The 57,646-nt window shown below is 35.0% G+C and overlaps 1 protein-coding gene across 1 annotated transcript; it reads right to left on the bottom strand.

The window, feature by feature from the left end:
* Positions 1–11,264: 11,264 nt before the first annotated feature.
* On the bottom strand, positions 11,265–14,922 carry LOC142639559 (polyadenylate-binding protein RBP47B'-like). Its single transcript, XM_075813719.1, has 8 exons — positions 14,887–14,922; positions 14,328–14,808; positions 14,053–14,126; positions 13,851–13,981; positions 13,212–13,308; positions 12,557–12,715; positions 11,897–11,961; positions 11,265–11,433 (listed from the first exon to the last, which is right to left on the bottom strand). Exons 1-8 carry the CDS (start codon positions 14,920–14,922, stop codon positions 11,265–11,267), a joined length of 1,212 nt encoding a protein of 403 aa, XP_075669834.1.
* Positions 14,923–57,646: the final 42,724 nt, after the last annotated feature.

A 57,646-nucleotide genomic window follows, 5' to 3' on the forward strand; every position in this document is an offset into this window, starting at 1 on the left:
GTGATTAAATTATTTGCTAAGTTTTTAAAAAAAAATTAATATTGTGATTTAATTATTGGGAATAATTAGTATTGGGGGAATATTTAGTACCAAATATTGTGATTATATATGTTATTACAACATATTGGGAATAGTTTTTTTGTTAGTGTAAATATTGTGATTAATAATATGCTAGGTTTTAAAAAAATTAATATTGGGAATATTTAGCACTAAATATTGTGATCAATTGTTAGGAATAGTTAGTACTTTTAGGTTTTTGTCATTGGTATGAAATGGATTATGAGTTTGATACCTAAGACACCCATTTGTAGTCTTTTTAGCATAAATTATTTCAAGATATAGTTGTTTAAGATTTGTAACAAAGATTTCAATGGGTAACTGGTTGGTATAATATTTTTGTTCATCATATCTTATTTGAATGGGTTTTGAAAGTCAAGCCTCTAGAATGATTTGGATGTGAGTATATGCAAATTTGGTTGAGGTTAGTATTGTTGGCATGTCATACGCAAAGTTTTGTGATTGATGTTGATTGAGAGTTATAAATTTGTCACTAACACAATTGCACTTGATGATCTATAGGTTGATAATGGTCTATATAAATATATACTACGGTGGACCCCTTAGCAATGCCAACTCTTTTGATGGATTTCCATTTCAAGGTCCGGTTATCCAGTGCTGTTATATGATGATACGCTTTAAGTTAAAGACCCTGAGTGATTTGAAGATAAAAATTATGGAAGAGTTGCAACTGAACCCTGCTTTGCATGACATACATTTTACTTTCCGTTCTCCACATGAAGTCCTCAATCAATGCATTAATTACAGATATATGGCGATAACAAAAGACAATCATGTGAAGATCATGTTTAACAAGATGAGTCAATGGGAACAAGTAGCAAATTTTGAGTTGTACGTCACTTTGGATCCGCGTGCGGAAGTCGGCGTAGAGGATATTGTACAAACAACTACATCTTTATAGTTTGTAGTCCTAGACAATCAATGCACCACGTTGGGAGGCTATACACCCTCTTTTCAAGAGACACCAACAACAGTTGAGAGCAAACTTGGCAATAGATATGAAGATCAATTTTGTACACATTGAGGTGAATCCTCTACACTTCCAGTAGTTGAAGATGAAGACGAACATTGTGTTGGGGAAGATCTTGACGATAGAGATGAGTACAAAGAAAGGATTGAGCGAGGCGACTTTGACAGGGATGTTGATGACCATGAAATTACTCTCAATCCTCATGTTGATGATATGGATGAATGTGATGAAGATGATGCAGAAGCTACTGTTAGAGTTCAGCATGTTACAAATACGACCCCCGTTTATGAACCTCCCTTCTCGTCATTTTATGCAAATACTTGAGAAAATATGGTCGATCTTGAAGTTGATGAGCAAGCATTTGCTTCTTCCTGGAATGCGGACATGAATTGTTGTATAGAGTTGATTTTTGTGAATAAAGAAGCGGTGAAACATGCATTAACAATTTATGCCACAAAGCATAACAAAAACTTGATGACTAGTAGGTCGACCAAAAGTAGACTGTACGTGAAATGCATGGATGGGTCATGCAAGTGGTACGTTGGGGCAGTCATGAAGCCTAAACAGGGAATATGGATGGTCACATCTTATGGGGGTCCTCACAATTGTATGACTCTTGGCATGGCTCTTGATGGTAGAATGATGGATTGTAATTTTCTTGCAGCAGAATTTGTTCCAACGTAGCAAGAGAATCACATGGCAACAATTGGTCACCATAGAGATTTCATCAAAGCGAAGTATTATGAACAAAAGCTTTCTTACTATAAGATATGGGATATGAAACAAAAGGCTATTGCAAAGATATTCGGCGATTGGGAAGAGTCTTACGAAAGGTTGAAAAAGTTGTTGTTGGCATACTTGGATCAAGAAACTGGCACCCGGTACTGGTATCTCACTAAACCGAGGGAGGAGTTCAGTGATACAATATTGCGCTATATATTTTGGGCTTTCGCTCCATGCATTGAAGGATTCAGACATTGTAAGCCAGTGATTAGTCTTGATGGGACCCATTTGTATGGTAAATATCGAGGGGTGTTGATAATTGCAATGGTCACCGATGCCAGCAACAAGGTTTTGCCTCTCGCCTTTGCTGTTGTGGACAAAGAGTTAGGGCCTAGTTGGAGGTGGTTTTTAGATTGCTTCAGGATTTCACTGGGGGATGTGATAGCAAATAAGGACATCTACATAATTTCTGACCGACATAAGGGTATTGAAAATGCAATTGCAAACTAGCCTAAAGGTGATGATGGACGAGTATGAGTATTTCATAGATATTGCCTTCGACATGTTGCTAGGAACTTCAACACGCATTTTCAGGACGCCACTTTAAAGTCATTGGCCTTGAAAGCGAGGTATGCCACTTAGGAAGCTAAATTTGAGTTGTACATGCAACCTATCAAGGAAGCTGAGATCGAGGCCCTTAGGAAGAAATCAGCCATCGAACAACAAGTAAGTGAACCCGACTCATCCATCATGCCATACATATATCTAATGAAAGAGGATCTAGACATGTGGACCCAACTACATGATGGTGGATACCGTTATGGGGCTATGACAACCAATGTCTTAGAGTGCTTCAATGGAGTACTCAATGGTGCCTATGGCTTGCCCATTGCTGTAATGGTTGAATTCACTTGGAGCAAACTTGTCGCATATTTCCATGATTGACACAAAAAAATTACTCATGATCTCTTGGAGGGCAAGGTGTGGAGTAAATATGCCTTAGAAATCTATGATGCAAATCTAAAAAAATCTAAAACACATTAAGTAAGGCCGTTTAATAATGTCCGTGGTATATATCAAGTAACGACTACGTACAATATCCATAGCTCTGGAGGGGGACACCATAGTCATGAAATAAACATATTGGCTAGAACATGTGGTTATGGAAAGTGGCAAAATCGAAAGATCCCTTGTTCACATGCAATTACAGTTCTTCAGTACTTAAGGCAAGATGTAAGTACATATATTGACCCATGTTATAGTTTGGAGAACGTCATTCGCACCTACTCACACCAATTTGTGGTGCTAAAGTCAGAGTCATTGTGGAGGGATGTGGAAGGTCCAAAGTGGGTGTCTGACTCAGACCTGTTGCGGGCCAAAGGTCGACCTTTGAAGTCTAGGATATGGAATGAGATGGATGGGGTTTGGCAAAAAACCGGGAAGCCGAAGGCCAGATTCTGAGTTGAGGGAGATTCAACAAAAGCAGAGCTGTGGAATGTGTCATCAACATGGGTATAACCGTAGAAGATGTCCGCTTTCCCATAGGGCTTCGACAAGCAGTAATGACCCAAACTAAGTAAGTGATGCTTTTATATAAAATGCCATGATTATATCATTAGCCAAGTTGCGTAGATTAGTACCTTCGTTTTGGCTTTTGGTATCTAACGACAATATTTCAACTTTTGTCAGGTATGCAAATACTCAATTTTGGAATGACATTGTAGACGTCAATTGTGGTTAGCTTTATTGTGTATTCGAACTTACTATTGGGTTGTATCGGCACAGTTATTTTTTTTTTTATCACTGAATGCACTTGTAATCTAAGTATTCTATATCCAATGTACCTGTTTCTAGATTGTGATATTATGAATGTTTAATTTTGTCTTTCAATTAGTTGTTACTTATTTCCATTAGCTGCTGTACTCATCTGTGTTGGTGCTTTTTGTTGAGACTGTAAGTCTTCTTTTGTTTTTTTGATAAGTAACTATAAATCTTTTTTCATTAGCTGCTCTACTCATCTGCATTGTTGCTTCTTGTTAAGCCCTTCTCCATCTTAACTTTTTAAATTTCTAGTTATTTTCTGATCTGATAGTTCTGGAAGAAGAACTATAATGCTAATGGGTTCCTGCTACCGCACAATTTACATAAAGTTGCACTGGCCTTGGTGTGGTCTGGAATTGCAACTTTAAGGTAACGTAATAGCTAGATTTGGAAAGTTAGAAAAAGAAATGCTGAGATAGATTTTGTTTTGTGATGATGGGTGTGACCTTTATAAAAGCCTAAATCAGAGTTTTGCTCTCTACCTTTAACTGATATATTACTTTCTAAATCTCTATTATAATTGCAAAGGTAGGGATTGGAATTCCACTTATGAATTGCTAGTGGAAAGAAATTGTGCAATGACCTTGTTTCCATTTTTATTTTATATATAATCATGCAATTGAAATGGTGCAAGTATTATTTGTTCTATCGATGATGTCGTGACCTGATGCTTTCAATTTTCTAATGAGGGAATGGCACATTAATCGTGTAATAGGTGCCAGGAAAAAGAATATATGAAGCATCTGTATAATTTTAAAAAAACTAGGAATCTTAGCTTGTATTTTCATGTTAGCTACATGTTAGCTACTTGGAAAGATACAATGGACAACTTTAGGCAGAAAAGGTGTCAATTAATCTGCAATTGATAACATACAACAAGCAACAGTCTAAAATGTGGCTGAAAGTATATCTGTACTTGAAAACTTTGCCAATGGGCAGTCTCCTGTATTGACATCCACAGCCTACATAATATGAAAGTGTAAAAAAAATTACAATAAAACTATGTTAATGAAAAGAAAATTCTCAAATTCCACTAGAGCATGGTATGCTGAAGAGCATCCTGAATGTTTTTACTCCAGATTGTAATATCATAGTCCAATTGTGGCCATGGTGTACCAATGTGAAACATATACTTGATGCTTTTTCTCTAGAATGCGTGCTCATCACATAACTTCATGAACACTTTAATCTGGTAGAGCTCCAGAAAGCATGGATCAATAACAGAATATCAACCAAGTTATGCTGGAGATGCCTAAGTTTGCTGCGAGAGTGATGAGGTTTTCTACCATAAGGGTCGTCCTAAAATGGCACTTCCATGAATGGAGAGATAAGCAGCATTAAACCTAGAAATCAACATTTAAAACAAATAAAAAAGAAATCAATATATGGCTTGGGTAGTTTGGGTCCTAAATTACATTGCAAGAAGTGAGAAGAAGAAGAGAGTTTACTTATCAACATCAGGTGTAGCCAAGGGCCCTTTTTCCAACATCTCTCCAACATCAGGTGTAGCTATTCCTTTAAGCTTGCAACTATTCCATGATGTCCTATTCCATGATGCCGATCGATTATGTAAAGCCCGCGGTCGTCCTTTTCCCCAATTTCATTATATCTATTGTCAGCAATATATCCGGAAGTGAATATCTTCTGCACTAGCATCCTTACATCCAGAAGACAACTGTCACTCCGGTTCCAGGACCCTCACACATTTTGGACAAATGTCAAGAACAAGGCGGCACTTACATCTCAAAGTTTATCTTTTGAATGTAAAATATTTTTGTCTTTTTGTAAATTATGGCCTATTTATAAGAACTGTCCAAACCACCTTCAATGCAGGAACAGTCTTCATCACCCTTTTCCCCAATTTTAACATGTCTCTTAAAGACCCTCACCTTTGTGATGCTTTTAAAGTCCAAGTCTAGATCACAGGAGCTTCACAAGTGCATGATACTTTTGCAGCCACACTCCATTATCAGCTTGCATACAGACTCCAAAACCATGCTTTTGACATAGCTATACTAGAAATAGCCCAATCTAATAATGCTCTTTTAATCCAAGTTGACCTAGGCATGATGCCTATGTGCACATTTGTTCCAAGACAATTGAATAAAGAGCAGATGACAAAACTCTTTCCAGAATCATGGATCACAAAATATGAGAATCTTCATCAGGCGGCCCAGCCAATCCAGTCCAAAACTCCTTTCTTCATCAGAAACAAAAATGGTGAAGTTGAAGTTAGATTTATGGCAGCCACACTAGAAAAAGAAGAAGTGACAGTCTTTCTTACTTAAACGGCTATGACCCAACCAGTCTCATATGAAAGTCTTGAAGGTCTTCAAATTAAAGCATTTCAAGAAGATGGAAAACCTTGCTATGAAGGATAATCATCCTCCGGCTATATATGGTGGGGATGTTTGTGACTGTACTGATTGCCAAGAAGAAGAAGTATTTGAAGAAAAGCAGAAAAGACGAAAGAAAAAGTCTTCCCAGCAACTTCTTAAAGAAAGATATGAAGCAGGAGATCCAGAAGTTGACCTCCTTGGAGAACCCACTGGAAAGTTTGATTACTATGTCCTCTATCCCAGATCTAGAAAGCAAAAAACTCCATCCCTTTCCCCATGTAGAGAAAGTCATGATCAAAACCAACAAAACCAAAAACCACCATTAATCCCGTATTACCAGAAAGTCATTCCCCAAATACAAAAATGTCAACCTAAGCCTCCCAGTCAAACCCCTACACAAAAGATCTTACCTTGTTATATGTTTGACCATGCATCACCTTCCTATTCACAAAATTTTCCTCCTCTTGTAAGTTTTGACCATCCACAAGTCAATGTTAAACATGTTTGGAAAATCAAAAACCTTGTTGGAACCAATCCAGATGGAACCCAAAAACAAGTCTCCTCAGCTGATGCAGCTCTCAATTGGCAAGCAGAAAATTTTGTTGCACAAAACCAGGTCCTTTCAAAGATTCTTGATAATCAGCAAAAGATGACTGAAGCAGTAACTCATACCTTCTCATCTTCAAATTCTCTCATTGAAGATTTAAAGAAAAAAATACAGCCAGTTGAACAAGAATTAGAAACGATTGCCTCCACAGTAAAAAAATTTTCTGTCTCCTTTCCCCTTATTGGGCAAAAAGAAAAGGAAAAAAAACAATTGTTGATGCAGCTCCAGTCTATGGAAAATTCACAAAAGATGGTTACCCAAGCTCTTCCAATGCAGGTCTACATGCCTTATCAGCTTCGTCAATCATTGTATAAAAATCTATCCATACCTGTACCCTCACCATTCTCCCCAGTTTCCCCCTACCAGGACCTCCAACCACTAAACATGACACATCTTGCTCAAAATCCTTTTAAACCAAGTGGAATTTTTCCCAGCATAACAAACCCAACACCACCACTCCAACTAGAATCTCAACCCAGACCAGATCCTCAACCCAAACCATGAAATGAACCTCCTCTCATCAAAAAAGACAAAGAGCCATTATACCAACCACCAGATCCAACTATTGGTGCTTCTTCTAGACCCCCAGATATGAACATGTTGGCCATAAATTATGATCCCCCAAACCCGATTTCATCATTTCTGAAAACTCTAACTCTTCAAGAATCAATAGAACCTTTTGTTCTCCCAGTCATTGATGACACAAATCTCGACTTGTCTGGCCTTGAATTAGATGAAGTATTTATGACAGAACCAAAAGTAGAAGAGGAAGAAGATGTCCTTCATCCTAAACAACCTCCACCACCACCACCACCACCAATATTCCCTACACCACCTTTCATCCCTGATCACCGCACAAGATTAACCTACTCATCAACCACAGATTCAAAGCACTTGTTTACCATTGATAACAGTCCTCCTTCAAAATGGCATGATGAGATTTTTAACATGTATTCATGGTGTACAGCTGAACTCCAAGTTCGAAATAATACTGTTGCACAAATCATCGCCAAGTTTGTCGCAAGACTTACAGGAAGATTGAGACAATGGTGGATTAATCTTGGAGAATACAGGCAAAGACAAGCAGCCCAGTGTAACACTCTAGAAGATTTTTTCACAATCCTTCATAATGAATTCCTTGGTTCATTAGCCCATTACACTGAAGTAGCAAGAGATGAATTCTTACTGATGAAATGTTGTTCTTTTGAAAGAAAAGATTTGGAAAAACATTTTGACAGAATGTCAAGTAGGTACTACTCCTTTAATGGAATGGATGATGTCAATTCCAGGCACACTTTCCTTAACTCTTTCCCAAAACCATTAGGTGATGAAACCCTCCGCATGATGAATCTTCAAAAAATCACCCTACAGCAAGCCTTCTTAGGAGAAATTTATCAGCATGTGCTCATTGCTCTTGAAAAACTTTGCAATCAAAGAAAATTTCTTTCAGAAATTGACAAGATCCACAGCAAGCTTAAAGACAATTGTAAAAGGAAAGATTTGCAGATCAAGTGGTATGACAAAAATTGTGCTTGTCCAACCAAGAGAAGAGATCATTACAAAAAGTATTCTTGGAAGAAGAAATATCCTCCACAGAAGAAGAAGCTTTTCAGAAAAAAGAAATAGAAGTTCCTCAGAAGAAAGCAGTTCAAAGGCAAAACTTCAAAAGTTTGTTTTGTATGTAGAAAGCCCGGTCATTTTGCAAAAAGTTGTCTATAAAGAAAAAAAGCAGCAAAGCTTTTGGAGCAAGTCCAAATCCATGCAGATGACACCCCATTTTCAGATGTTGAATCACATTTCTCACTGGATGATGATTACTCTCTCCAAATCTTGGCAGTCATGGCTTATTCTACCTCAGAAGATGAGTCTGACTCAGATATTATTGATAATTCAGACCCAGAAATCCAAACCATATATACATCTCAGCCTCTTATAGCTTCAATAACTGACCCCACACCAATAGCTCAAGTTCACATCCTCCTTGATACTTATTCCAGACCCATTCCAGTAATCACCTTGTTTGATATAGGAGCAGCAGCAACAATCCTTCATCCTAAGATATTACCCGAAGACTTTTGGCTACCCCATCATCAGATGTTCAGAGCAGCCAATAGAGAAACATTTCTGATTACCCAGAAAAGTAAGCCCATTCACATTCGAATTTTTCCAACCCTTACCATTAGACACCAAGTCCTTGGATCTCCCCTCACAGGCAGAGGCCTTCTCATAGGATTTGACATCCTTCACCAAATACCCAGTCTTAGATGGTCCCCAAAAGGACTTTTCCATAAACAACACCTTCTCACCTGGATCCAAGTACCTCATTTGTTCTAATAAATCCCTTTGACTCCTTGAAATTCCAGATTATCAATGAATGTTGTGCAACCACTCACTCTGAATTCCTCCTTAAAAATCCAAATCCTTTGTGGAAAAATCCAACTTTTTTCATAACCCTTCCCTTCAAAAAGAATGAAGATGTTAACCCCACTAAAGCTAGTAATAGAGGAATGAACCCAAAACACTTGTCCTTAGCTAAAAAGGAGTTATCCACTCTTCTTTTAGAAAACCTCATTGAACCCACAACTTCTCCATGGGTGTGTGAAGCTTTCTATGTTAACAAGCATGCAAAACAAGTTCGAGGAAAGTTTAGATTGGTAATCAATTACCAAGATCTTAATCATTTCCTTGCTGATGACAAGTTCCCTTTGGCAAACAAAAGTGCCCTTTTCCAACATCTCTCCAATGCCAAAGTGTTTTCAAAATTTGATCTCAAAGCAAGCTTTTGGCAATTAGGAATTCATCTAGAAAAAAGATACAAGACAGCTTTTGCATCCTAGATCATCATTATCAATGGACTGTAATGCCTTTTCGCCTAAAAAATGCTCTATCTCAATTCCAAAAAGTAATGGTAACGCTGTTCCAACCGCTTTTGTCAAATGCATTGATCTATGTAGATGATATCCTCCTATTTTCAAAAGATGCAGCATCCCATGAACAATTGCTTACTGAATTCTACAATTTAGTAAAAGCTCAAGGGATAATGCTTTCTAGAAAAGAAAATGGTCATAGGAGTATCTTCTATTGACTTCTTGGGCGTAAACATTTCAGATGGAAAGTACACTTTTTAGCCTCACATAGCAGTCTCTCTTAGTGAATTGCCAGATTTGCTCACCAACACCAAACAGATCCAGCAGTTTCTTGGAATTATTAACAACATGTCAGATTTCATCCCAAAAATCTCCAAAAATAGGGATTGTTTGTCTAAATTGTTGAAAAAATCTCCCCCAGAATGGAATCCAGTTCATACAGAAGCAGTCCAACAATTAAAAAAATTACCAGAAAAACTTCACCCTTTGCAGATTCCAGGAACAGGCAAAAGAATTATACAGACAGATGCAAGTGATGAGTATTGAGCGACAGCTCTCTTTGAAGAAATTGATGGCAAAAGAAATATTTGTGGATATAAAAGTGGTGCATTCAAGCCTTCAGAGCTCCATTATCATTCTACTTTCAAAGAAATCTTGGCAGTCAAACATGGAATTGAAAAGTTCTAGTTTCACCTCCTTGGTCACAATTTTCTTGTAGAAATGGACATGTCCTCTTTTCCAAAAATACCCCAATTCAAAAGAAAAATGCTCTCACATCCTCAGTTACTCAGATAGTCAAATTGGTTTTCACAATGGTCTTTCCAAGTCAAACACATCAAAGGTATAAATAACCTTATCATTGATTACCTTTCTAGAAAGCCTCCAGTCCTTCATACCACAATAATTCCTCCACCCTTATGTGTATATCTAATAACAGACCCATCTTGATTCTCAAGCCCTTCTACTTCAGCCCCTAATGATATCATGAACATGAAAGAAACACTTACCCCAGAAATAAAAGACCAAATAAAGACCTTGACCCTTCAAGCCAGATCCAAAAGAATCATTCGAGTCCTCCATGATTACCTCAAACAACACCAACGCCATTTCCTTGCCCTTTTTCCAGAAATTGAGCAACCATGAAAAATTTCATTTGCATTTTGGCTAACAAATTGGACTGTTGTACACTACCTTTACATGTGGTACTTACTCAATCAGTACTACTTGTGCCTCTATTTCGAACTAGAATTCTACTCATACATTTTTCCTCGAGAGTATAAATATTTTCACAAATTCTGGCGTGAAATTTTGAAAAATGATGCTCATGATGGCCAATGATTCAAGTATCCCAGAATAGATCACCCCCATTTTGGTTGCAAAATTACTTCGGCATGTATAGTAGCTAAGCTAAACTCCAAAAATAATGTTCACGCAGAAGGAATTTTCCACCCTCCAGATATACATTGGGTGACTAATGCTGATGGTACTCTTCACACACACGTGGACGTATCTTGGATATCTTGTCACTATTCCCTCATAATGGTAAAATTTCTCAATCAAGGATCTTACCAACCATAGTACCACCCGACCCAGATGTTTGCAAACAACAATGGCCATAGGATGACCATTGGGAAGTGCCTAATCCTTTATTTGGCTTTGATGACCCTTACTACCATAACCATGACCCAGATGCAGATGTTGATGAAAAATGGTTTCAAGGTAGAGACGGATGGGATGACTAAAAGATAAATATATATAAAAGATATATTTAAAAAAAAAAAAAAAGTTGCCAGGAGCCACTTTTGTTGACTTTTCAACAAAGCCCCTATTTTGGTTTTTTCCTTTCTCTATTGCCGTAGCTATTCCTTTAAGCTTGCAACTATTGCATGATGTCCTATTCCATGATGATCTTCGTCACCCTTTTCCCCAATTTCATTATATCTATTGTCAACATTATATTCAGAAGCGAATATCTTCTGCACTAGCATCCTTACATCTAGAAGACAACTGTCACTCCGGTTCCAGGACCTTCACACATTTTGGACAAATGTCAAGAACAAGTCGGCACTTACATTTCAAAGTTTATCTTCTGAATGTAAAATATTTTTATCTTTTTTTAAATTATTGCCTATAAATAAGCCTCTCGTTTTCTTAGTTTAGCAGACTTGAAAAATTACAGAGTTGGAGAATTAGAGAGAAAAAGAGGGTTAGAAAGAGTTAGTAGCTTGAGTAATATTTCCCAGTTTATGTCTTCCAGTCCTGTAAAAAGTTTGTTCAATATAATAATATCCCTCAGTTTGTTGTATCTTGTTTTATGTTCTATTCCATACTATCATGTTATTTTCTATAGCATCTTAGTAATATATGTCATTAATAAGCTTTCATAATCTTCTTACACTCCCATTTTCTATAGTCCTTTTAGTCTGTGTTTGTCGTCGTCTTTTACTAGTAGCTTCCTTGTTTGTCCTTTACTCCCTTTCCTTTAGTTTACTCGTCCTCTTCCTTTAGTTTACACACAATTGGTATCAGAGCTGCCATGTCCTGAACACCTTCAACCTGTAAATGAACCATTTAGGTATAGAATTATTTTCAAGCACCTTTTTGTTTTTTTTTTTGAAAAGAAACAAATATCTTTATTAAAAGAAAACCAAACCAAGTACACCGGGGGTGCACTCAGTGAGAATTACAATCAAACTTTCAAATTACAATGCTCAAACATATCTAGAAGAGTTCAAGCACCTTCTGTATATTTGCTCTCTCTGTTGGGTGCAAACATAGAATGAGTAAAAATGATGCATGTCTTTTCATATCTACAAATAAGCCCGATTGTTGTGCGTTGGAAGGGTAATAATAATATATGAGTTCACACATTTGAAAACCCCCATTTTGGAGTAAAAAAATTTTTTTTTTTCCAATATCAAAAGTCTCGTTAAATCTTCTAAAAATTATTGAGAACTTCAGTGCTCAACATTTGTTATTCCCACACGATAATCACTTAGTTGATACTAGAAACAATTGCTCACAAGGCCGAAGAAAAAAAGAAACAGTGGCTCTATTTCTGTTGACTAATACAACATCCATCTCACGAAATAAAAATTGCTTAGGAATAGCATCAGTGCCAACAAGTGTTACTAACGTCAAAACAATTTACCTGCAGTGGATAATTTGCGTAACCACCATATGAGTTGTATGCATATAATGATGGATCCTGAGTAGCCCCATAATTATAGGCATCATAGCCTTGTCCATAACCATAATAAGCACTCCATTGACTTGGATCTACTTGCTGACCCCAGCTACCAGGTACGTCCTACAATAAGCCGGTATCAAAAAATTTGTAAGGCTAGATTGTTGTATCTAGAAAATTAACCATATAATGAAAAATTCCAGTATCAATACAAATGGGTAACCATATCTAGATTAATGTATCTAGAAAATTAGCTATATAAGGAAATTCAAGTACAAAACAGGTAGGTGAGCAGAGATGTTGTGTTCATCTCAACCTATCAACCATGCCTTAACAGGTAGGTGGGCAGATGAAAATACAATGTGTTTAAAATTCAGTATGACTGTGGGTGAGTTCTTTGATAAAAACCCTTCAAGTTCACTCTTTGTTCATACATACTACTAAGACAAAATATAGCTAATTTACCACCATTCCACCAGAGGTTCATCAGACTTCAATTATCCAATCGGGTGTTCCTGGCTTTAAAATAGAGCATCACTTTGGATGCACAAATGGAAAACAATATCTTTATCACTATATCAAAGTGAGCATATGATAGAGATGAGTTAAAAGAAATCACCTGTTTAGCTGTTGGACTCCTACCCCAAGAAATGCGGACAATTTGTTGGCCAATCATCTTTCCCTGCATCTTTTGGATGGCTTCTTCAGCAGATGCTCTATATAGACAATTATAATAAAAGAAATCAGGAACCCATGGACACCAAAAAAGGTAAAGTGATATAAAGACTTGACAAAAACATTGTATAATAAGGAGTTGCCCTTTTTGGACTACAGGTTTTTCTTGCATTCTTCCATGCTTTCATTTTTTTATGATTCATTTTGTCAATGCAAAAATTAGTATGGGCCATAAAATGTCAACATTCTAGTACAACAATCAATGCTTTTCTAAAAGAAGGTAAAAGGAAGAAGGAAAAAAAGAGAAAAAATGATCACTATCTTTATGAGACATTTTTACCAAAACAAAAAGGGTTCGGTAGGGCACATATTAAGCTTTCTATTTTTGGAAACATTTTCTCGAGAATTGAAAAAGCTGTAAATACTTTTTCAATTCCTGAGAAAATATTTCTAAAAGTGATTTATTATTGTGTGCCCTTAGGGCACACGTTAACAAAATCCAAAATTATGGGAGAAGTTTTAGATTCACTGTTAAATATCAGGAAAATCGAATAGATATTTCACATGCAAGCAAATGACAAACCTTGTCCCAAACTGTACAAAACCGCATCCTTTGCCCACAGGAATCTTGACGTAGGCAATTTCACCAAACTGTAAAAAGGTTTGCTTTAGCTCCTCTTCTGTGACATTAGGATCCAAGTTCCGAACAAAAATCTGCAGCAGATAAAAAGAAGAAGAATAAGAGATGAGATAAATGAACACAATAAGACTTTAGTCTGACTTACCGTAGTATAATTTACATCATACTCTGCTGGAAGCACAGCAGGCGCTGTTGTGGGATATGCTGCAACTGAATATACTGTTGTCAGAAAAGTCCATGCATAAGATCTCTTATTAAGGCTAAAACAGTATCAGAAACTAATTTCAGCATGAAGACTATAGAATGTTAATCAGAAATTTGAAGTCTCTTATCTCAATGGCTTTTCCAGACAATAAGAAAGACTTATCTGAGTCTGTAACATGACATTAGTTCTATAACAGTTAATAAGATATAAATAACCTTTGGGTGTAGCATATGGTAGAAACGCAGTGGTCTTCTTTGGTGTAGCTGCACTAATACGCATTGGCCTTGTTGAAAAATATAAACCATTCATTTCAGTCATAGCACGATTTCTTTCGGCCTCATCAGAAAATTTGACAAATCCATATCCCTTTGAGTGTCCAGTATTTGCATCAGTCACAACCTTGGCACCTCTAACAGACGGATAATTAACACGAAAGGTCTCTTGTAACAGATAATTAGTAACATCAGGAGCTAAATCACCCACAAAAATAGAATGTTCAGGCCCAGCATCAGGACGTCTTTCCCCTATGCCAAAAGAAGCCCAATTCAACCTGGAAGTTTGTTCAGTTCCAGGCATTTGAGCGCCATTGTGAGACTGCAGAATCCTTTCAGCTGCTGCATGGGAAACAAACTCAACAAACCCGTAACCCTCAGGCTGGCCAGTGATCTTGTTACGTATAATCTTAATTGAAATAACCTGTAGAGAGAAGTGTCCATTTAAAAAGTTAATAACGTCTGTTTCAGCACAGAACTACAAGCTTGAATGAGAAACTACCACATTGTCAGAGTTCAACACCCCATAATCTAGCATTAACAGACTTAAAGACCTGAGGAGGCGGGAAGTTTAGCAAGTGTTTAACAATGAGTCATTGTTTTTTGTTTGCAACTCACAATTCACCATGCTATACCGACCCACTGTTAACCAAAATGCAGCTTAATTCACATTAAAACCAGCAAATACTTAGAATATAAGAAATTCATGAGTCGCCATGCTCACACCAATTTGTGGTGCCAAATTGTGGTGTGCAGATTCAGGTATTATCCTGTGCTCGGTAAGAAAATCACACACAAAAATAACTTCCAAATCAAGAGTAAACTAGCAAATAACCAAAGAATTGGAATGTTATCAATACATTTCAGGTTTTGTAATTCCCTTCTTAGTTTTCATGTAGTCCCGTGATGATTTCACAGCTAATAGTATGCTTTCTGTTCCACCTGATGTCATGTTTCCACATATTTGTCCTCCTGAACCCTTCTCTTGACTGCCAATTAGTGCAGCTGTCATTGCAACCACTTCTGCTTCAAATCGTACCACACTCTGGAATACATCCAAATGCAATGGATTGGTATGTGCAAACCTGAAAGGCAAATCAAACCAAGTAATGATGAGAGATAAAGGGTGTGTGCAAAAAATGGTGTAGAAAGGAACTGATCTTATTGAATTCACCATTGCAAAGCATATGGAATCCTAACTGTGAGGAAAAGAAAAGCACTGTTGAACAGATATTGGGCACACATAACCAGGAAAGTGTCAACTTAAATGATAGTCCTGATTAAATTATAAGGTTTAAAAGAAGTCAATTTTTAGTTTTATCATCCAAACTATTTAATTTAAATTATCACAGAATGAGTATTTTGAAGCAGAAACTACGAAGTGATTTTTGGTTAACATTCACAACATTTTCTAATGTTTCAGAAGAGGGTGTAGAAGGGATTATACTTTTTTTCTTTTCTTTTCCTTTTGATAACGCAGGGAACCTGTCTAAAGAAGAGCCCTTTGGACTCGCCTCTAGACCTTAAAGCAACTAATCCCACTTACCAAAATCTGTTGCCAGGTGATTCAGGAGGATTCACCCCCGAGCATTCACTTTTGGTGGGCTAAGCCGTTTATGCTTACTGAAAGGATTATATGATGCCAAAATATAAGATCTAGTTTATGTTTGTTAAGAAATTTGCATGTCCAAGCATTTAAGAAACTGCAATTCCCCTGTGCAAACAAGGAAGCCACTTTCACAGAGACAAGCATTCAGTGAAGAGCTGTTTGGATCTTTCTTCAATCTTAAAATATATAAATATATATATATATATATATATATATATATATAACCTGGAACTTTATTCTATCCAGCACACATATTGAAGGTACAAACACAGAGTACATATAAACTATAGAGTCTGACAGTTGTATTGTGCTTGACATTTGAGTAGAAACCAATTCTTGGTATGGGTTAGTCTGAAGAAGACACTGGCAATGAAACTAATCCAAACAATATTGTCCAATTTTATTTGCTCCGTAAGGCCAGCTGAAATTGTTTTGCTTTAGAATATACAAGTAATATATAGAATTGAACAAGTTATAAATAAATTAATTGGTATTAGTAGGACTAGCTCTTATAGCTATACCATATCACATAAGCAAACACCAAGAAGCTCAGAGTGTTGCAAGAAATCAGACCATGCAAAGGAACCAAAAGAACATATTTCTTTTAACATTTTATTGATATGTATAAGAGTATGGGCTATTAGATCTCAACTTACCAAAAGCCACGAAAAATGATTTAAATTGACACTCATACAAGGAGTTCAAAAACGCTGAAAGATATGGGATTTTTTCAATAATTGTCAATATTTCTGGAGCATCAATAACCTAAACAAATTTCAACAAGAATTAGTTAGTAAAATAATATCAGAGCACTTGCTCAAAAAAAAAAAAAAGGAGAGAAAAATAATATTACATAAGTTGGATAAATTTAAACCATCCAGTGGGGAAAACCTGAATACCTTCTGCTTCAAGGAAACTCTATCCAAGGTTATAATGCTTGTAAGGACAGTGTAAAATATGAAGGTGTCATAAGGGAAAAGTTCATAAGTTGTGAAGGTTGATATAGAATCCAAAAATAGACTGGCTGCCTTCTTGAAGTTTCGAGTGGACATGCAGTACAGGCCTTCATACACCTTCAAACGAATCTTCCTTTCCCAATCTCCTCCCTCTTCAAACAAGATGGAATCATTGCAGAAACAATTATAATTGGATCAAACAAGCTGGAATCATTGTACAAACAGTTCCAATGACTCATGTGGGCCCACTTTCAAAAAGACAGAAGCACAAAATGTTGTTGGGTTCATGGCATTGCTTACCTTTTTGCTTTATCAATGCTTTTGGAAATTAGATCAAAATCCATGTAGAAAAATCCAAGCTGTAGTGTATGGAACACCAAGTCCATCTTTTGCCCAACTGCAACCGTTTTGCTTTCTGTCACCTTGAGTTGTTCCAATGCTTTCTCCTGGGTTCATGGTAGGTCAGGAGGGGGAGTTAGATGTCAAATTCCACTGTAAGCAGACAATGGTCGCAAGACTTTCAATAGCAATAAGATATGAAACTTGTGTACCTTGTCACCAATTTGAATAAAATACAAGGCTTTTGCCAAATGGGCTTCTCGAACTTCAGTTTCACCCAAGTTTAGCTCAGCATCAGCAATCCTGAATAAAGTACAACCAGATAGAATTGCTTAAGTGAAAAAAAATAAGGATCAATTGGTGATCACAATTCTTTGAATACTAATAGATACTCATGGTTCCATCAAACAATATACCAAGTGACTTCTATTATTTGACATAATTTTAAGCAAACACCCTCTTTCATCTACAAGATTTATAGCAAGCTGTTTTTACAGAGCAATCTATTATCTAGGACACGTGGTAGATAAGGATTAAGGAATTCAACCTTAGTAACATAGATTTTTTTACAAAAAAAAAAAATTGACACGCAGCAATCAGAATTTAGATCAGTTGACACAAGTAAAAACATCCAGCAAGATGATTTAAGGTTCAGACCAAACCTGATTCAAGTCAACCTAATTTAAACACAAACTTTAGACCATAATATAGTCTTGTCGCACAAGATTAATGCACTAAAATCAGGAGACAGTTGTGTGCTTAAAGTATCTCATCTTTCTCAATAATATCTTATTATCTAAAGGGGAAAAAAAAACCATTGCCCAAGTTTTAGTTCACTACCTGCGTATTACAGTCCATATCCTTACATATTATTCGTTCATTATACCATACTTCTTCATTCCATGAATATTCTATCAAAGTCAACTCCATGACATTCAACTCAATAGCCAATAAGTTTGAAAAAACAAAGAGTATTCATCTGCACAAGCATGTGTGTCATATTCATAAAAATATTTGAAGACACAAGGGAGCACAATTTTGAGGCCAAAACCATTTGTAAAGGATTAAAGAAAGCACACAACTATAAGGTGCTGACCCTATGGCACTTGACGCTTATGTTGTCTTGTATAGTGTCTGGTATGTGGGGGAGGAGGTACCGCATCTCCTTGGTCAGGCTCCTTGCGTTGCTGCAAAGATGAAGTTACAAAGAAACAATGGATTAAATAAATTCTAATACCAACCATAACAACAGTCATGAAAGTATTCAAAGCTAGTAAATGACCATTTATCCCGTGGGGCCAACCTTGTGTCCTGCTTTGTGACCACCTATCCCACAAGGAGGTGCTTTTCTTGTGTGTTTAGGCCGACCTTGTGGGGGTGAGTGTAACCTAACTACTTGCTCATTCTCGACATGCACAGCTAGCTGTTTTGCTTGACTCCCAACAACTGAAGACCCTACAACTGCGGGTGAGGATGGTGTAGCAGACGAAATGTGAGTGAGGCTCGTAGTCATAAGAGCTGTATGCAGTCCAGGAGTGGGCATGAATGACATGGACTCACTATGGGGTGGTACATGGTCTATATGACCAATGTTGTATGAGGGAGATTGAGTGTGCATGACAGGAGGGGTGTCATTGAAATCAATGCCGAGATCAAAGGATGGTGGAGTAAGGGATAAATGAGTAGGGTCTAAAAATGTACATAGGGTGGGTGAAGGGATCTCGAGGTGAGAAGATGCATGTGCAGTGGGTATAGGGATCTGTAGGTCAGGAAATGCAAGAGCAGTACGAGGAGGGATCTTTGGGGAAAGAGATGCATGTAGAGGTGGAGGGAACTCTGGGGCAGATGATGCATGTGGGGGTGGAGGGAACTCTGGGGCAGGAGAAGCATGTGGGGGTGGAGGGGGGTTCGGCCTACTGACAACCTGATGGGGTGCAGTACGCTGGCCATGGCTGTGGGTGGCAGAAGTTGAGCTCGTGCTTGGTCGTCCATTCTGTTTTGGCACTTCTGGATTTGCCCCATTGGTATCTTCCAAGGGAAGATGGGCAGCTAGATGGTGAAGGTGATCCACTTCCTTCAGCATAGCTGTAATCAGCTTGTGCTCAGGACTGCCTACTATGTAACGCGTCAACATCTGCTTGTGCATGTCAACCTGCAATTTTTGTAATACAATTAGTACACCTAACACAAAAATGGTAATACGCAACAAAATTTGGAAAGAAAGGTCAAAGCGATTACTATAATAAGAAGTGAGGCGCTGGTGTGGTCGACGAACCTCCAAGTGACCCTACCGTACCAGTCGAAGTATGGATGAAAACTCAACATAGCACCCTCTAGTTGTGCTCCATGACATAATAATTTTGCTCTCGTATTTCATACTTGGATATGGCCAAAATGTCTGTCCCTCCAATCCACTTCAGTCTTCCCCCTCAGGTCTATCTTATAAAGGGCATCGTCAGTATTAACAGCTCGGGGAATTTCTTGCACCATCCCAAACTGACGAAGAACACGATCCAATGTATGTTTCTCTACTAGCCGGAAACATACAAGCGGCACCCTCGCCGTCCACATGTCCCGTCCTGCTAAACATAACGCAGGCAGGTGGCCTAATTCGGCTTCATATGGTTGCCACATCACCTGAGGTAGTAAAAAAAAATTCGTAGCACATTTTGCAATGTTCCATTATTTTCAACTGACATATTTTACAGTTATAACAGTATACAGTATTCATAAACATTACAAGAAACACAATTTGTGTACTTGGTTAGGATACATAGAATCTAGAAGCTGACGGTACCGGACCAAACAGATTTTGGCAGGGCTATTCTTCGTGTTCACAATCCAAACCAACCTACAATGAAGAAAGAGGGAATCAATATCTACCAATTATGCAATGTAATAAAAAAGAAAAAAGAATTGTATTCTGATGGAAGCTTAAAAAATCCATATTGTTTATTTTCCTTGAAATACTACTACTACACTACATAAGCATCCTTACTTGTAGAATAATACTTGAATAATGCTAACTTCAATTATTTTTTAATGCTAAGTTCAAAAACTTAAGTAGTTGAATAATGCTAAGTTCAATGTGTCATATCATTTAAAATTATGGATCCATTTCCAATAGAGAGAATCGGTCAAGGAAGAGACTTACTTAATGGACAATGGAGAAGGTGGTAATGGTGGGCCATATGCATCATCTGGTGGGAAGTCCATCCTTGGGCACAAAAAAGGGAATCTGAACCATGCCTAATACTAAACGAGTATCAAGGCCCCACTAATTTGACTGGCCTTTCTGTCGGTTGCCTTGCATAACTCTCTGTACAACCATGCAAGGCAAGCACTCCCCCAACTGTACTAAGGTGGATTGTGAAGGTCCCTCAACATCTGCAACCACATCGTATGCACTCTATCGCCAGACTTGTCGGCAAAAATTGTGTCCCCTAGGAGTGCTAGAATATAACACCGTGCATACTGATGCACAATAACCTCTTCTGTACCATCGGGCAACCCTTGGTCAACTTTTTCAAGTGGCTTCTTAATTTGGATCCTCTGTCCTTGAAGCACCACAGAATTAATAACAATTCCAAGCATATGCTGACATTCAACAGCCCACGTCAAGTCACAAGTTCCAACAATTGCCTCACCATCAATTGGAATTCCCAAAAGAACCTCCACATCTTGTAATGTGATCGTCATCTCCCTATGTGGCAGGTGGAAGGTGTAGGTTTTAGGCCGCCATCGCTCAACAAAGGCCGTTATCAAGTTATGATCAATCTCTCTAGATGGGGTCCTATACAGCCCTTTTAATCCAATTTTCTTGACAATGTCAAGGACGCGATCATCCACCATTGGGCTTCGTTTTCGAAACTCCTCATTACGACCACGACATTTCAAAACCCCCGGATCCTGCACATGATAGAACCATGGTGATGAGGTGCAATATGCCATAACCTTTGTATAAATGATTGTAGCTACTGTTCACAAAATATCTCATAAACTTTCATTGGAATTGAAATAAGTTTATGACAACTTATTTAACGAAGCGTTTGTAGTCTCCTTATTTTTTTTTATACAAAAACCAAAAATACAGAAGCTATATATCAAGATTAAGGTTATGCTCAAGAAGAATTACATCAACAAAATCAGGAGTATAGCCTAAAATGAAAAATACTAGAGGTAGATAATTATTAAGAGACCATTTTGCAAGAACATAAGCAATCTAACTCAATCCAACTAATGGGCATGACTATGCATTCAAAGCTAGTAATAACATTAACAAACTTAGAATTTTAGAAATGAAAAAAAAAATCAACATAATGTAAAATGATAAGAAGAGAATATAGAAATTCAGCAGGTCGTTGGTTTTAATTTTAACTTGCCTTCCGAAACAGCGGATGATCGATGGTCTTTTAGAAACCTTAACACCGAATGATCCCTAGGACCAGGATCGAACTCATCAACCACCTCAGCAGCAACGACAGCCATACTACACGAAGTTTAGGGAGTCAAGAGTAATATAAGCACATGTTTAAGATAAATTGGCAAGGATCTCAATGTATAGCCTAATTTCTTGCACAAACGATAAGTATGACAATCATCCACAGGGAATAAAGATACATATAAAAATCAATATACTACCAACAATTGTAAAAGCAAAGCTTTATGTTAAGGGGTTGGTGATCAAAACCAAGTATACAAAGTAATTCAAAGGAAACTGTAAAGTAATTCAAATGTGCCAATTTTATGGGTTTGAATTACTTTGAATTGTTGTAATCAAAACCAACTAACAATAACTCAAAAATTATGGCAATTCATGAAGTAAGTTGTAAGTGCATTTGGCTTAGATTGGTAATAAAACATGTTTGATAAAATTGTGGATTATCCTTAATCAAAGATAGCCTCCATAATAGTATACAAAGGCAATGTTGCTTGTGTCACTCATATTAGAGGGAGCTATATAAAATGTAAACAAAACCAAACATATTTCTCCAAATATCACAATGCACAAAAGCTCCATAAGAGATAATATTTACGTCAATAAGATAGAATCAGCTCAATAGAAAAACTAGCTAAATAGAAGACAACAACTTAAAACTACTAGGTAAGTTCGGGTGACATTGCAAGGAGAAATTTGGCATATAACACCCATCTTCAAACATATTCGTTAGTTAACATTGTTTTCAAGCTAATTAGCAAACTAACATGTCAAGAAGACTCGATTTCACTGTAGCAACTCGGGTCTCACAAACTTGACCATCATGTGAACTTGACTCTTTAACAGAACCACAAGGAGAAAATTGGCATATAACACCCATTTTCAAACATATTCGTTAGTTAACATCGTTTTCAAAGTAATTAGCAAACTAACATCCCGAGTTTCTTTGACTCAATTTCATTGTAACAACTCGAGTCTCACAAACTTGAGTTCCATATGAACTCGACTCCTTAACACTTGATTTCCCTAAAACAAAAACAGAACCACAAGGAGAAAATTGGCATATAACACCCAATTTCAAACATATTCGTTAGTTAACATCGTTTTCAAAGTAATTAGCAAACTAACATCCCAAGTTTCTTAGATTCTATTTCACTGTAGCAACTCAAGTCTCACAAACTTGAGTTCCATGTGAACTCGACTCTTTAACACTCGATTTCCCTAAAACAAAAACAGAACCACAAGGAGAAAATTGGCATATAACACGCAATTTTAAACATATTCGTTAGTTAACATTGTTTTCAAAGTAATTAGCAAACTAACATCCCAGTTTCTTAGACTTGATTTCACTGTAGCGACTTGAGTCTCACTTGAAACAATAGATCACTTGATTGTTGTACTGTTCATTAATAATTATTTTCAAATCTAACTCCTGTGGAAAAGAGATACACATAAGAATCAAGTAAATTGCCTCACCCACGCAAAACCTTTTACCAAGTTTATATTATTCTCCTCTAATATGATGTATAGAATTAAAAACCCTACCAAGTCATAGAAGTCATTCTTACAAGATATTATACTAAGTTAAAATCAAATCTCCACCAATAGTAGCCAAACACTCTAGGATGAAAACCAATCTCTCTAGTAGATTATCGAGAAACAAATTCAATGTAGAGAAAATATATTAACACATATAATCTCTAATTAAAATTCAAAATAGGTATTAACTTCTGCACTACATTGAAAAAAAAAAGAACAATGAATCTTAAACCAACTATAAATCATATATCATCATCACTATACAATTGATGAAACCGACTGGGAAAATACATTGAGTGCGATAACAAAGCTTTGTTTGATTGGTCTTGGACATGGAATCCCACATCTAGTGATTCCCTCCCAATGTTTATTGACTCTCTTCTTTCTTGTGCATAGCATTTAGTTTTCTTTGTATTTATTTGGCTGGTTCGTGCTTGTTTTGCATAAAGTAGTCTTCTCTAATAAAAATTTTGACTTATCAAAAAAAAAAAAAAAAAATTGCAAAGAAAACAAAAGGTAAATATGATATGCCATTGCTAGTCTGCCACCCCTTCTAGTATTGCAATATCTCTTCATTACAAGCAAAAACTTCCTACATAGAAACTGAAAAGGTCGTGTATAAATTTCAAATAAATTACCAGAAAACCAACAAGGTTTATACCTCAAAAGCATATCACCCAGCCAAAATTTATGCATGAATGGATCAAAGTAATATATAGCAAGCGTACATATTAGTTTGAAATTTAATTAACAATTGGAGTCTAAAGCTAATTTTGCCACTCTACTTTAAACATCCTAAATGTAAAACAGAAGCTCATACTTTCGAGTTTTTGTTTTGTTTACAATAATGATGCACTAGAGTTCAAATTTTTTATGTAGTTTAATGATTTAACTATTGGATTCTTATAGACCTTCAAAACTCTATTTTAAATGATCTAATATTAAGTTTTCACCGATCTAATATGATCACCCACAAATAACCCACTTTCAATATGACACATTTTACAAAAGAGAGATAATCTAACAATCAAATCTGGGTCCAAACTACTCACTAAGTTTTTTTCTCACTAAAGAATGTTAAAGGCTGAAGTTTTCTCCAAAACTCATTTCCTAAAGTGTCTAGTAAAACATGAATATAGCCATTAATTCATCTTTAAATTCAATAACTAAATATTCATATCATGGGATCAAAAAAAAAGAGTTTAAACCTTTGATCAAAGATCTAAGATTGGTAAACGATAATATTAAGAAGCGATCAGTAGCAAAGGCAAATTTGAAAATTAAGAGACAAATTCAAGCAAAGTGTTAGAGAGAGAGAGAGAGAGAGAGAGAGAGAGAGAGAGAGAGATACCTTGAGAAACAGTGTTTGGTGGCAATAAATGGAAAGCAGAATTGCGATATGTGTTTGAAAGCTTATTTGAACCTTTTCTTGACCAACCGGAGACGGTAAAGGTAATTACCCAGGGAACTTGTAATGACAAACTTTAAAAGGAAGCTATATGTACAAAACCCTATAGATAGAAAAAAAAAGAAGAAAAAAAAGCAAGGAACTTAGATAGAATCAATTACTTGAGAGTGAGAGAGACAGTGAATGACCCAACAAGGCTCGAAAAGATGCTGGGCTCGCAGAGATGGTGGGTCAGAGGGATGGTCAGAGTCCGACGAGGAGAGGAGCCAACGACGACAGAATGAGCCACCGATGAGGTCGAGCCGCCAATGAGTTGAGAGGAGAATGACAGAGAGAGAGAGAGAGAGAGAGAGAGAGAGAGAGTCTCGTGCTTGAGTGGGTTTGAGCGTCTAGGTGTTTGAGAGTGAGAGTGAGAGATCGTGAGAGAGACGGTGTGAGACTGAGTGAGTGTTTGAATTTTTGTGATTTTGAGAGTGAGAGATGAGTGTGATCTGTGGTTTTGAGAGTGAGAGCGAGAAACTGAGTGTGCAGGGTGTTTGAGAGTGTTTTGGTGAGAGTGATCTGGGAGTTTCAATGTTTGGGACACGTGGACGGCTAAACAGAAATCGAGTCCAAGAAACTCGAGTTCTTAAAACGACTCCAATGCACATGAGTTTTATATCTATGTGGACATATTGTCCACCTCAGCCGGTGCCACGATGGGGAAATCTAGTACATTGTACTCAATTTATAAGCCCAAAATCAAGTCCATTGGACTCAATTTGTTAGAAACCAAATTAGTTTCAAATGTTGGCTAACTAATAATATTGTTTGGATTTTATAGTTATTTGAAAATTTTGGTCAGAATGTTGTACATATACTATAAATAAAAAAATAAATAAAATAAAAGTAAACTAAATTAGAGTAAAGAAACATATACATTTTGAGATACAAAATTTTAGTTTAGTAGATTCACTGTATATTTGTAGCCTTCTCAAGGTAAGATTAATTTTTTTAAAAAAATGAAACTAAAAATAAATTCAAAAGAGTAACAAGTTCATGAAAATCAACTAATTGTGTTGTATTCACATATTGCATACCATGAAATGAATGTATGTCCAACTCTCTCACCATCTTCCACTCATTGATAGTGTGACATTAAGACATGATGTAGGCAAGTGCGTATGCATGTGTCTTCTATATGATGATTTAAAACTATGGTAGACTATGGTTTACATTGTGCATCAAATATTCTCTCTACTAATATACTTAAAACAAAAATTATCCAACCAAATTACCCAAACCAAAATCATATTTAAGCCCCTAATTAAAAATATAAAAAAATTACCCGTAGCAGCTTTATGGTGGTGGGAGGCCAGTATGGCAGAGGTGGTGGCCCCTTAGATTCATTATTCTCTCTCTTACAAATGCTTTATCAATCTCAGGTTTTTATTTTTAATTTTTTAATTTTGGTAATTGTGAAACAGTGCATTTCATTTAACAATTCACAACATTTTCATATCTCTCTATCTCTCCCTCTAGGGCCTTATCTAGTTACTTATTACTATTAGTCCTTAATTATTATTATTATTATTTTTACTTTTGTTTTTAATACTAAAATAGTGGGTATTCTAAAAGACATGAAAAAGAGAGAAAGGTGTAGTGTAAGCTTAGATAATTAATAAGACAACAATAAAAATAAGTCAACGTGAACTTTTTGGTAATAGTAAAAATAACTTAATAAAAAGAGGTTAAAAAAATCTAACTGCAAAATTAGAGTGCCATAAGAAAGTATCTCATATACTCCCACATGAGGTGTCTGCTTATATATATATATATATATATATATATATATATATATATATATATATATATATATAATCGTAAACATGGCAGAAATTCATATGGGTATTTTTCCAATATGTCAAAACCACCTTAATTGTAGAAAAAAGTTTATGCTATTATATATAGTATTAGATATAGTTTTTAAACTGTGCAATGCATGGTATTTTATTAATGTCAATTTATATATTATATATTTGGTTTAAGTTATTTAGACTAATAAAATAAATAAGTAATGACAAAAAAATACCGTAATATCATAAAATTCATCAACAAGAAAACATATATATATATATATATATATATATATATATATATATATATATAAAATGTTGCATTAATTTATGCTTCTAGTTTAATCTCAATTTTATACTATTTAATATTGAAAATTGTACAAATCAATTCAAGGTTGTTGTGAATTGATAATATCTCATTATTTATCTATTACATATTATTATGTTATAAAAGTTGGATCACAAACTGGTCAATGCATAAAATCATGCAACATGTCCCATTACTAAAGCATAAAAAATTAACATGTAATAAAATTCTCAATAAATTTAGGGTGATATGGACTAATAATATTATGTGGCAAGTTCCAATTTGATTAAGAATGAAAAAATGAAAAACCAAACCCAATAATTTTTTGAAAATTAAAATATCCTTAGTAGTCCACAACTCATTCTTGACCAAAGTAATTCCTACACCAATTAATATATAGAGTCATAGACGAATAACAAATACAAAGACATAAACAAAGCCTTTTGGGATGCACTTCTAGTATGGATATAAAAAGTGCTAGAAATGACTAATAGTGGTTTTAGACAATAAATATAGTTTTTAAACTGTGCAATGCATGGTATTTTATTAATGTCAATTTATATATTATATATTTGGTTTAAGTTATTTAGACTAACAAAATAAATAAGTAATGAAAAAAAAATATCGTTATACCATATAATTCATCAACAAGAAAACATATATATATATATATATATATATATATATATATATATATATATAATGTTGCATTAATTCATGCTTCTAGTTTAATCTCAATTTTATATTATTTAATATTGAATATTGTACAAATCAATTCAAGGTTGTTGTGAATTGATAATATCTCATTATTTATCTATTACATATTATTATGTTATAAAAGTTGGATCACAAACTGGTCAATGCATAAAATCATGCAACCTAATAGTGGTTTTAGACAATAAATAACTTTGGCGAATTTTATTTAAGTTATTTACAATAAATCCAAACAAAGAGCCATGAACATAGCAAATCTAAGTTGATAGTCATCACAAATAGAACAATTGCAAAGTTACATAAATTGAGATTAGAAAGTTAATTACATGTATAATGAAGTGATATATTCAAACTTGAAGGAAAAAGTCTACATCAATCAATCTCAATCAAATTGTCTTAACTTCTTTGCTTCAGCTTCCTTCTTAATACTGGAAAAAATGGATAGCAATATCATTAATCATTTCTATAATATTGTTTTTATACATAATCAACTAAAAGAAAATGTGTTTCAAAATAAAAAAATAAAAAAATAAAAACTAAAAGCAAATGTAATTTCACTTGAAATTTTAACCACGTTACTCTTTCCCAGATGATGTCAATATCTATTAGTTAGTTGCTCACCCTATTTTGTTTTTTTTTCCCCCTTTTTGAGTTTTTCTTTTTATCACACAATTGCTAACCTTCAATTTCAATTTCAAAGTAGCATGATAACTATAAGATTGAGAATAATACTAATTCATTGAATAGTTACGAAATTTGGAATACAAATGACTAGAGTAACACAACTTTTCCTTATTCTTGGTTCATGAAAACTTACCTTGGCAGTGGACAAAGAACAATCAGCTATTGAACACAACGCTACTGCCAATGTGAGAAACTGATATTGGCTTTATAATTTTTCAAGTAGTAACCCACGGAGGCCTTAATGGAGGGAGAAAGAACATAGAGAAAGCCAAAAGTTGAAGAAGATTAAGAGATTGAGGATGCATATTAGAAAGGGGAAAATAACAAATGGAAAATGGGATATATAACTCAATGAGTCGTGTGTTTATTGTGCTAACACATATGGAGTTTATTTTATTTTATAGTTTCTAGGAGGAAAACTATCTATATCAACCGTGCATGCTTGTTTTCCCTCAAAAAAAAAAAAAAAAAAAAAACCGTGTATGCTTGTATGGTATTGTAACTTAAATATTGGTATACAATTAATTGACCACTTACCATTTTTATTTCACTACCCAATTGATTTACACATTGTCTTTTTGACTTCTTTGAGTATCCATACAATTGTCTAGTTGAATATCTCTTCTATATTTTGCCATAAATATATATATGTTCACTAATAGTAATAGGTCATAATGAGGAACTAAAATTATTTTTTTTAAGAATAAGTGGTTTAATTAATTATGGTATTATATAACAGGCCCATGATTTGTCCATTAAAATCTTTCTTCTATATTTTGCCATAAATATATATTTCCACTAATAGTGATTTAATTATTGTATTAGACTTTCATCATACCATTAAATAATTTTATCGATAAAAAGAAAAAAACTATAAACAAATTGAAATTTGCCACATAGCATTAGTAGTCCATATCACCCTAGTTTTATTGAAGATCTTGCTACATGTCAATATTTTGTGCTTGAGTAAAGGGATACATGTCATTTTAGTGTGCATCTACTCGTGGGAAGGAAGAAAGTTTATAAGTGGGTGGGTTCCATCTACATGTGAAGAGGAAAAAGAGAGTTTGTGGGTAAAAATAGGCTTTGATGTACATGAGGGTGGGGAGGGTCAGACCTTTTAGCCTTTGATCCACACGTGATGGGGAGGGTCAGACATTTAAGCTTTGATCTACATGTGTGTGGGGAGGGTTAGACCTTTAAGTTTTGATCTACCTTTAAGCTTTGATATGCACGTGTGGAGAGGGTCAAGCCTTTAAGCCTTTGATCTACACGTGGATGGTGAGTTCAGACAAGGGTCATAAGGTTTGGGCTTGGGTCTTTTGAAATTTGGTTTATTTTTAAAAGGTAGTTACTCTAATCAATTGGATATAATAGTAAAAATAAGCTACTCTAATCAATTAGATAATTGTTAAAAAACTTAATGAAAAAGGTTAAAAAGACTAAATAGAAGCTTAGAGCGGTACATGGCGGAAGCTTATGTACTCCCTCATGAGGTCTCTACTTTTATATATAGCTAGTTGCGGCCCCGTATGCTGCGCGTGATAATTTTTTTAGGGTGATCTTTTTATTATTAATATTTGTCATATTATTATGTCTCAAGTTGTGTTATATATGTATCACCAATATATAGTAGGATTCATGCTGACAGGAGCTTTTGCTCATGGAACTATATTTTTTTTATTAGAGATTACTATTTGGAACAAAATGAGGACAATTTATGGTAGAATTGATTTTTTTTTTTTTTTGAAATATTAATTCTACCATATTCAGTTGACTAAATTATACGTTGTCAAGTCAATTGAACACATTTTGCATGTTACATATAATTCCTTGTTTCCATAAGGGTAAGGATATTTACAATCCCAATGATCCACTCCAATATTTTTGCATGCTTGGTTTTTTGGGATACGAAATGTGTTTGTTTCGAAAATTGTATGTTGAAGGATTTGTTGATAGTTTTAGAAAAGGGTTTTTTTTTTTTTTTTTTCTTCTTTCCATCTGGTTGATATAGAATCGAAAATAGTAGTTTTATTCCCTCACCATTTGATTTACATAATAACGCAATTGCTAGTCCATATTTTGCATTTTTCCCCTTCTATGTTGGCTTGAAGAAGGATTTCTTTTCCCCTTGTAATTTGATCTTGTACAAAATATTTGTGATCATGTTGCATGCTCATTTTGTGATAGTGTAGTTGTATGATGTTTTTAGTTTGTAATTTTTAAGTTGTTTAGGATTGTAAATTATAGTGTTGTATGTGTTTTATGGCTTGGTGATTGCTCTAGTTATTAGCAATAATTTTTCATTGTCAATTAAGTGAATAAAAGCTTTTCATTTACCCTCCATGATAAAGCCCAAGCCTTATAGTATTTAATATATTTTTTCAATTATAACTGATGTTTATCTCCTCAATAAAGTCCAAGCCAAATAGTATTTCACGCTACAACACCTGTTCAATTGCCACTTTTCTTAAGTAAATCAAAAGACAATAATATTAAATTATTTTCTTTTATAATATCAAAAGTCTCTTATAATTAAATTATTAATAATACTGAAACAGCTGAAATCATTAATATTTAGTTCTTTGGCTCTTCCTCTCTTTATTTAACTGAATTACTTCTTCATACCTATTTAATTGCCACTTTCCTTAAAAAAAATCAAAAGACAGTATATCTAAACTATCAAAACTCCTATACAAATTAAATATTAATAATTTTGAAGTAGCTGAAAAGTTATTGATATCCACATCATTTATTTTACCTTCACATAGTAAAAGGTGAAATGAAATGTTCGAAATTGGGATATTTAAATTGGGTAACTTTATTTTTTATGTAATTTATATTATTTTCAGAGGAAATATCCTTGGTAGCTATGTTATTTTTATTTTTATTTTCTAATGCACTGTAACGTTTCATGAGAACACTTTACATGGATTTTATTTATTTATTTGAATTTAAGTGTGAAAGTTCAAATAGTATGTAAAACATCTATGAACGTTTAGACCCCCAATTCCAAAATTACCAACACAAGCTTATACCAAAAAAAAAAAAAATATATATATATATATATATATATATATGTGTGTGTGTGCAGAATGATGAATATAAGCTAAACCCAAATTGGTAATACACTCTAAACCATAATTAATTACAAACGCAGCAACAATTAAAAGGTAAAGAGTAAGGGAAGAGAGATGCAAACACAAAGATAACACGACGATGTGTTATCGAAGATGAAACCGAAGTACTCGGCGAAAAACCTCTCTGCCGCCCTCCAAGCGGTCAATAATCCACTCGATAATGAAGCTGGGATACTTGAATAGCAGAAGCGCCTCCAAGCCTAATCTACCCAGTGCACCTAAGCTCTCCAAGCTTCTTGCTCCAACAAGGTTACGCCGAACCTTGTCTTCTCTAGCTTACTGGATCCCGCAATAAGCCTATTGCATCAACCAAATGAATTGATCCCTTCTGAACTACTTCCCAAACACCAAAACACCTCCTCACTGATATAGGTATAGTGAGATAAGGATTTGGCTAAATGTACCTCTCAAGGATATGTCAATGGAGAGGGTGAAAGTAGAGGAATTTGGAGAATCAAAGAATGAAGATTGTGGATGAGTCAATCTCTTTTTTCTCTAGGTTTTCTCTCTCAAAATTCTCTTTGAAAAAACTCTCTACATTTCATGAGTATAAGGGTATTTATAGTAAGGTGTATGAGGAATGTGAAACGTCAGGTTTATCCAAATAGGGCATTCTGGCGACTCGACCTCACGACTGGAATAAGTCACGAGTTTAAGTCGCGAGCTAACTACCTAACCAGCCTGGAAGTTTTGTCCTGTAGTGCTCCAACTATCATGACCATTCAGCTCCCCTGCATGCTCCACACGTGTGCCACCTTTGGCAACTCGTCAGTCGCGAGCCAATCGCGAGATCTAGTCGTGAGGCTCTTCTTGATTACACACTTTTGAGGTTTCTTCACTCTCTCTTACACACTACCCTTACATAATTCCCACCTAAATACAGGGTATCTAATTGCTAAAATACAAGCAAATTTGGCACAGAATAAAGCCAACACATGATTGAATAAATTCAACCTTACAATCTCCCCCTTTGGCTATTCCATGATAAAACCCTAAAACTGACTCTAGACTTAACATGTGAGTTGGGAACAGCTGCCAAAACTCACTCACACCTAACTCTAGAAACTGTGAAGCTCTTGAACCATATGAACAAGATTTTTTCCTGAAAACAATAACACAAGATGATCATTGTAAGCAGTAATCTTGAAATGCATATGGAGCAAGCACAATGCGATCAAGTAGTAAAGATAAAAGCAATGAAGCATGACTTGACCAAACAAGAACAATCACTATAAATAGTGATCACAATGAACATTTACATAAGGAATGAACATCTAGACATGCAAGCTAATAAGTTCTATGCAAAGTATCATTTGCATGTCCAACACTCAACAGATACATAAACACAAGGTAGATGCATCAAGGATATAAAATCCAATAAGGGCACAAGAGTAAAGTACTAAAGAAAATGTATAATATTAACTAAAAGTACTAAGCTACAAAGCAAAGTACTAAGCTACAAAGCAAAGGTACAAAAGATAAAGCATGCATAGATAAAAACACAACATCAAACATGAAATAAAAATACATAAGAAACACAATATTAAATAAGTTTTTTGCGGTTGCTTTTCTTGCTACTCTTGTTGTTCTTATTCTTCTTCATCTCCAATGCTCCCCCTCTGATCTAGCTCTATCTCCCCCTATCAAGACACCCTTATCAAGACATGGTATTATCTACCCCTTTTTGTTACGGAATAGCTAATCTTCATCTTCCTTGAGCTTCCGTTGGATTTGATCCAATTGGTTTTGGAGAGATGTGAATTTTGTATCAAACCGAGTGTGGTGAGAGTACGTGAGAGATGCTAGACCGGAGACTTTGGTGCTAAGGTCTTGCATAGAGGCAAGGATGTTATCCAACTTCTCATCATTTGAATGAGAACTAGATTGTGCGCCACCTTGAGTACCATTACATTCTAGCTTGATCCCCATCTTGGTGTGACCAATGTTGGCATGCAGAGTTAGAATGTTGATAAGGCTCGGCTGAGGATAGGGATGCTCGTCATTTGTTGGATGAACACCTTTAAGCTTCAATATTTTTGAGATGAGGCAACAAAAAGGAACACAATTCCTTGAGGTAGTTCTTTCAACAGTTTTGCTCAAAATGTGGAATATATGAGAGCAAATATCAATTTCTTCTTCATTGACAAGGTCATGAAGGAACAAAGCTCTACCAAGATTTATGTATCCGGTGCTAGAGAGAGGGTAGAGGTTGTGGAACATGAGTGTTGTGAGTACCCTTAATTCAGAAGATAGTGATGAAACGCTAATTGATTTCCCATTGGGAGAAAATTCCAAGTTTACTCCTAGAGTTTCCTAAAGTAAATCCTCTTCCGGATACAAGTCATCATACACCGGTGGCTTTGGGAACATTAGTCGATTGATGCATAAAATATTTGCAAGATAGGTTGGTGTCACCGTGAAACTCTTTCATCGAACCCAACATTTCAACTCATCTCCTTCTGAAATAGCATTTGCATAAAACTCATTGACCATATTCTCATATGGTTCATCAAAGCTAGTCAGAAGAAAGTTCCAATCCTTGGTGGTGAACCATTTCGGAATGTTCGTATCAAGAAGAGATTCCTGATCCACCACCCTTTCTACCAACATGGGAGCATCTCTGAAGTAACTATCATATCTTTGAGCTGCTACATAGGATCTAAACTTCTCAGTATCATAAAAGTCTGCAGATGACCGAGTCTTCTGGACTTAGGGGAGAAGTTGTCCAGGTTGATCACAGGTTCCTTACCCTTGCTACTACTTCCTTTTACAGCTGATTTCTTGAAGGGAGACATTGGCCAGCTGTGACATGTAGTATTGAAAAGTAAGAGAAAGAACAACAAATTTGATTAGCAATAAGTTAGTCCCTAAGAAGAGATTTTGAATTATCATCTTGAAAATATATACACATAGGGGAAAACAAAGGAAATTGACAAGTGATAACCAGAATCATCAAGACATGTTGAAATTATGACAATGAGCACTGAAGCATATCAAAATGTGTGTGTGTGTGTGTGTGTGTGTGTGTGTGTGTGTGCATCAGATGCAAAAGTTAGCAAACTAGTACACAAAGAACAAGAGACATTTCTTTATGTGTATGCTATGCACAACACAACATAATACTACTCAAAGATGAGAATCAAACATGAAAACATGTATAATAAACATCACATCAACAAAACCCATACACCAAACTCATCAAAAAAAAAAAACCCAAACCATATTCAAACATCATATTTTGCAAAACTCAACAAAAACTCAAAACCCAAGAAATCAAGGGCTAGAAACATGAAATGCTTTGAGAAAAATAGAAAACCCATATCTTTTCTTGAAGATTGGAGAAGAAATGATGAAGAAAATGGAGGATCTTTTATAGAACACGGTGAGTTTGTGAGGGAGATGAACAGACAAGACAATGAACAGTCACAATGTGCGAGAGAAAATGAAAAGTTTATAAAAACTGTCCTGAAAATGACCCTCAATGTGCAAAACACGCGTTTTTTGTGACTGGAATAAGTCGCAAACAAGTCGCCAAGTCGAGTCACCAAAAACTCGTGTGACAAATTTTGAAAAATTTGTCTAAGTGTTTTTCGCGACTAGAAGGTCCACCCACGAGAAAGTTGCAAGAGAGTTGCGAATCATTCTATCATTCTGAGTAAACCTCGCGACTGGAGCTTCCACTCGCAAACCAGTTGTCATAGTGAGTTGTGAAGATGACAAAAACCCTGAAATTTTGAAATTTTTCTAAGTCTTTTTCGCAACTAAGGGCTTTACCCGCCAGAGAGTTGCGAAAACTTTTGAGTAAGCTCGCGACTGGGGGCTTGCGATTTGCTTCACCTGTGAGACAGAGTCGCCAAAACAGAGTTGCATAGTTTTTGAAATTTTTGAAAATTTTCAAAACAAAAAAACTTTCCAAAAACAATTAAAACACTCAAAAATCTTTTTGTGTTTGATCAACATATGATTGTGCATGTACAACACATTTAATCAAGTACAATCACACAAATGAATACGACATTCATTGAACATAGACATGTGTGATGTATGTGGATATCAAATATGAGATAATCCTTAGTCTAAGGTGAAGCTTCAATGATCAATTCAACCAAGGCATACACAATTAGTACTAGGAAGAGTGACCAATCTCTATTATAGAATTATGCATATATGACCTCCCACACAACTTGATTACATAAACTTGAAGCTTTTCATTTGACTTCTTTACAATTTTATAACATTTGATCATTTTGATCTTTACATCTCTTTTTGAGATCGATGCCTGAAATTTTTAATATTTCAATTTGATGAGTAAGCCTTTGGCTTTTGGGCACTATACATTTTCATAAAAGTCGCTTTCCCTTTTTCCTAGTCAAATAATGGTATATGTGACGGCTTTTGCAACTCAATATCTCTTTTCATTTTGAGATTTACATTTATTGAGCTCTTAAAAAAAAAGGTGAGAAGATATATAGGCACAAGTCTATGCAAGTTTCAAGATCATCAAAACCATTGACTACTCATTCATGACAAGTTTGAAGATCGATTTACAACAGTCACATAGATGTCAAGATTTTTTCCACAAAGATATGAGTGCAAAAAGAACAAGTTACGCTCGTAAATGCACAAGGCCATTTGTACGAAGGTACAAGGCAAAACATGCGAGTGACATAGCACAATAATGCCGATCAAACCTTTTGGATTTTCTACTTTTTATGTGTTTTTGGATTTTTGACACAAAAACAAGTAAAGATTGATAAAAAAAAAATGTAAAGACATTCAAAGCAAAAGGCAAACAAATGAAAATTTTCAAAAACATGCTAGGGATGATACCAGAAAAGTAGTGTGTGCTAAACACAAGTGAGAACAAGACAAGATGGATAGGTAAAGCACACAACACACATGAGATTCAAGGAATTATACCAACGCTAATGGTCTTACGGAGTAATTCAAACCATGGACCATTGAGGGGTTTGGTGAAGATGTCTGCCTTTTGATTGTCAATATGTATAAACTCAAGACAAACTACTTTATCCTCCACCAAATCTTGGATGAAGTGGTAACGTATCTCAATGTGCTTGGACTTTGAATGTTGTATCGAATTCTTCAAGAGGTTTATTGCACTAGTGTTATCACAAAATACACACATTGTATGTTGAGGAATACCATAGTCGTGAAGTAACTCTTTCATCCAAAGAAGTTGTGTGCAGTAGCTCTCAGCTACTGTGTACTCTGCTTCTGCTTCTGCTATATAGAGAGACATCGAATTTTGTTTCTTGCTCATCCATGAGACAAGGTTGTTACCAAGATAAAAACAACCACCTAAAGTGTTTTTTCTATCATCCACACTTCCTGCGCAATCAGCATCTAAATAGCCCGCAAGACAAGCATTAGAATCCCTCGAGTACCACAACCCATAATCCGGAGTCCCATTGACATATCGTATGATTTGCTTCACCGCAGTCAAATGGGATTTCTTCGGAGCAGCTTGATATCGAGCACAATTTCCCATGCTAAAAGCAATATTTGGTCTGCTAGCCATAAGATAGAGTAAACTCCCAATGATGCTCCTATACAAAGTTGGACTTACCTCTACGCCAAAAGAATCAAGATTCAGCTTTGTTAATGAACTCATGGGGTGGGGGCATGTTTTTTGGAATCTAATCCAAACTTCTTAACAATATTTCTTGCATATTTTTCTTGTGATATGAATATGCCCTCCTTCTTTTGTTTGACTTAAAGGCCCAAGAAAAATGTAAGTTCCCCCACCATACTCATCTCAAACTCTTTCTTCATCTCCTCAGAGAACTCTATAGCTCGGGCATCAGTGGTAGCTCCAAATACTATGTCATCAACATATACTGGAGCCACGAGAAGGTAATCTTTATCATTCTTGACAAATAAAGACCGGTCGGCATATCCCCTTTTGAATCCTCTATCCAAAAAGTAACAGGTAAGTCAATCATACCAAGCTCTAGGAGCTTATTTCAAACCATAAACAGCTTTCTTCAATCTCAGCATAGGGTCCAGAAAGTGAGGTTCTTTAAAGTCTTTGGGTTGTTCAATAAACACTTCTTCATTCAGATAACTAATGAGAAATGCACATTTCACAACCATTTGGTAGAGTTTGGAGTTCATATTACATGCAATTGACAAAAGAATGTGGATAGACTCAAGTCTTGCCATGGGAGTGAAGGATTCGTAAAAATCTACTCCTATCACTTGTCCTTGAGCCACCAACTGAGACTTGTTCCGAATAATCTCTCCATCTTCATCAGTCCTGTTTTTGAAGATCCATTTGGTGCCGATGACATGAACATTCTCAGGCAGTGGCAGCTCCAGGAATTTTTGCCAAATGTATTGTTGTTTAGTTATTTCATTCATTTGTTTGTCTTTTATAAACTATAAGTTGTTATATTGTTGTTTCATTAATTATAAAATTATTAATTGTTGTTTAGCCTAATATAATTTAATTTTTTTGTCTTTTATAATGTATTGGTTAATTAAATTATTAATTATTGCTTTACCCAATTACACTGCTTTAATTATTAAATTATTAATTATTAATTTAGTCTAACATAAAATTATTACACTACTTTATCCAATTACCCAGCCCCATGTGCCCATTAGCCCATCCACCCCCACCCCACTCAACAGACAAGCCTGCCTGATGCCCCAATCACAAGAGCCAGTTGCCAATCAGACAATTTCACAATCACAAATCACAATAACATTACACTAAAAGACAATTAATATCTCACCAACTGACCAACACCAACACCAATCCCAACACACAATCACATGCCAACCAACGGATAAGAATAATGAGATAAAGCCAATTTTTTTTTTTTTTTTTGAAGCCAAGATAAAATCAAATTCAAACAGTCAAAAAAATAGGGAAAATATTAATAAAGTTAAACTTCAGCCAATCACAGTTCAGATAAAGTTGCTTTCTTAAAGAATAAAGATAGAGACAGAGACTCATTCATTATTTCATAATTTCATTTCATTTTAGAGAGAGAGAGAGAGAGAGAGAGAGAGAGAGAAATACCTCTGCAACAAATTGACGATGTGCAATGCGAATCACGCGATGTGCGAGCGATCTCCGACGAGGACGAGCGATCTTCGACGAGCGTTTGGACTACAACGAGGCGACGAACGATCTCCGATGAGCGTTTGGACTGTGACGACAACGATGTGCTTTGGACTACGACTGGACCGATCTATTCTCCGATGAGGCGCGACGACGTGCTCTGGAGTCTGGACTGCAACTGGACCGATCTAACTTCTAAGGGGAGGCGTTGCTCTGTTTTTAGGTTTGCTTTAGGGGTTTAGTCTTTAGTGATTTCTAATGTTTTTAGGTTTGCTTTAGCTTTGGTGATTTCTGATGTACTGATTTACGGATTTGAGGTTTCTGATGGGCTCTATTTTTTTTTTTTTTTGAGAATCCGTGGGTTTGCTTCCTCTGATTTGTTAGGCTTTCCATGGGCTTGATGTTGGGCTTGCCGTTCGTCGTTTTAGTCTGTTACAATTTTTTTTTTTAGATTTCAGTTGAACTTTTTTTTTGGGTCTTTTTTTGGCTTGAAAGTAGAACAAATGATTTTTTTTATATAAATTTGAGGGTGTTCCTAATTTTGATTGAGGGTGTTCCTATTTTTTTTTTAAGAGTAAACAAATAAAAAAATTTTAATTATTATATATAATTTTTTTTTCAAAGTCAGGGTGTTCCTGGGAACACCCTGAGTATAACGTGGCATCGCCACTGTTCTCAAGCCTAGGAACAAGTTCCCATACATCATTTCTCACAAATTGATTCAACTCTTATGCATTGACTAACCCAACTTTCATCTTGAAGAGCTTCTTCTACCCTTTTTGGCTCAAATTGAGCAAGATAGCAATGGTATGTTACATGATTGGCCAGAAGAATGTTTCCCTTTCTAAGGCGAAGACCTTCATCTAAAGACCCAATGATGTTACTGTCAGGATGGTTTTTAATCACTCTTGATGATGGCTTCTTTGAGGTGGACACTTCATCATTCCGAGAGATAGGAGGATGAACTTTAGAAGGAGTGAGAGGACTAGATGTTCTAGGCATTGATCTTGTTTCTATTCTTGGGTTCATGGGAGTTGATTCCTTTTCCAGTGTAGGTTCTTCAACTTCAATATCTTGAGCTTCAACCTCAACTGTGGGTTCCTTGGAGCTTGGCCCTTCTCCATCATCAACCATCTCTACCTTCATTATAGCATCATCAATTTCCACATTGATGGACTCCATTACCATCTTTGTTCTCATATTGAAGACTTTATATGATCGGCTAGTAGTAGAATACCCAAGAAAGATGCCTTCATCACTTTTTGCATCAAATTTTCCAAGGTTCTCCCGATCATTTAGAATGTTACACTTGCTTCTGAATACTCGGAAGTATTTCACTTTTGGTTTCTTTCCATTCCAAATTTCATAAGCAGTCTTCTTTGTTCCCGCTCAAAAGAATATTCTATTACCAATGTGACATGAGGTGTTCACGGCTTCTCCCCAAAACTTTTAAGGAATTTGCTTGTTAAGTAGTATAGCTCTTGCCATTTCTTGAATCACCCGATTTTTCCTCTCAACCACCCCATTTTGTTGAGGAGTTTTGGGAGCTGAAAATTCCTTTTTTATCCCATTCTTCTCATAAAAAGACTCAAATCTTGTGTTCTCAAATTCCTTGCCATGATCACTTCTTATCTTGACAATAGGAAACCCTTTCTCATTTTGAAGTCTCTTGCATAGAATTTTCATTTTCTCACATGCTTCTATTTTTTCTCTAAGAAGTTCCACCTAAGTGTGTCTTGGGAAATCATCAACAATGACCATAATGTACCTTTTTCCACCTAGACTTTCAGTTCGTGTGGGCCCCATTAGATCAACATGAAGAAGCTCCAAACAACGTGATGTAGCAATCACATTCACCTTGTGATGACTTGCCTTTGTTTGCTTCCCCATTTGGCATGCACCACAAATAGTCTTCTCCACCTTTCCAAATTTTGGAAGTCCCTTAATAGCCTCAAGTTTAGATACTTTAGCCACTTGTTTGAAATTCGCATGTCCAAATCTTTGATGCCACAGTTCCAACATGTCAACATGGGCACTTCTGCAAGAAATTTTTGCTGTAGGAACTACTTCGTAGTAATTATCGGTAGTCCTATTTCCCCCCAAGACTTGATTCCCTTTTTCATCAATGATTATGCACCCCTTCTTTGAGAATTGAACAAGGAAGTACTCATCACATATTTGAGTGATGCTTAAGAGATCCGCCATAAGCCCTTTGATGTATAAGGAATCCTTCAATAGAGGTAATCCCGGTATCTCAACAATCCCTTTGCCAAGAACTTGAGCATGACTTCCATTGCCAAATGTCACAGTCACGGACCTTTTCTTTGAGTGACTTGAATAGTGATTTGTCTCCTATCATATGTCGAGAACAACCGCTATCAAGACACCATAAGCATGAATTAAAAACCTTCAAAGAAGTGCGCACAAATAAGCAAGCATGAGATAAACACTCTTGACCTTTAAACAAAAACTTATCTTCATTTTTCATGCTCTTGTTAGATTGAATTTCCTTTTTCAGATTATCAATCTTGTCACACAATATTCTATTTCTTGTTTTATACTTCTTAATCAAAGATTTGACTCACATAGGCTATTGTGTAATATGTGATTCTTATTTTCAAAATATTTCAACATGTGAACAGACATTCTAGCATGTTTCTTTGTTTTTAATAACTCTAGGAGTTCATTGTTAGGACAGCCTTCAAACATACTCATAGAGTCATTATCACAAATATTTAAACCACAATTTAACATAGCCTTTTCCATAGCTTCATCCATAGCTAGGGGTTCTAGGATTGCACTTAGGTAATTAAACCACAACAAGTGCACCTGCTCTAATACCAATTGAAAGTTCAAATAGTGTGTAAAACATCTATGAATGTTTAGACCCCCAATTCCAAAATTACCAACACAAGCTTATACACAAACAAAATATGTGCAGAATGATGAATATAAGCTAAAACCAAATTGGTAATACACTTTAAACCATAATTAATTACAAACACAGCAGCAACTAAAAGGTAAAGAGTAAGGGAAGAGAGAAGCAAACACAAAGATAACACGGCGATGTGTTATCGAAGAGGAAACCGAAGTATTCGGCGAAAAACCTTTCCGCCGCCCTCTAAGCGGTCAATAATCCACTAGAGAATGAAGTTGGGATACATGAATAGTAGAAGAGCCTCCAAGCCTAATCTACCCAGTGCACCTAAGCCCTTCAAGCTTCTTGCTCCAACAGGATTACGTTGAACCTTGTCTTCTCTAATTTACCGAATCCCACAATAAGCCCATTGCATCAACCAAATGAATTGGTTCCTTTCGAACTGCTTCCCAAACACCAAAACACCTCCTCACTAATATGGGTATGGTGAGATAAGAATTTGGCTAAATGTACCTCTCAAGGATATGTCAATGGAGAGGGTAAGAGTAGAGGAATTTGGAGAATCAGAGCATGAAAATTGTGGATGAGTCAATTTTGTTTTTCTCTAGCGTTTCTCTCTCAAAATTCTCTCTAGAAAAACTCTCTACATTTCATGGGTATAAGGGTATTTATAGTAGGGTGTATGAGGAATGTGAAACGTTAGGTTTATCCAAATAGGGCATTCTGGCGACTCGACCTCGCAACTGGAACAAGTCGCAAGTTTAAGTCGCGAGCTAACTGCCTGGCCAGCCTGGAAGTTTTGTCCTGTACTGCTCAGGCTGTCACGACCCTTCAGCTCCCCTGCATGCTCCACACGTGTGCCACCTTTGGCGACTCGCCAATCGCGAGATCTAGTCACGAGGCTTTTCTTGATTGCACACTTTTGAGGTTTCTTCACACTCTCTCACACACTACCCTTACATAATTCCCACATAAATACATGGTATCTAATTGCTAAAATACAAGCAAATTTGGCACGGAATAAAGCCAACACATGATTGAAATAAATTCAACCTTACAAAGTGCATCCAACAATTGTGTAAATTTCAAGCAATAATTCAAAAAAATAGTTGATGTTGTATATTCATGCTTTGATTGTGTAGTTCTATTATGGATTTGGGTTTTAACTTATAAGTTATTTAGGAACTCTATATATTCCACTTCCATAGATGATTAAAAACACATACTATTATCATATCTCTCTCTCTCTCTCTCTCTCTCTTAGAGAGAAAATATATATAAGTTAATAGATTTGGAGGATGTAGTTGAATTTAAATGTTGAATAAAATGAGCCAAGATTATATTTTGATTGTTAAATAATGAAGTTTTTATTTCAACTTAAATAAGTAATTTTCATGGAATAGTAGTAGCCACAGTTGTCTATTGGTATTGACGTGATTCATTATTTTTCTATGTTTTACAGTTTATTTTTACCAGTGCTAGTGTTTAATTGGATACCCTTGATTCATGTACCTCATGGGGTCAAAAATTTTGCTACCTTATTTACTTTTTTGTTATTCTAATGATAATCAAGGTAGGTAAAAGTTAAGAATGTAGGTAGTATAACTTGTATAAGTTTTGATTTTTGAAAAATATTTTATTATTAATGGATCAAAGACTTTTACTTGATTGTTTTGACACAATATGAATTCCTATATCTGAATTCTCCTCATTCCTTCCAGTTATAATTGTTAAGTTTTAGTTGAAACACAAATGTTTTCCCAATAAGCTTTTCTATTTTCATTCATTAGGTTGAAATTTGCATTCTTCTAATAAAATATTGAATATAATTTAGCATATTCTTGTCAAAGTAGATGAAATATCATATATGCTAATTGTATGGTCTTACAGTTGCACATTTGTTTGATAGTTCTGTTGGTGTTGTTTGAAGTAATTTTTCAGCTTCCTTATCAAACAAAATAAATACAGCACACAACTTACTATTATTATTATTATTATTATTATTATTATTATTATTATTAACGTTGCTTATGATACTCATATGAAGTCTTGTTATTTAAAAAACATAATGTAGAAGCAATAGCCTGTAAATAGTAAACAAAAACAAAGGAACGCAAATTCGCTTTCAACCATTACAAAATCAATATATAGAAATTAATAGAGAAACATTGTGCACAAGTTTAATGAAAATATCCTTATTTAATAATATTATTTATATGATACTTGGGGCAATATTTTTTGTTCTATTAAAATTCAGATGATTTTAAACTATGGTCTATAAAATTTTTAGAAGTACAACCCAAAAATATGGGTATTACATTTGATAAATGATCACAACCCAAAAATAAAAGTAAAATTTTGATTACCTAAAATTCTAATTTTAAAATTTCTTTTTGATTATTTGAATTAGATGTACCAAAGACCAAACATAGAAATTTTTAATTAATACTTTTGAAAATAGTGACATCCATATTGGAAAAAGCATACGATCTAATGAACCAAAAATCATGTCCATCAATTGATGGTTTCAATCTTGCACAAAAGTATTATAAAGCTTGAGTTATGGTATTTTCCTATAAACAAAACATCAAACATGTGATGAGAAAATCACCATATGACCTTAATGTTTAAACTATAAAGATTGAAAATTCAAACGATAAATTAAGAAAGTGCATTGCTAACAAAAATAAAGCGACACTAACTTTTTGCATTAGACTTTTTATTTGTTGGGCATTTGCCTATTCCCATAGCGTAGGACCATTTCTTGGAGGCCCATAAAAAACACTCATATCAATATCACAATATGCATTACATGTCACTAAAACTATCAATGTTCATATTTTAATAGTCTAACTTAAAAGGAAAAAGGAAAAAAAAATTGATAAAAGAGTACCTGCAATAATGGTTAAGACAATATCATATATTGTAATCTTCGTCTACTTTGGTAAAAGAATGGTAGTCCTACCGGAGATAGACAAAGACAAAAACTCTTACAATCTTGAATACTGTTCAACCTGGATTTAAAGGGTAATTTGCAATTTTTAAAAAAATAATCGATTAGAGTAGATAAACAATCAAAGAGAACCAAAAGAAAAAACTTAAAATACAAAATTAAATCACATGAATCAAAAGTAGAGTTCTAAAGAATACAAAAATTTATCAACCTAAAGCAGAGATGCAAGAAAAAAAAATCAACCAAAAAACTGAGAGAGAGAGAGAGAGAGAGAGAGAAATAACCTTTTTTTGTGAGGGAAAATTATGCAAAGAATGGAAGAAAGAATGACGAATATATAATAAAATGGTGTGAATAAGAAGAGACAAAATAAGGGAAGATGAAAGGAAGAATGAAGAGTGATATTAAGTAGAAGGTAGTGGAGAGATGAAAAGTTAAGAAAGGGAGAAATTGTAGATATATAAAAAATGAGTAAATGTTAAAAAAATTATAAGAAAATTAAAAAGAAATAGGATAATGACATGGACGCATATGTGACTTAATAGGAGCGTAGTAACAATAAATGCTACACTTTAGCTTTTAGCTATAATATAGATAGCATTTAACCCCCGAAATGCGCGGGGAACATTTTACACATTTAAAATACCATCAATTTGACATAACAATACAATAAAATACAATAGTTAATATATTTATTAAACGCTTTGTTTTAATAATGTTAATCAATTCAAAAAACAAAAATGACAATTGTGCGGATATAGAGTCAGGTTCAAAAACAATGTCAAAAGTCCAAAATTCCCCAAAGCAAAAATTAAAGTCTAAAAACTTATTAACCAAAAAAACATTTAGTGAGCTAAGCCATATTCTAGCCCTGATGCACTGTAAGTGCCGACTCTGTTTCACTTGGATGAATTGACCTAGCTTCATTCACCTACAAAAATTATAGCACATATGGAGAACCTCCTTGAATGTAGTCCATCTTAAACATTCCAACTACAAAGGTATACACAATAGAAACAAAATGGATTCTTGTGTGTGCTAAATGGGTGATTGTTGTCCAACCTGTGGAGGCAATAGCATAATGAAGACTTATTTAAATGTAACCTTTGAAATGATAGAACTAATACAACCTTTTGAGCCCCACGTTTGAAAATTTGTTTCTTTAGTAGAAGTGTACTTCTATTTATAATCCACTCAAACTATTTTTGTTGATCTATAACAATCATGAAAACAAAGAACATATTCAATAATAATATAAGGTAAAGTTCCAATGTATAAATACAAAGAAACAACATTTTAATTTCTATTGGTAGAAACACTCTCAGAGGCAAAATTTAAATGTAGAAAAACCGAAAATCAAACCTTAATGGAAAAAAACACCGCCTTAAATTCTATAAATTTAGTGGTTTTAATAAAAATGATGCTGATAAAGTAACTAATGGATCAAAGATAGCATAGTTGATAGTTCAAAGGAACTCTGATGTACTTATAAGTATTATAAGATATTTTATAGCCTTAGCACTATGCAACATAATGACTTACACCTGCTAGGGGAATCCAAATTAGGATGTAGGTGCCCAAGATTGATGTTCTAATCTAAATAATAATAATAATAATAATAATAATAATAATAATAATAATAATAATAATTAGTCGCTAACCCTTGCTATGCACGGGAACATACCTATTTGTGAGGTAGACTAAAATACTTTTATAAAATCTTAAATTGATTAAGAAACTACACTATTGCATGATTTGCTCTTGTATGACTTCAATTTGTGTTACAATTTGATGAAGAAGTCATTGCTTGAATATGCAATGGCTTACAAAAAATTTGTCAAATAGTTTCAGATACTATAAAAAAAATAACTCAAAAATTCAGATATTAAAACTTCTGAAAGACCAAAAAATATTAAAAAATCAGATGATTCATTGCTTAAAAATTATTGAAACAAAACAAAATATATATGACTAAACAATAGAGAAATATCAGAAAAAAATAGGTTACATTCAAAAGAAAAATCCATGACTAAAACTATTGAAATGAATCAAAAGATTCAGAGCCTAAAAATTATAGATAATATACATATGTGTGTGTGTGTGTGAGTGTGTGATTACTTCAATTCAGATGTTAAAACTTCCAAAATGCCAAAAAATATATATAATTAAAGAATAAGGTATTGAAATAATTCAAAAAATATATGACTATTCAAAAGAGAAATATAAGAAATAACAGAAAAAATATTGGGGTTTGCACTGCTTTTATAGTGTTCATGATTAACTTTGCAAATTTGGAGATAAATTATCAACATTTGAGTTTGAGTTTAAGTTAGACTTATTACAAAGATATAGTTTCACTCATTATTAAGTTTGAAATAAAAAAATATAATTTTATTTAAAACAAATGATAATGATAATGATCCATTCCGTGGCGCAAAATCCATTATTGGCTAAACAATTATTTGGTTATGCCATTTTTTAAAGGCTTCAGTTTTATATATAGAATATCTAGATTAGTGGATGAATGAAAACTTAAGACACTACGCACACGCATAAAAAAAGCCCCATCGCGTGTGATGAGGTTAGTAGATTACGATTTGAATATTCTAATTTAAATCATATTATAATATCAAAATATAGAATCCCAATGATGCCGTTAGTAGCATTATGATTAGATTAGAGTCTTATGAAAAAAAAAAAAGAATTATGATTAGAATATATTTTAGTTTTTGATAGGTAAAATTAATGTTGTTGAGTCACAAAAGTCCAAAAATTGTAGAAATCTAATAACCAATGCACCTAATTTTAAAGCCATTGCTAAATTTAAGTTTGGGAGAGTTTGAGTTTAAATTGGACTTGTTAGAGAGATAAAATTTTACTCTGGGTTAAGTTTGAACTAAAAATAATAATTTTATTTAAATAAAATGATAATTTTATTTAAATATTGTGATGACGTGAAAAATTGTGAGAGTTTCAAAGATTTCGGTTTTATATATATAGATAATTAACAATTGGAAATTTTAATATACAAACAACATCTAAATTAAATCTTATGAAAAGTTGAAAACCACAAAAGAACAAAAGAACCTAAAACAAAATTGGAAAAGAAAAATAAATTCATATTTTTTCTTTGCCAAGTTACACTTTGCTCAATATTTTGTAGTCTGAATTTTATGAATGCATCTAACAATCCCAACCACCAAATTTCCACCATGGAAATTTCAAGTGTGTAATGGTCATAAGCACTATAGTGTCAAGACAATTTTTATTAATAATTAAAAGCACATAATTCTTGTAATTCAAACAGTTTTATTTTTTGATAAGTTGTAATCAAATGGTTCTTTAAGAATTTTTACTAAACCGATGTCCAAAGTTGAACCACATACATGCTGGAGGAATTGCATCTAAAATCTCATCTTTAACAAATTTAAACACATCTAGTAGTTTGGATATTATCTATTTTCTTAACTTTTTACATCAGAGAACAGAGGTAGATTTCCTTCTTTTCACCAAGTATAGACATTTCTTTCACTTCAGATAGACTATTAATTCTGCTTTAATTTCTTGGTTCCTTTTTTTTTAGGCAGGAAAAATAAACTTTTTTTTTGTATGAATAATTCAACATAGTTCTCCAAATTTACCTAATACACTATATACACACCTTGTCCCCTATTCCTTAGTTTCTTTCTTTCTTTTTGACCCTTTACCACAAAAATAAAAAATTTAAAACGCATAGTAGAAAGAAAAACACATATCCGTTTCTAAACAAACAACATTAAAAAAAAAAAATCCCAAGTGGTACAAAATACTTTCTATTCTTCCCAAATAGCACTTGAATTTACATATCCAGAAATTGGGTTTTATTAAATACTCTAGAATATGTAAAAAAAAAAATCAAAACACAATCAATAATTAATTATTTTCATTCATATACCAAAGCAACAATACCTGAATTACTTTCTAAAATATAAGCCTTTCTATTCTTCCTGAGCAAAATTTCAGCAACGCAAAATAGCTACGAGTTTAACTTCTACAGGATCTTCAAATTGTCTTCTTTTTTTTTTTTTTTGGGCATAGAAATGCCATTGGTAGAAACACTGAATTTCAGATAATGGCACCCACTCCCAACTACTAAAAATATCTTCTTGTGGTGGTTAATTGTGCATTGTATCCCGGTTTTCTGCACTATTTTGTTTCTGTTAAACTAACAAAATTTGTCCAAAAGCAAACTAAATTTCAGTTATTGAAAAAAACTGAAATAAAAAATTTATTCAATTTCTAATTGAATCTATTTGACTACCAAATGTATATTGAAGAATATATAATAAAATCTTGAATAAAAAAAAATTACATTAACTCACATTAAAAAAAAGGTTGATTTATGAATACAAAATCTTCTCAAATACCTTACCACCAACAAATCATTTCACTTGTCCTTCCTCAATTTGCTTGCAAATACGTAAATTGACTGCTTACAAAGTTACACTTCTATAAAATAAAAGACACAATAACCAACACCTTGAATTATTCTTGTTATAGTACAACGTTATGGGAAAACAATGCACTTCAAGACACTAAACAAAGTGGCATATTCTTAAATGGGAGGTTGTAGGCATCAAGACCTATTGTAAAAATATGAAGAATGGAAGTATTTACCTATTTTAAAAATACTACTAGTTAGGGTAGCACGTGCAAGGCACGTGCTTGTTGTGGAAAAAGAGTAGTGATTAAGGTCAATTCTATATTTTATTTGTATCACAAAATATATATATAAATCATTTGATTTTTTAAATATATAGAGATTTACATTAATCAAAAGAGACATTAATTTTAAGAATTTTGATAACTGCGTAGTAAAAATTTAATCTCATTTGTATAAGAATTTTGATTAACCACAGAGTTTAGGGTAGCTATTTAACATATAAATATCTATTTTACTATAATAGTTCTTTAGTACCTAATTGCTAAAGATAATATATCTACTCACTAAAAACTTCTAAGAATGATAACGAATATCATCATCTTCCAACAATAAACAACTGAGTTTTGCTAAGAAAATTTTTAAAAAAAATTGGAAAAGAAAAATAAATTCATATTTTTTCTTTGCCAAGTTACACTTTGCTCAATATTTTGTAGTCTGAATTTTATGAATGCATCTAACAATCCCAACCACCAAATTTCCACCATGGAAATTTCAAGTGTGTAATGGTCATAAGCACTATAGTGTCAAGACAATTTTTATTAATAATTAAAAGCACATAATTCTTGTAATTCAAACAGTTTTATTTTTTGATAAGTTGTAATCAAATGGTTCTTTAGAAATTTTTACTAAACCGATGTCCAAAGTTGAAGCACTTACATGCTGGAGGAATTGCATCTAAAATCTCATCTTTAACAAATTTAAACACATCAAGTAGTTTGGATATTTTCTATTTTCTTAACTTTTTACATCAGAGAACAGAGGTAGATTTCCTTCTTTTCACCAAGTATAGACATTTCTTTCACTTCAGATAGACGACTATTAATTCTGCTTTAATTTCTTGGTTCCTTTTTTTTTAGGCAGGGAAAAAATAATTTTGTATGAATAATTCGACATAGTTCTCCAAATTTACCTAATACACTATACACACACCGGACCTGTTTGGATAGGGTGTTCACAAATGTGCATTTTAAAAACGAGCGTTTTTAAAATGTACGTTTTGAAAACATCATTTTAAAAACTACAAACAAGCGTTTGGTAAAAATGTGAAAATATGCGTTTTTTTATTTTTAAAGCTACATTAAGCGTTTGGATAAGCTGTGTTAAAAATGGCTGTTTGGAGTGTAAATTCCAAAAAAGGACTTAAGTATTTTGTTAAGGTTATTTCGTCATTTTTCTTTTAATTAGTGTTTTTTTAATTACACAATCTAATAAAAATATACATGGAGGCAGTGGCAGCTCTAAGAATTTTTTTCAGGGTGTTTCTCAACAAGCATAAATTACAGTATCTAATAAAAAGAAAAAAAAATTCCTCACAGTAGTCGAACTATGATGATGTTATAATTAATTTAATAATTAATTAATATGAAAATAAATAAAATAATGACGTAAATTTTAACGATCTTAACAAAAACAGTATTTAAAGATGTTAAAAATATATCTTGATTAAATATTAGAAGATATATCTCATAATTTACTACAAAGATTAATAAATTTCCTCTAATTATTTAAGATATTTTGTTAAATTTGTAATTTACTAATATAATTAGCCAAACTATTAATATATTAACCAAACTACTAATAAATAAGATATTCTATTCATCCGTAGCACAGAGTTCAAAAAGTAAAGTTTATTTCATTAAAAAAAAAACTACATATATTGAAGTTTGAAATTGTAGCAGGTATTAAACACACAAAAAAAGAAAAAAAGAAATTGTAGCAGGTATTCAACTTTTTTTTGAGAAAGTAGTAGGTATTCAATTAGTCTAAAACACGTTTTTCAAAACTAAAATACATGTCAAAGTAACATGAAAACAGGCGTGTGGCTGTGGAATTTTTTTGTTTAAAAAGTATAAAAGATCTCATCTCTATCTCTGTTTCTTTTCTCCCATCCTCTGTGTCTCTATTTCTTTTCTCTTTTTTTTTTTTTTTGAGAATCTCACCTCTTAGTCTCTCATACAACAAGTAGATCAGAGCACACATCTCTTCCTCTATAACCTTTCTTCCTAAGCAAACTAATCTATCAATGGTAGATCTAACATCTATCTAAGGTTTGAGCTTTTGGTGAAGATGAACGAGCCCAGCCACCGGCCATTTTCAGTGAAGATTTATGTGGGAGGAACTGTGAGAAGCGTGAGGTCTGTGGGAACACCCTGGACTGAAGATATACATGGGAGAAGGGATAAAGCTGGTATTTCTTATTGTATCGGTGCTATTTTTTATCGTATTGGTGCTATTTTGATTTTCTGAAGAAAAAAATAGCGGTTAGCCCATTTGCGTTTCTGAAAATGCAAAGCTTCGCAGTATTTTGTAAACGTGAAAAATCTGGATTTTGAAAACGCAAACGTGCTGATTTTGTAGAGTCAAACGATTTGACAAATCACGTTTTGTCTAAAATGCGCGTTAAGATTTTATAAACAGCCTATCTAAATGGGCTCATCATGTCCCCTATTCCTTAGCTTCTTTCTTTCTTTTTGACCCTTTACCACAAAAATAAAAAAATTTAAAACGCATAGTAGAAAGAAAAACACATATCCATTTCTAAACAAACAACATTAAAAAAAAAAAAAAAAAAAAAATTCTCAAGTGGTACAAACTGTAGACGACTAAATTTCTTAGTTCGAAATAAATCAAACAAGTAAAATAGTTTCACAAATACGAATTTGTATTGATAAATGTGTGGTACAATTCTCTGTAATTACAAAAGAGTGATCCTTTGATTCGATCTCCTTGAAAGATTTATTGATTGGAATTGTGGTAATGTGATTTTGATATTCTTCAATTTGGCTGAGGAATGGATCGAAGATCTTTGAAACGGAATTACAATGAATCTCTGGCTATGAGCTTATTAGAAATTCTTTGTTCTTCGTGTTCTTCGTGTGTTCTTCGTGTGTTCTTCGTGTTCTTCGTGTATTCTTCGTGTTCTTTGTGTGTTCTTCGTGTTCTTTGTGTGTTCTTCGTGTTTGAAGGTTTGTGGTGGAAGTTCTTCGGTGCTTTAGAGGCTTGATTCCGTAGAGCTTCGTTGATTTATGGTTTGTTGAGATTTCTGGAGGCTTTTGAGCTTGATTCCAGTGAACTTTGAGATTTAGGAATATGATTTGGATGATTCCTCTTCGATTGTTCTTCGTATTTGAAGGTTTGTGGTGGAAGTTCTTCGGGGCTTTGGAGGCTTGAATCCGTAGAGCTTCACCAATTTGTGGTTTGTTGAGGTTTCTGGAGGCTTTTGAGCTTGATTCCAGTGGACTTTGAGATCTGGACGAGTAGTTTGGATGATTTTGCTTCGAATGTTGTTTGTATTCGAGGTTGAAGTTCTTGAAGTTCTTGGAGGCTTCGGGGTTTGATTCCGGCAGAGCTTCTGGATTTTTGAACTCAAGATCTCCTCTTCCTTCTCTCTGTCTTGTCTGTCCGTGCTCTGTTGTCTTAGGAAGGCTTCTATTTATAGGAGTTTAGGAGTAGGTGAGCGACACGTGGCGGAGTCTGATTGGTGACACTTGTCACAGCTTGATTGGTCCGCTTATGTCATCGCTTACACGTGCTGATTGCTTGTGTCATCGCTTACACGTGCGAAGCTGCTTGTGTCATTGCTTACACGTGCGGAGCTGCTTGTGTCATCGCTTACACGTGCGAAGCTGCTTGTGCCATCGCTTACACGTGCGAAGCTGCTTGTGTCATTGCTTACACCTGCTGATGCAGTTTCATGCCTTTATTTCAATGACACTTGGCAAATTTCTATTGGTTTATGAATAGTGATGGCAAAACCTAGCAGCAATATGTGGCGCCTTGTAATTGGCTGTATTTTGTGGACTTGGTAGTATGATGTGTCAGCTTGTGATAGGTCGGGAATTTTCCCTCTCTACAAATGCCCCCTCGAGACTCGTTCATGTACACAGTTTTTAGAGTGTGATGAATGAATGAGTCTTGAAAGAAAGTGGATTTCTTTTTATACTTGACTCTTCTAGTGAAATAGTTGAAGGTGGTAGAGCTTTTAGCAGGATGAAGTAATTGCAGAAGAGTAGACCCACCCATATGAAAGGTTTTGATGAGACTGAGAAGGGGTCTGCCCATATTTGAATGTACTCGTGTGACCGAGCTTTCTGAGCAAAGGTTAAGTCAAAGTAATTTCAGAAGAGTATTCAATGGTACTTGGAGTGGGTTGGTGGGGCTGAAAGTTATTTGCAAGAAGTTGGATGTACTTGCAAGATTGAAACATTTCAGTAGATGTTAAGCTGAGGTAATTTCGGAAGAGTATTTTGGATTGTTGGTGGCGATCACAGGGTGTTAAAGATGGAGAAGAGGTGAGAATGTTGGCATACAGCATGCAGAGCTCTAGAGTTAGCCTCTTATTTTTAAGGACTTCTGGTGAAGTTATATCTGAAGAGTATACTTTGGGTCATAGAGAGAACATGTGGGAGTGTGGTCGAATGTGCTTGCGTTATCGCATCACTCTGGTTAAGTTGAGGTAATTTCAGAAGAGTATTTTGGGTTTGTTGATGTTGATGGTGAAAGAAGATGGTGATGAAGCCAAGTGAATAGGTGAGACATATGACACCATGGCCCTGACCCTGCATGTTAGGGACTTTCTGGCGTAGATGTCTCTGGGACGTACACCTTCGGATGTGGGACTGGCTGCATGCTGAATGATGTCCGACGGCAAGTCATTGAATGTGCCTGTGTGACTGGACCATACTGACGGACATTAAGTTGAAGTAATTTCAGAAGTATATTTTCTGAAATTCTTCAAGCTGATCTTAAGTTGGAGTAATTCCAGAAAGTGTGTTTTGTGGTACCAGCAATGATGACCTTTGGACCCCATGATGGCGGAAACATGGGATGAGGCTTTGGTAACCCTTCACCTACACCAAAGGCTAATTTCTGATGAGCTGGTACTCTGGAGGTCATCACAAGCGTTGGATGGGAGACAATTTGTAGGATACCCCAACACTTCTTACCATCTTCACTTGATGCAACTTTATTGGGAAAGCATAACAAATGAAAGATGGAACTAACTTGTGATCCTGGTTTTAGAAACCAGCCCAGCAGCTGTTTGTTCCGAACCACCGTTTCTATTGGGAGACCAAACAGTTGAAGAGAGACTACGGAAGCCCTGTTTTTAGGAACAGGTGTCTCTGCTGGACTTGGATTTCCTGGCCAATCAATTCTACGGAGGCATGGGAGATCGATGCAGACCTTGTTATGAATAACTCTATGAACAAACGTGGTCATTATGTGAGGAAACAAAATTTGTTTGAATCCTAAAACAGTGATGATGTTGTGAGAAGGGTTACTACTGAACCATGAAGGGGTTGATTTCAAACTGATCATAAAGTGATCTTGGTTGCTCGGTATTGAGAATGACGAGACCATAGTGAGAACTGGCTGTGAGAAGGAAGATTTGAAAATTTGAAAGAAGCAAATTTTCATTTCATGACTCAGTGTATGCGTTTTTTTTTTTCTTGATGGACTTAGCGGATCCGGCCTTTCTATTTATAGCGAAGAGATGAAGAATGGTAGCTAGGTAGTTAGGAATGGCGGATGAGACTTCTCGGTCGGAACGGTGGATGAGAATGGTAGACGCCGAATGGGAACGGTGGATGAGAATAGTAGGCGCCGAATGGGAACGTTAGGTTGGAGACTGGTAGGCACCGACGAAAATAATAGGTTGAAGCAGTGACCCAATGTAATTTCAATTTTGAGACATACTTGTGAGAGTTCGTCTGTTTTTGAAAGGGGAGCCTTGATCAAGTCTGGAGGATAATTTTGAGGGAATTCAGACCAAATGGATGGATCTCAAATTATGATCTTGAGAGCTTGAATTTTGGACACCGCTAGTACTTTGGAGAAGCGGGTGTAGTTTTTTAAGTCCAAAACAAATACCTAGATTTCAAAATCAAAATCTTTGTGAAAACCTGATAGGACAAGTTTTGCTTGAACATCTTGATCTTCGGTCAAAGTTTATATCAAAGCTAATAGTTGTAAAACCACACTATTTGAGCAATTTTGGATTCTCAAATGAATAAATAGACCCCAAAATTGAAAAGTACGCGAAAAATTGAGCAAGACAGGTCAATCTTAAAAATTTTGACTTTTGGTCAAAATTTGTGCAAAAGTCAATTTTTTTAGAAATTGGACTGTTGTGCAATTTTCGAGTCTCGGTTGAAGAAACAGACCCCAAAATTGAAAAGTACGCGAAAAACCGAGTGGGATAGCCTTGTTTTGTTTTGTTTTGTTTTGTTTTTTTTTTTTTTTTTTTTTTTTTTTTTTTTTTTTTTTTTTTTTTTTTTTATTTTTTTCAGGCGGTCCAGTCCGGGTCGGTCCGGGTCAAACCGGGTCGTGGATGATGACATCATCCATGACGTCATAGCGTTGGATTGCACGTCAGCGCTTGGCGCGTGCACGCGCGTGAGTCGTGCCGGCGCGTGTAGCGCGTGGTGACGAAGGTCCGGCGCGTGGAGCTTGTTGGAGGCGCGTGGGAGCGCGTGTGGCATCGTCGGAGATGCTGGCGGCGAGTGGCGGCGCGTGGCCCATCGTTTGGGCTTGAAATTTTCACATCTTGCAGTTATAAGGCCGTAGAAGACTGCTATATGGTCGGTTTTGTGAAATTGTGCATAGATTTGCACAGTTTTGAATGAGAAACCCGCGGGTCACTGAGAATTTGTGGCGGCGCGTGGTGGCGCGTGGCCCGGAATCTGGACCTGTAACTTTCAGGTTTGGCGGATCGAAGGCTGTAGAAGACTCCTGTGGTGTCAGATTTGTGAAATAAGGTCTGGATTTTTACAAACTTGGACGAGAAAGTCGTGGGTCTTTGTTGGACTTATGGCTTTCTTTTTCTCTGGTCTAATTTTGTGGTGGCCGCCCTGACAGGATGCAGGAATTTTGGTGGCCGCCCTGACAGGATGAAGACATTATGGTGGCTGCCCTGACAGGATGAAGACATTATGGTGGCCGTTGAATGTTGATTCTTTGGGTCATCTTTGTCAGAGAACTTTGAAAATTTGGAAGAGAAGCAGCATTGTTGGACTCCTCCTTTTTTTTTTTGTCTGTTTATCCCAGAAATTTTTCTATATAAAGCCATACGGGCATACATACATTTATTCAAAGTGTAATCTTCTGAATAAAAGTGTAGAGATTTTTTTTTTTTTTAATTCATTATTTATTTGTTATTATTATTAAAATTTTCACTGATATTTTTTTTTTTTTAGGGAATCATGATGCTTTATTTCAAGGATTCGAAGACTGGGCAAGAACCAGCCTTCAGTCTTCTTCTCCAGCTTTTAAGTTTTTTTTTTTTTTTTTTTTTTTTTTTTTTTTTTTTTTTTTTTTTTTTCTTTTATCCTTTGTTTAGCCATGCAATGAGATTTTCTTCTGACTTTGCTTTTTTTGTTGTTGCTTGTTTTTGTTTTGCAGCTCAGTTTCCTTGATCTTTGGGTTTTGATATCAAACTTCACGCTGACGTTCTCATAGAAGTGTTTGCCTTCATTTGGTGACTTTGTATTTCATTGATAGCAACGTTGCAAGAGCGTATGCCTTCATGTTGTTACATTCTTTTCTTGCATCAACAATCTTTTAGTGATATTCGTCTTTGCAACGACGTTTCCATAAGGATATTCAGCTAGACAATAATGCTATCGCCCATAAAGCTACGTCAACACTTCATTTGCACAGAAGCCATGCCAACATTCATCTTTGCCATGAAATCGTGTCAACACTCCATTTGCACAGAAGCTATGCCAACATTCATATTTGCCATGAAGCTACGTCAACACTTCATTTGCACAGAAGCTATGCCAACATTCATTTTTGCCATGAAGTCATGTCAACACTCCATTTGCACAGAAGCTATGCCAACATTCATCTTTGCCATGAAGCTACGTCAACACTTCATTTGCACAGAAGCTATGCCAACATTCATCTTTGCCATGAAGTCGTGTCAACACTCCATTTGCACAGAAGCTGCACTAATATTGGCCTTTATAATGAAGCTTGAAGTTTCAAGAAGCTCCCATCAAGACTTTGAGGATGCAAAGAGATGCCAATAAAACCTTGAAGATGTGAGAAGAATGCCGCCATGATTTTGACATTGCACGAACATGCCCTTAGAGGAGAGATGATGCAACATCAGCTTCAGGATGTTGGAGGAAGGTGACGTTGTCCAGATTTTAGAGACATGATGTGAAACAACACCACTTGAAGGGAGATGATGTGGTTCAAATTTCAAGAGTTGTGAAGTGGCACATCCTAGAAGAGAGACAATATAGCCTAGACTTGAAAGGTACAAAAAAGATGCCCAGGAGATAAGTGATGCATATTTTACTTCAGAAACGTGGGAATATGTCCACAAAAGATGAGCAATGCCATGCAGACTCCATTCCTTGCAACAGAGGTTGAAGATTTTATTTTACTCCACAACCGAGAATCAAGTTATCATTATTTCAAGGAAAGCTACGTAACACCATTTCTTTGCAGCTATCACTTTCTACCACAATGATCTTTGAACATCATATAGTGAGCAATTGATTGATCTTAAGCGACGCCTTGTCAATCAAAGGGTTCTTGAGAGCATGTTGACGACCTTTGGACAGACTCTTCAAGCTAGACTGGCAGTCCTTCTTCTTTTTATGTGACTAAACTTAGTGAAAAGTACTAAGCTGCCTACGTACCCTGGAGAGGGATCAA

This window comes from Castanea sativa, chromosome 6, assembly GCF_040712315.1.
Source record: "Castanea sativa cultivar Marrone di Chiusa Pesio chromosome 6, ASM4071231v1".
Classification (NCBI taxonomy): domain Eukaryota; kingdom Viridiplantae; phylum Streptophyta; class Magnoliopsida; order Fagales; family Fagaceae; genus Castanea; species Castanea sativa.

Bases quoted from the DNA above. Each gene is read 5' to 3' on its own strand.
- LOC142639559 (XM_075813719.1), bottom strand. From the start codon at position 14,922: ATGCTAGATTATGGGGTGTTGAACTCTGACAATGTG. The intron at 14,809-14,886 runs GTAGTTTCTCAT...TTCTCTCTACAG, and splicing joins TGTTGAACTCTGACAATGTG to GTTATTTCAATTAAGATTAT. The intron at 13,982-14,052 runs GTAAGTCAGACT...TATCTGCTGCAG, and splicing joins ATGATGTAAATTATACTACG to ATTTTTGTTCGGAACTTGGA.